This window comes from Amphiprion ocellaris, chromosome 12 (assembly GCF_022539595.1).
Source record: "Amphiprion ocellaris isolate individual 3 ecotype Okinawa chromosome 12, ASM2253959v1, whole genome shotgun sequence".
In the NCBI taxonomy this organism is placed as follows: Eukaryota; Metazoa; Chordata; class Actinopteri; family Pomacentridae; genus Amphiprion; species Amphiprion ocellaris.
The window spans coordinates 9065215-9134161 of NC_072777.1; the positions used below are offsets into that span (position 1 = coordinate 9065215).

At 39.9% G+C, this 68947-nt stretch overlaps 4 protein-coding genes across 7 annotated transcripts; 3 read left to right on the top strand and 1 right to left on the bottom strand.

The window, feature by feature from the left end:
* Positions 1-416: 416 nt before the first annotated feature.
* Positions 417-9312, bottom strand: LOC111582617 (kunitz-type protease inhibitor 1-like). The gene is made up of 10 exons (XM_023291397.3): positions 8922-9312; positions 6557-6717; positions 6026-6167; positions 4619-4789; positions 3283-3318; positions 3071-3199; positions 2932-2982; positions 2627-2797; positions 1532-1594; positions 417-1332 (listed from the first exon to the last, which is right to left on the bottom strand). The coding sequence occupies exons 1-10, from the start codon at positions 9310-9312 to the stop codon at positions 1151-1153; spliced, it is 1497 nt and encodes a 498-aa protein (XP_023147165.2). The 3' UTR covers positions 417-1150.
* Positions 9313-9389: 77 nt separating this feature from the next.
* bub1ba (BUB1 mitotic checkpoint serine/threonine kinase Ba) lies at positions 9390-18729 on the top strand. Of its 3 annotated transcripts, none has more exons than XM_035957728.2 (14): positions 9390-9525; positions 12556-12610; positions 12803-12978; positions 13385-13479; positions 13686-13792; positions 13870-13970; positions 14904-15101; positions 15423-15560; positions 16105-16199; positions 16287-16439; positions 16525-16661; positions 16752-16905; positions 16985-17100; positions 18517-18729. In XM_035957728.2, exons 2-14 carry the CDS (start codon positions 12564-12566, stop codon positions 18632-18634), a joined length of 1635 nt encoding a protein of 544 aa, XP_035813621.2. In that variant the 5' UTR covers positions 9390-9525; positions 12556-12563; the 3' UTR covers positions 18635-18729. The 3 variants fall into 3 exon arrangements, with proteins under 3 accessions (XP_035813621.2, XP_023147169.2, XP_023147171.2); XM_023291401.3 differs by lacking the exon at positions 9390-9525 and adding an exon at positions 9582-11224; XM_023291403.2 differs by lacking the exon at positions 9390-9525 and adding an exon at positions 9794-11224 and having other exon boundaries at positions 12524-12610.
* A 932-nt stretch (positions 18730-19661) lies between these two features.
* On the top strand, positions 19662-42636 carry pak6b (p21 protein (Cdc42/Rac)-activated kinase 6b). Of its 2 annotated transcripts, XM_055016024.1 has the most exons (11): positions 19662-19773; positions 22078-22222; positions 30233-30309; positions 32770-33018; positions 35017-35589; positions 35976-36422; positions 36615-36748; positions 36864-36990; positions 39735-39860; positions 40014-40148; positions 41154-42636. In XM_055016024.1, the coding sequence occupies exons 4-11, from the start codon at positions 32812-32814 to the stop codon at positions 41319-41321; spliced, it is 1917 nt and encodes a 638-aa protein (XP_054871999.1). In that variant the 5' UTR covers positions 19662-19773; positions 22078-22222; positions 30233-30309; positions 32770-32811; the 3' UTR covers positions 41322-42636. The 2 variants fall into 2 exon arrangements, with proteins under 2 accessions (XP_054871999.1, XP_023147164.2); XM_023291396.3 differs by lacking the exon at positions 19662-19773 and having other exon boundaries at positions 22044-22222.
* Positions 42637-46038: 3402 nt separating this feature from the next.
* myh6 (myosin, heavy chain 6, cardiac muscle, alpha) lies at positions 46039-54158 on the top strand. Its single transcript, XM_035957730.2, has 2 exons — positions 46039-51941; positions 52405-54158. The coding sequence occupies exon 1, from the start codon at positions 46111-46113 to the stop codon at positions 51913-51915; it is 5805 nt and encodes a 1934-aa protein (XP_035813623.1). The 5' UTR covers positions 46039-46110; the 3' UTR covers positions 51916-51941; positions 52405-54158.
* Positions 54159-68947: the final 14789 nt, after the last annotated feature.

Sequence of the window (68947 nt, forward strand, 5' to 3'; positions counted from 1 at the left end):
TTTCACTTGGGAAAACAATAAAATTAAATTAAAAAAACCTTCTAATTTCAAACATTTATTGTCTGCAAGTTGCCAATAATTAAAGAACTGCATTTGTATGATACAGACTTTAGTTTGGGTTAAGAAGTTGCTTCTTTCACATGGAGACAAACTGTGTATGTTGGTGTTCACATACCTGTACACCAGGGGGCGCTGCAGAGAAGTGGAATTGTAAAACTACAGTATCTATACTCTATTCCTCATTAAACTCCATTTCACATTATTTTTACTTTATATTTCAAGATGACATTAATTTATTGCATCTTAACAGATCCACCCACCAGCAGCAGCACATTGGAGCTAAAACTTCAATATATATATCAGCTCAAATGAAAATAATAAAAGTCACCATGTTTGCAGCAACAGCTCAAAACAGATTTCATGTTTGATTCCGTATGACTTTATTAAAAACACGACTGCATATATTAAAAACCTGAGATAATTGAAACACACTTAACTTCATACTTGCATTAAAACAACTCAACCTGAGACCCAAAAACACAGAATTCATAAATATATCAAACAAAAATTGATATCACACACTGTATATTCAAACAGGGCAGATCTTCAGAAACCCAACGAATAGCTGTCTGTTAAAAATTGATCAATAAAATCCAGTCCAGCACTGACTGATACTAATACGATCAATAAAAAAGCTGCTGCACAACCTAAGAGAACACAAACAGCCACTGTCGGACTGGAATGAGAAGTCAAGAACCTACATGATTCACCTGAAACAGCGCTCTGACGCTAGCACAGCTAACCTGCTACCTTCAATCATTTGTAAATCATAAATAAAATCCAACATAGTTTGTTTGCTTGAACAGTTTCCCCAAAAACTGTAAATAGTCAATAAAATCCTCTCATACAGACAAAAAGGTAGCAACATTCTGACTGAAAACAACTTAGAAACGGGAAAACATCAGGAATCAGAAGGAGAACAGAAGTAAACACAAACAGCAAAGAAACTGTGGGACATTTAAAGGAAAGTGACATTAAAAAATAGAAGAAATGAAACCGGATGAGAATAAAAACAACATGTCAGGCAGCAGCTGGTGGCAGATCTCCATGGTAACCACAGCGGTGACGTCACACCGGCGTGGCGCTGACATCACACAGGTTTGGTGGTGCTGTTGTATACGGGTGAATCCGGATCCGACAGCGTCACTTGGGCGGGGCCTGTGGCCACGGGCCTATGGGTGCGTTTCCTGCGGGCCTTCAGGAAGCAGTAGGTCAAGATGGCCAACAGAGCCAAGATGGCCACCGACAGAACCACGGCCAGCGCCACGGAGCCTGAGGAGGAGACAGTGACGTCACTTACTGTCAGCTGTCACACTTTAACATAACTGAGGATCAACTATACTATAATACTGCAATACTGCTGCAAAATACACTGCTGACGGTACTACTGGAGGAGAGTAATTCTGTGATTCTTACAGGTAATAACTCGTTAAGTATTTAAGTGTTTGAGAGGTTTGGCAAAACTTCTGACCTGAGTCATTCTCTTCTTCCTTCTCAAAACGCTCAAACAGCCCTCTGGAAAACACATGTTTCTCTGCAGACACACACACACGGACACATAGAAGTGTAAAGTGAACACAATTTTCCCAACTAAACTGGTCACAATCAAAAAACACCAACTGGAACTATATGTCACTGATACTATGTGGTATTTAAAGGTACTATGTGGCATTAAAGGGTGCTACATGGTATGAAATGGCAATAAATGCAATTAAAGGGTACACTTGGCATTACAGATACTGTGTGGTATTGAAAGGCACTACAATCTATTAAAGGTACTACATGGTACTAGATTATCCTACACAGCATTAAGGGGTATCATGGAAATAACTAGTACCACGTTGTACAAAATGATAGTATGTGACAATAATACTACACTATTAAAAAATAAAGAAAAACATGGCATTAAAGGTAATGGTAATAAATGGTACTTTATTGTATTTAAAGGTAATATATAGCATTCAAGTATAGTACATGGCATTAAAGGCTACATGGTAATAAAGCATATTATGTAGTAATAAAGGGTCATGTCTGGTATTTAAAGGTAAAATATGTCATTAAATGGTATTACATGGTAATAATGGTGCTCGATTTCATTAAATTATGCAGTAGTATTTAAGTATTACATAATGTTAAAAGGTACTACATGTATTAATGGGTAGTATGTGGTATTAAAGGGTACTTCATGGTATTAAAGGGTATAATGCAGTGATATAAAATGTACTACATGTATTAAAGAGTACTACATGGTATTAAAGGGTATAATGCAGTGATATAAAATGTACTACATGTATTAAAGAGTACTACATGGTATTAAAGGGTATTACATAGTAATAAATAGTCATGTGTGGTATTTAAAGGTAATATACGGCATTAAATGGTAATGGTTAATGATGCTACATGGTAATAAAGGTATAGTATTAAATGGTACTACATGTATTAAAGGTTACGATGTGGTAATGAGGGCCATTATTTAATATTAAAGTGTACTACATGGTGTTAATTGGAATTATTTTGTGCTATAAAGGTATCAAAGTGTACAGTATTAGGTGTGTGTATTGTGTACCAGTCACTCCTTCGCAGGTCTGGCTGCACTTTTGACTTTCTTCGAAGTTGTTCTCGTTGCCGTCACAGCCGCCGTAGGTGAAAGTGTAGCACTCCTTGTACAGAGGATTGTAGTACCAGCGGGTGAAACTCGCCCGACACGGACCAGTGCTGGGCGGCTCGGTGCACACAGCTGAGCAGGTGGGAGGGGACAGTCATTATAAGCATGCAGCCTGTTAGCTTCCAGTGCTAGCAGGACTTATTTTGGTCAGAAAAACTTTATGCATTCATGCACAGAGAGGAGAAAAGGGATCAACAAACACTGACCTCTCCTTTGGTTCACATCGATGTCCAGCAGGCGGGTGAAGGTCTGATTCACTGAGGAGGAGGAGGATCAGTTTTACTCAGGAGGTGTGTGTTTGGTCTTGTATGTCTGTCCGTGTGCGTGCGTGTGTGTGTGTGTTACATTTGCTGCAGTGATCCTCGTCCGATCCGTCGCTGCAGTGCGCCACGCCGTCACACTCCAGACGTCTGTCCACACAGCAGCCGTTGCCACAGACCAGCTGATCAGGACGACATGTCGAACCACACGCCTCTGGATGCACACAAACGCACGCTTATTTATCTAGAACATAGGGGCTGTGGAACTGAGGTGAGGAGGTGCATTGTGGGACTGACCTTTAGCGGGCGGAGTGACGCTCCTTTCTGCCGCCACTGTGGACAAACAAACACAAACATGCAGCAGCATTACAACAGGTTAAAGCTGATGTATTTACTGTGTGTCCTTTGTGCACATACTGTGTGTATGTGTCATGTGTGTGTGTGTCCTTTGTGTCTGTACATTTCGTGTGATTACTTTGTGTATTAGGTTTTTCAATTCAAATAAAATTGTGGTTGACAGTTGAATCAATGAATAGACATATACATGTTTATAATTTAAAATTTATTTAAAAAAAGGAAAATGGGACATATAGAAAAAAGTGATTTTGATGACTTAAAGCCTGAATTTAGTTGTTTTTTCCACTGTATGGCACATAAAATCAGCATAAGTAGTTCAAGGAGCTTCAGAAAGTTGAAAATCCAGATTCATTCTGTTTTCATCTTTTCTGGGTCTGATAAATGGTGTAATTTTGATGATTCTTTTTATAGGAATATCAATTTTGATTTATGTAATTTTTTCATAAACAGAAAGTTCATAATTAAGTTATTAAAAGAGATATTTTTGTTGTTTAGGTTATTCCTCCTCCAAGGAGGCAGAGCCTCCACGGAGTAAAAACTTAACCACAAAAATGTTTCATTTCTATTTATTTGCATTTTTCATCTGTCTGCTACATTCACAGATTACTGCAAATCTAAGTGCAATTATAGCGATTTTATTCAACATTTTAAGACTTTCTGTAAACTCAAGCACTGTCTAGAAAAGTGGTCTATTATGGGATGGCTACACCGTTATCCGTTAGCATGACTCGTAGCTAACGTTAGCTCTGGTGCTAACAGCAACGTGTTTTACATTGAGGTGATACCGTCGGCTTGAAGTGACGCAGTGATCAGAAAACTCTTTGTTGTACAATTTGCACACAACCAGGCTTTTATCCAAGCTGCCATCGGGAAGATTTTTAAAAGAAAACTTTCTGCCAAACAAGCTCATCTTCCTTCACTCTTCACCAGTGCCTGACTTCACTCAGTGCTTCCTGTGCTTCTTCTTCATGGCTACAAACAGACTTTAGGTTCATTACCGCCACCTACTGGGCTGGAGTGTTCATCAGAGTTACCGGTGTGCCAGAAATGAGGGAACTGAGGAGGGTGCAAGTACGGTTGACGCGTTATTTTCCTCGGTAATTAATTAATCGAAATTAGCGCGTTAAAGGCCCAGCCCTAATTTTAAAATAACTTTAAGTTAAAATTTGCGAGGGATATGAATAATTTCGAGCTTGACTGTTATGTATATGTACTGTGTGTGTGTATACTGTGCGTGTACTGTATGTAGTATGTGTATTTTGTATACTGTGTGTACCTGTGACTCCTCTGCAGGCAGACACACACTCCGATTCGGACAGATAATTGTTTTTGTTGGGTTTGCAGCCTCCGAACACAAACTGCTCACAGCTGCCTGTTGCAGCGTCGTACCTCCAGCGGGGAAACGCTGCTCGACACGGTCCGACCTTCATGGGAGCCCAACAGAACACTGAGACAGAGGACAGGGTCGGTTACATCGCTGAAACACGGGACACGGTGTCAAGACATCGCTCTCTATGCTGAACATAAACATTAACCCACAGCAGGGCGTGTGTGTTTGTGTGTTACATTACAGGGAGTGCCTTTGTCTTAGCACACTGGTAACCATGGCGACATGCAGTAACTACACTATCTGACGTTCGGCTGCATGTTGCGCAACAGTTTTGCAACCTGAAACTGCAGCTGCACTCAGATCAGCTCCGACTCGCTACCATAAACCACTGGTTCATGTTATTCATTGATCAGTCGTGTGACGCGTCTCAGCTGAAATCTGCGGGAAAACGCCGACAAAAAAAGTCAAGGCGACAAAGTAAAAACCTCGCAGAGCAGGTTTAGTTTCTGCTGCTCACGTGTGAATGTATGTGTCAGGTATTCCAGTCCGACCAGTCTGAGGGGAGGTGTGGACCATCAGCGTGAGAACACATCAACACAACAGATCAGCTGATTATGTTTACCTGATCAATAAACCGTTAACGAAGGAATTTACTTATCAGAAGTGTTAATAAATCAATTAACTGATCAATAAAATGCCATTAAACCAGCTAACTGATCCATAAATTGCTAATAGAGCAGTTAGCTGGTCAATGAACCAATGACAAAGCAGTTCATTGATCAATAAACTCTTAATTAATTGACTAACTGAGCAATGAACAGTTAACAAAGCAGTTCATTTATCAATAAAATGTTAATTAAATGACAACTAGATCAATAAAGGCTTAATAACGCAGCTAATGTATCAATACACAGGTAATTATTCAGTTAATTGATCAATACACTGTTAATAAAGCAGTTAAAAGAACCATCAAGTACTCATAAAGCTGTAAATATATCAATGAACTGATGATAAAGTAGTCAATTCATCAATAAATCATCTAAATGAACAGCAGTTAACTGATAAACTGTTAATAAAATAGTTAATTGATCAATAAAGTGTTAATAAATCAGCTAAATGATTATTAGCTGTTAATAACTCAGTTAAATACTTAAATTGTTAATAAAGCAGCTCGAACATCAATAAATTATCGATACAGCAGAGTTTAGCTGATCAATAAAGTCAGATTCGGGGGCAAAAACAACAAATACAATTTGTCTCTTTGTTATTGTCATACTTTTGGACAAGCAGCTCACTGCTGATCTGATTCTGAGTCAGAAGCTACAGGGGACTACATTTCCCATGAGCACTCACAGCTGGACATCTCCGGGCTGAGGACGAGGACCTTAACGTTAGTGTTGTCTGACTGGCCGTTGGAGTCGGTGACTGTCAGCTGGAAGACGTAATAGCCCGGCTGCAGGTTGGAGAGCTTCACCTGGTCAGGTAGATCCGTCTTCTGCAGAATCCCATTCAAAAATAACAACATTTAAGAGTTAAATCTGTGACTCTCAGTAACTAGTTCTGACGGCTGCAAAAGGGGAGAGATGCATTCAAATTAAAATGTGAGCTTTGGAAAGTATCACATAGAGGCTGAATTTACCTGCACACACACCTGTGCTTATGTAACATGCCAAGTTCTAACTTCCGGTGACTGCTTTTGTGGAAAAGCAACACTGACGAAAACTTGAAAGATTAGTGAATGGAGTTTGGTGGGCTGCATGCAAGTTCATTATATGTAACGTAATAAGACAAGTTCATTGAAGTTGTTGGAGTCACAGTAGACGTTTATCCCATTGGTCACCTCTACCTGCGTTAAGCCCCGCCCCCTGTAGCAGCAGCCTTTACCTCCATCTTGACGCCGCTGTCTCCGCTCTGCAGACTCCAGCTGTAGTCGGTGATGCGGGCGTCGTTCAGCGCCAGACTCTCAATGCCGTTGAGCGTCACCGTCTCGCCGGGCTGAGTGACGACATCACGGCCTGCGATGGCGATGGGCGGAGCCTGCTTACCTGAGGACACACAGTTATTAAGTTAGTTATTAAGACAGTGTTATTCATGCACATCTAACAGATTCAGAACAAAAGGTCCAAACAACTCAAATGCTCTGGATTGAATGAACAAATCCCATGAGCTCGGCTGTGGATTCAGAGCTGTAGGATACAAGCTGAGCCCATTTTTAGCCTGGTAATGTTCACACTGAGTCGAACCGACTCATTAAAAGCAGCAACATTATTAATCAGCAGCTCCTGTTTGCAGTTCATTATGGATGTACAGACAGTTATAAAGTAAAAACTCTTGAAAGTTGCCATCTATCCCAGAACCTTTTGGCCATTTGTTCCAAACAAACATAATATTAATAAAGAAGGACCCAAACAGGTAAGAGGAGAACAAAACATGCGATTCGATCAAATGTAGGCCTTTACTCAAAACTGCCAGTCTCATTTCCAGAGTGTAAATAGCTGTGTGTGATGCTGAGGGAAACAGAGAAATTCGGGCAGGTTCTGAAATGTCTTCTCTGGTTTCAAAATCACAAACCAGTCTTTTTATTTTAGAAAATTAAAATTTTCTTTGCAGCTCATGGTGATTCAGAATCAGAAAAAAAACTTTACTTATCCCAGAGGAGAAATTATTTCAGTTATTCAGAGTTAAAGGTTTGAAGATTATTTTACATTAGACATCAAAAAACTCTGTAATATTACACATTTTTTGACAGTGTATTTGTCTTGTCAGCCTGTTCTCATGTCAATTTTAATGTTTTTTGTTGTTTTTTTTGTAGTTTTCTTTATTTATACCTTTAATATTGATAATTCAGCCACATTGTATTTTGCAGTAAATCTTACAAAGGTTTCCTTCAAATCTGCTTTCTGTCAGTTACAGGATATTTCCAGAGACCTATAGGGCCGTGGAGAACGTCATTTACAGAGTGGTGGAAAAAAGTTTTCAGACAACCCATACATTTGTGAAATACTGCATCACTCTTAGGTCTTGAAGTGCAATTTCTCTTAGTACATTCACAGTCATATTACTAAACAAATCCTTGAAAAAGCCATTAAACGCTTAAAATTGATTGGTTTCATTAAAATAAGAACTTTTGGGTCATTTTGGTAGAATTTAGTTTTGTTAGTTTTTCTTGTAAACAATCAACAACAACAACAAAAAACATTATTTGTATTTGTTTGTGTCTGCCTAATGCAGTCACACCTTCTGAAACACAAAAAAGATTTTTACACAAATATTTCATGACAATATTTGTGACTGTGTAAAACAAAAAAATCACCATCATATTTTTGTATTTGCATGTATTTTAAGTAAGCATATATTTAACTGCTTTGGATTTTATTTTTATTTTTTTTTTTACAGAAATCAAGGATCAAAGTGGATGATTAAAACAATTTAAATTGTAGTTCCAATAGATGTTTTGTATCGTGTTTATCACAGCTTTTAAATGTACTGTGCTCACCTGGTTCCTGCACTGCAATACCCGTGACAGTCAAAATAATAATAATAACAATAACAATAATAATAATAATAATAATGATAATAATAATTTGTTTGTTATTTAGATATATATTTACAGATTTTTCCCGTTTTCTTAAATTACAGATAATTATTTGTAAAATCACAGTAATTTACATATTAAATATTTTAAAAATCCACATCTTTTTTGCTATATTTTAGTCCTCAAAAATATTGTTACAGATATTTGCTACTTGAAAATTAATACATATATTCTTTACATTTGTTAAATTACAGACGAGCTCAGGTAAAATCACTGAAAAGAACGTATTAATTTACATGTTGACTGCTAAAAGAAACAAAGAAACAGGTGAAAAAATGCTCATAACATCCACATTAACAAAAAACTGTACAAATAACAATTTCTTCTTTGACATTTTAATTTATTATATATTATGACTGTCATTTTTTGTTTTTTATAGTTTTTGTACATGACAGTATCCTTTGTTTCTGGCACATACAAATGTTTGTTTTTCTTTTACACAGCGTTTGTAACTTACTGATCTCATGATTTTGAATCGATTGAGGGATTGGCTATTGATTCAATAATAATAATAGTAGTATTGATCTCATTATCTTTAGCCCATTGACTGATAGCCTGCTGATCTAGTAAGACTGTTAACAGGTATTGACTCATCTGGTAACTAATGTGCGTCATTGATTGACTGATCGGCCATATTGATCCAATCAGACTCACCTGGACCCGCCAGGTATTTCTCGAACACGGTTTCCCGGATGTAGCTCTGGTATCCGACCTGGTTCACGAACCTGCACACGAACCGGTTCCTGTGCACGCAGCTGAACAGGACGCACGTGCGGTTGTCCTCGGAGCCCGGTTCGAGCAGCGCGAGATTGCAGCGCAGGTTCGAGCAGCACGCGCTCCGACACTCCTCCGGAGACTGCACATGCGCGGTGGCCAGAGGAGCCGCTCCCTCCTTCACCGCGTCCTCGGCGTCCAGCACAAAGTCGTCCTGACCGGAGCGGAAAGAGGCGCCACAGTCCTCCGCCGCCCCGCCGGGCCGCAGCTGGAGGAGCAGGAGGAAGAGGAGGAGAGGCCACAGGAGGGAGGAAGAGGAGGATGAAGGCATTTTCAGGTGCGAGGAAACACTTTACGGCGTCCTGACGCTCCGCTGTCACTTCAGTCCGAGTTTGAAAGAGGAGAAATGGGAGAGTTTAGGCTGTGGACTCTGAGCCGCTCCTCGCCCCGTCCAGCTGCTCAGGTGTGTCTCACCTACTCACTGACAGGAAGACCAACCAGCACCCTCCCACGGTCTCAGTGACGCGACTCTGACGTTGGTCAGGTGTGTCCTCACCTCGGCTCAGCTGATCCGTCTGTCAAAACACGGAATTGATTTTCAGGAAAAAACTCGTCGATATTATTGTGCTCTTAAACTTTGTGTTCAGAGTTGAACAAAAACAACAAATAACGCTTTGTAATTTTCTATTAGACTATTATTTATTGAGTCACGTATTCAAAATATTCATTTTATTTCAATGATCTAAACAAGCCTTTGTGCTGTATGGCACAATTTTTTTTAAATCCCCAGAAACGGTGACAATCTGGAAGCAAGGGTGCCAGAAAAAAATACATTAAAACGGTGGGATATTGGAACATTCAAAAACAGTGAAAATAACAGTAAAAATCTGCAAAACGCTTCGTTTCTGTGTTATATCTCTTTTAAAAACAGTGTGATTTTATGGTCACACACTGTAATAGAACAAAGTACCATAAGTGAAAATACAGATTATTGATACACATATTATTTACTGCATCAGTCTGCTTTTTTCCTGTGATTTTATAGGTATGATCGTTAATTGAACAAACTGGGGAAAATCTGTTAAAATCAAATAAATACATTTTTAAATACTATTCACCAATTTTTCATCCTTTGTAATAATTGCTTTTCAAATAAAGGCAAATATATGTACAATAACAATAGCTTTTGCTGAAATTGTAAAAGACTGAATGACCATTCGTAACATATGTATGATTTACACATAAATTAATACTTTTTCCTATGATTTTGATATATATTATCTGTAATTTAAGAAAATAGAGAAAATTTGTAAGACATCAGCAATTTCTTTAAAAAACAATACACATAAATCTTGGCATAAACATGTTTTTTTTCCATTGTACACATGCTGTTGAGTCTTCCTTCACTAAAGAGAAAAAAGGTAATATAAAATAAGCTATGTGACTTGTTTTTTTGCTCTGAGTGTGTTAGAAACATATCTGTCACTAAGCTCATTCACTTCATATATAATTTTTGAGTAAGATTAAAACAACAATAAAATTCTGAAAATCATGGGAAAATATTTGATATATAAATATAACATTTAATCACATATTTACTTTTAGGTTATTTCTGCTCTGTTATTGCAAACCCTCACCAGTTTTAATATTAAACCTGTTAGTACCACTACTTAAATTAGCTATAAATACACACTGATACATCTAATAAACATATCTTAGAAAATATCCTAAAGTAAAGCACACACAATAAATATTTATGATGTATTTTAGGAGAGGAACACAGAAAACGATAAGAGATATTAGTGTATGTATTCACTGTCAATATTTAAATACTTGACACCACTCGGAATGTAAGTAAAATAAGAATATAAATAACTAATACTTCAGTTTGTGCGTGTTGCATTAGATTTGTTACCAGAACTAACACACAGTCATAAAACGATGTATTCAGTGTGTAAATCAGTAATACGTGAATTAAAGATAAATATTCATACATGTTTGTATGTCAGTTTACAGTCAGTGAATGGGATATAATCATTTAGAATCATTACAATGGTGTGTAAGCTGCAGTACCGGCAATGAGCAGTTCATCCTCCGACCAGCAGGGGCGCTGTACGAACAGTAACACAGGGCCCAAGTAACGCTTTATAAACGCTTCCGTCAAGTCGTCCAATCAGAGGCAGAGTTTAAAAACGGCTCGTTTTGAATGTTTATTTGATCGGTGATTTTCTTTGAATATTCAGGTAAGAAAACAAGCGTTTGTTTGCTTTAATCGCGTGTTCATGAAGGGAAAGGGAATTTCTTCAACTCCATAGTTTTGTTGTCGTCTTTCATTAATGTTTAAGAGTTTGACCGACGACGTTAGAAACATTAACTGACGGCTTTCCAGAGCTCGGTTCAATAACTGGTATTTTAAGGTGAACTTGGCTCTCAGCGAGGGTGTATTTAAATTATAGAAATGTCTGAGACCTTACGTGAAACAACATAATCCAGCCTTTATCCCGGCTCAAGAAGAAAGAAGACTTTACGATACAAACTGGTTTTAAACTCTGACTAATCCTTCAATTAGTCTTACCCGGTTGTAATGAGCTTTAAGTTTCGATTGTAAATACAGATCAGTTGGCTTTATTTTCTAATAGTCTAAACGTATATTTGTCTCTATTAAATGTCATCAGCGCGACGTGGATTATTTTAATTGTCCGTTGTTAAGCTGCCGAAATCTTACGTGTTAATCAGTTGGTCGTTTTGTCTATACACGATTGTCAGATGTCTTGTTTTAGCCAAATAGGTTCAGTTTACTGTCCTGTGTAACAAAGAAAAGCTCCAAACCCTCAGGAGTTCAGGAGCTACAAGCTGTTGCTAATTGTTTTCCCATTGATAGATTTGACTAATTGATTTTAGGTGTAAATCACAGCAGTCTTGAATTTCCCGTGTTTGTGGAAACAACTATAGAACCAATAAGTTTCACTGAAATCAAAGAGAAAAGCAGGAATTTTAAAAAGTTCAAAGTTTACATTTGACACATTAGTCATCACAGTTTTGTAATATATCACAATAAAATGATCCTCATTGAGTGTGTCTGAATTCATAAACTGTGACTCACTTTGTCAGTTGCCACAGAAGTAATCTGTAATTATTTTGAAAATTGAGAGCAGCAGATATTTCTTACATTCAGCTTTTTCTGGGTGGCACCAAACTGATTTTATTGTGTGTTTTGACCTTTTCAAACTTTGAACTTCACACACGCCACACAAGGAATAATCTGTAGATTAATAGAGCCCAAATATTGAGTGAAAAGGCATTTCTAACAAAGAAAGCACGTTTTAAGATCCTCAAATGTGCATAACAATACATAAAAAAAGAGAAATAATAAATTATTTGCATTTTTTAAATACATTTTTTACTGATGCAGCTTTGTTTTATTGAGAAACCAAAAAGATTTCAATCTGAGGCCACAGCCATTTGTCTGTAGCGTTAAAGTATGGTGTGCATTTGTTAATTTCCCAAAGAGAGTTTAACACAGTGATTATTGATTACTGCAGTGGTAATTGATCGGCTCCTGTCTGAGATCTAGGTGCAGCAATGATGGAGGGACTGATGCTGCAGGCGGAACCCTCTGCCTACATACAGTAAGTGTTTGGCATAATATCAGTAAATAAAGAGCTCAAATGATCAGTAATCACAACAGAAGATGGTGACCCCATGACATGAAATAACTGGTGATTAAGAAAAGCGCTTTTTGAAACAAAAACAATGAATTAAAACTATGAACGTTTATTCAATGCACAACTAACTACTGTTCTCTGTCCTTTTGGCTGCAGGTCGGCCTATCAGAGTGAGGCACACCTGAGTGCAGAGGTGGGCCTTCAGGAAGAGGGCGGTGCCAATAAGAAGAGTGCATACTGTAAAGATCTACTGATGAGAGGAGGAGAAGAGCTGAGCTTTGAGGAACTGCGAGCCGAGAGATACAACCAGCGAAAACAGAGGGAGATGGAGGGTGTGTTCACTGACTGCAGGACATTTACAAACCACAGGAAAAAAACGGATTGCGGCACATTCACTGACCTCAGGACATTTACTGAAAGGTCCACATATCACTTGATATTTACTGAGCTGTTCAGTGTCAGTAGGACATCTACCGTTTGCAGGTTGTTCACAGAAGTGTTTACTGACCACATGACATTTATTCAAGCCGTTTACTGACAGCAGGACATTAACTTAGAGGTTCACTATGGTCAGAATATGTTCTATGTGCTGAACATTTACTGAGGTGTTCACTGGCTGTGGGATATTGTTCACTGACCATAGAAGGTGTTCTGTCTGCAGGACAGACGACTACCTGTTATCAGTTTCTGTTCAGATTTGTGCCAGTTGGATGATGGATGAGTGTTTATTTCTTTCAGAAAAGCTGAAACGTCTGACGGAGGAGGAGGAAAAGTTGAGTCAAGAGCTGGAGGAGAAGAAGAGACTGTTAGAGCTCAGGAGGAGTCAACCAGAGGTGCGCTACTGATAATTACTACCACTGATATTTGACACTCCTGCTGCTGCTGGGATTCACGTTTAAGGTTTCCTATGAATGGTACTAAATCTATGTTGTGATAATTATCAGTGCTGATCAATATGGAAGACAATGTTGTCACCTCGACTGTAAACAAGCGACACATATGACTTGTGTTGTCGTACTTTCTGTCTGTCTCCCTGCAGCTGCCTCATCGAGCCTCCTCTCAGAGCAGTGACTCGGGCGAAGCTCCGGCTGCTGCCTCCTTCCACATATACGACGAGTCCCAGTCTGCTGCTGCACGGCCTCCTGGGTAATAAGCACGACGCACCAACCAGTGTCTCAGTTTGCATTGGCTGTAACAGAACTCATCACCTGACTCTCATCCAGCAGAAACCCTGAACCGTCTACAGACGAGCTGCCAGACGATGTTTTCCTGCATCCTGGTGAGAGAGGACTCTGTCTGAAGATCCAGCATCCTCGACGGCCAGGTGAGAATCTGGTCCATGAGCCAGTTCTGTTCTGGAAGGTGAAGCCAAGATGCCAACTTGCAAACCAGTCAACATGTCCACCTATTTGTTCTACCCATCAAACTTTTTGTTTTCCTGGTGAATGTTGATCCAGAAAAACCAAAAGGTATTGTTTACCTGCAGCTTTTAGCAGCTTATTGCAGATATTTAAGTGAGCAAGTTCTTGTTGTTGCACAGACATGCATAAGAACTGCAGGATGTATGTAAAAAGGTTTTATTTGTATGCAATTTTCCCACTGTTTTTCCCTTTATGTATTTATTTTGGTGAAAAGTAGATTTTTTTGCAATCTTTGCTGGACATTTTTGTTAATTTTTTTTTCCACAGATGACATTTGGTAATTTTTTTGAAGCCATTTAATGCTCTCTTGCTGCTTGGGTCGCTTTCAGGTTGTTTCATTAGTTAGACTTCATTAATGATTCATTAAATAACACTTTTAAACTGTTCTTCATCCAACAGCTGATCTCCAATCTGAATCTTTCACTTAAAGGTATTTATAACCTGAGTTTAAAAAAATATGAGATTTTATAAGGGAGTCAGGGGATTTCAGATTCAGTAAAAAGATTATCAAACACCAGCCCTATCAGGCATAAACAGATATATATATATGATGCATCAAATTTGAATCAACACATCTGATGTCAGAAGTGCAGACTCGTTTCAGTTCAGTTTTGTCTCTTGACACTCATGTTTGCACTGAAGCTGTTTTCAGTGAAGTTCTGCTGAAACAGGTGGAAATCATCAGATCACATGACTCATCTGTCTTATTTCCTTTTTTTTTTCCAAAAGCAGATTTCTTGCGAATCCTGTGTGATGAAGCGGATTCATCTGAACTTTTTGTTGATGGACAGTCGAATGTCAACATTCATATGTTCATGTTGTGAACTTGCTGTCAGATCACCAGGGAGCGACCAGCGATGACACAAGTCCTCCGACCTTCTCCCAGAAACCAGACTCCAAAACCAGAAAGAAGCTGAGTCCCATTCAGGAGACCAGTGTAATTGCCTCACAGGAAGGACTGTCGACTGAAACCTGTAGTCCACTGGAGGAGAACCCAGAGGAGCAGGAGGAGATGGATCACACTGCATCACCAGGTCAGTAGTCGTAAAGTAAATAGTCAAAATTATTTACTTTAATTTTTTAAAATTAAAATTAAAGTAAAAAATCAAACCAATAAACAGTTCATTAATTAAAAACTGTAATGTGTCAAGAGTTTCACTTAAATTGAAGGCATGAATCAAGCATGAAAAGACAGGATTTCCTGACTCAAACATTAGTTCATTTTTGTAATGTTTTAAAAACAACTTGAGGGAATAAATTAGAAAGTTATTTAACAGAATATGTAGCGATGATTTCACCAACATGATGTTTTATAAAAACATTCCTGAGCTGCAGATTTGTTTCTTCTGTTCCAGCTGCAGCTGCCGTTGATCCCTGCGACCCGGATGTTCGACGACGGTTGTTGGACCTCAGTGATGTCACTTCCTCTCCAGATCTGCACTCAGAGCTCCGCCCCCTCCCTGCTGTGGAGGAGCACAACTGTGTGCAACTGGGTACTACATCTGGATTGTTTGTTCATACATGCAGACCTACAGCTAACAACTGTTTAAAGTCTTTGTTGAAATGCCAGCAAATTCCCTTTAAATGCCTTTTTAATTGTCCCATGGGGACAAATAAAGTTTTCTGAATCTAAATCTGAATGAATTCCGTAAAGTGACAAACAATGAGAAGAATATTTTCAGAGTTGAATCTGGACATGAAATGTTAGGATTTAAATGATAAAAATAAATCATGAAGAAAAATAAATAAATATAGCAAAGCAGATTAAAAACAAGAACAACACGGAACTGTTGCTGGTTTATTTACTTTATTCCCCTAAAATTGGCAATAAACTCTGTGAGACTGTTGGAAGCGTCCTGACATTTAGTTCTAATTATCATCAAATCTTAACAGACTGAGGAAACTTTCCAGGGAGCAAGCTGGAAAATGCAGGACCTGTAAAATACAGAGTTACAGAAATACGGAAGCTTCACAGCAGTGAATATTCCTGAGCTCTCTTTACACCCTTTAATGACACTTTGATGCTGTGTCCACTAGGGGGCGAGGTGTATTTCATCGACTCCAGAGTTGTAGATGGAGGCAGCTTCTCCATCTTTAAGGGAGCCGTAGATGACAACAATGTCCTCTTAAAGGTGGGACTGTACATTTAAACACAGCTGACTAATCCTGTAGGGACCAGACTGTGAATGAACCCTGTGGAAATGTAACTGTGTGTGCAGGTGGACAGCTGCTCCGTTCCCTGGGATTTTCATCAGTTTACTCGCCTGAAGAAGAACTCATCAGCTGCAGACAGTCTTCCTCTCATCAGCTGTTTCCTGTTTCTAGACGGCTGCATCACTGTCTACACGACACCACCTGATCACATGTTCACCGTGAGTCACTGTCTGTCTCTGTAACATGTAAATCTGCAGTGAACCAGAACTAAACCTTGAGTATAACTGTGTGTTTGTGTGTCAGGGGCTGACAGATTGTGATCCCAGCGAGCTGTCGGTCGGTTATAAAGCCATCAGCCTGCTGCAGCTGGTGTCGCAGCTGCACTCCTGCAGGCTGCTGCATGCAGCGCTGCATCCGAGCCTCCTCACCTACTGTCACACGTACGTCCTCACACCACACAGGAAGGGAGGGGGGGAAGGCAGGGTTTACTCTGATTCTGATTCCTTTACGGTTTCACGTATTTCCTGCAGAGGTATCCCGATGTCTGACAGGGTTCTTCCAGTGGACTGGTCGTCCTCTGTAGACCTGGACCTCCAGCAGGACGTCACGTCAGTCCAGCAGCTCCCCGCAGCTCAGACCTACATCAGTCTGGGCCTCCTGGAACCGACCTCCCCTCCACAGCTGGTACACATCTGTCTACTCACTACAGATCCCGCCTCCTTCACAGAGATCAGTAGATGCTAACTCTGTCTCTGTCTACCAGGTGGACCTGGTGGGTGTGGCCGAAACTGTCCACCTCCTGCTGACCAACAGAAAGATGGTCCCGGTGAAAGACGCATGCGGCTGGACGGCTGAGCAGTTCAGTGGAGATGAATTCTGGTACTTACACCTCATGCTGGGTCAACCTGGTTTATTTTACTTGGTACATCTGAGGCATGTGCTGTGAAGCAGTTTTTGAGGTTAGTGAGGTAACTTCAGGTTAAGCTCTGGGTTGTCAGCAGTATGACGGTGGTTCACCTTTTGGGGTACGTCACCTTATGATGAACTTCTAACCTCCTCTAGAGCAGATTATGTTCCAGGTAACAGATCAGTGTGTACTAAAACACTGCCTACTGACCGATCCCATCACCAGTCCTCAAAGAAACCATGGAGTTCAGTGTGCAGATAGGACTGTGAGAGGGTCTCTGTGGAAGGCAAGAGTTTTTTTGTTTGTTTTTTTTTTTTTTTTTAAATTTCAAATCCACCACATGGTTCTATAGGCTTCTATATATCGATATAACTTTACAACACAGATTGATAAGTCACTAAAGCCTTGTACTTCTTGATTTTATAGGATTTGAAGTAGACCTCCCAATCGGCTTGAAGGATGTTTTTAATATTTGTTCTTCACTTGCTCCCAAGACTATTTAACCCAGAGAAAATATTATAGTTTCATTTTTATACATTTCATCTGAATCATTTCTTATTTTCTGTGAGTCGCATACAGACATTAGTCCTGCAATATCATTTTACAGTTTTCTGGCGCATAAAGTACAAATGTTGAATTAGAAACCTTCACCTAAACAATTTATTTAATTGCAACGTGACTCCAATCATGCCTTATATGAGACGGTAATAATGATGAGCCCGTTAAGTCACATTCACACAGTCTGAAATCTTTAGTCTGCTTTAATCGTGGTTTTGGCTGGAGCAGAATATCTGGACACCTGTGTTTATATTTTATAAACTCCTCATATTGGCTATAGTTTAGATTATAGTTTGTTCGTCTTGTCACATGTTTGTGGTTGATCATCTGGTGCCAACACCAGCTCTTTATGTGAACACACTTAGAAACAGATTGATTGATAACCAGCTGTCATGTTAGAAATAAGGGGCTGCACTGATCAGTAAAGTATGTATATTAATCCAGGATTAGCACTTTTAACGTAATTTTTTTTTACATTTCTTATTGTTTCCATCAAAACAACCTATTGATTGAAGTAGGCAGCACACCACTGGTCCAATTTTTTTGCAGAAGAAGAGTCACATGACATGTTAAACACCTCTTTTATGTGAACGTTCACCGTTTTTGTAGAAAGCCTGACTCAACAAAGTAAGTTGATAGCACCTTTATGATACACATTTTTGCTGACTGGGGTTTTAGGTTTTGTCTAGTCAGCTTACATGAAGAAAGCCTGGTTTTGTCAAACCTGCTTCATGGTACAGTTCTCCGGCCTCTGGTTTGTTTCCCCTGTTAAACTTGACCGAACTTCATGCTGAACTTAACTTTATATGTACACTTTTGTGTCTCTGCAGCCACATGTACACCAGGATGTGGAGCACGTTTTTCCAGTCGTTGCTGAACGCTGAGGGTCAATCGTCTCTGTCCGTCCTGTCAGAGCTGAAGGAGCAGCTGTCCTCACTTTACCACTGACCCTTCAGGTGCTCACTCTGTCCGCTTGTTTGTTTTTATATCTGTGTTCTCAATTCTAACCGCAATAAATAAAGTAAAAAAACAGTTTAATATGACTTTTTGTGTACGCTTCATGTTTCTCGTCCCTGAGTATAAAAATTATGAAGCAGAATTTCACTCAAAGGACGTGAAGGGACCATCAGAATTAAACACAACTGGATTTCTGCTTGGTTTTATAGAGAATGATCAAATTAAAGCCACAGAAGAGCAAGTTATGAACAGCAGGGGGCGCTCTGAAAGCATGTTTAAACAGTTCATCTCACCTGGTGAGCTTGTTGTGATTCATACGTTAAAACTGTTGAAAAAGGGTCCAGTGAATTAAATATTCAGAAAGAATTCCCCAGTTAATCCAAAGATATTTTTCATCATATGCAGTAATAAACAAATTATCAGTTCAATGAAATTAGCTCACTATGTCTCCATCTAGTGTCGTGATTAATCTAATTACAGTATTCACTCATCACATCTATTAATGCAAACGGAGGCAGACAAATTAAATATACGAAGAAGAGTGCTGAAAGAATGTAGTGCAGAAATCAAAATGTGCATTTACATTAGTGTGAAGACTGTATTTAGTCCAGCTGGTTGTATCTGTGATGTGACATGATCATTCTCTGCTTATGGTCCACTTGTGTGCAGCTGCTATATCATACTGAGATACTGCAATTCTCTCACAATGTGCAATGAGCATTTTACTGATTGCTGTGTTTATATATATATATATATATATATATATATATATATATATATATATATATATATATATATATATATATATATATATATATATTAATCTTTATGTTAATATCTGCAGTTAATTTTTATTTATTTAAACTTTAGTGTGATTTTTTTCAGGGTTTTTGTTTCTTTTTAATTGTTGCTAAATTATTCTTATTTTTACTCTGAGTCACGTACAAGAATTCCAATGTACCTGTACTGTGATGTACCTGTGCAAATGGCAATAAATTCTGTTCTATTCTATTCTACTAGTGCACCAGAAGAAGCTCTGCTGTGTTTTCCTGGTCAGCAGGGAGATGTGGAGGGTTCAGATGAAGTTCTCACTGATGCACACTGAGTTGGTGGCGTTTCTCCTTCCTCAGGTGCAGTTTCCATGTCCTTCCTCTGGCATTGTTTCCTAGAGTTTTGACACCACAGCAGCAGGTTTTCTAGCTCCCAGCCTCATTGGTCATTTTGTTGACAACTAGGACCGTTGTGACTTCTGCAAATTGAGACTCCATATAATACACAACCATGGGGGCTGCCAGTGTTTATTACAAGTATTCTGATATTTCCAATTCTGACAGACTATGATAAGCAGATGAGGCACTCCAATACAGACACCCGTGTTATTATTTTATTAGAAATGGTGTCCACTGTAGATCTATCAGGTCAAACAGAAGGGGGCTCAGTGTAAAGAGAGCTGTGGACATGGTGTGTCCCACTATGATCCTCTTAAAGGACTTCATAGTCACAGTGTGTGATCTGTAGTTGTTCAAGCAGGTTACTGGGTTTTCTTGGGGTTTTTAATGATGGCGGTTGTTATAAAGCCGGATGAAGTTGTGGTTTGTGAAAGAGACGAGTCGAAAAATGCTAATGAAGACACCAGTGAGTTCTGCAGCACAGACCCTCAGGGCCCATGAGAGGATGTTGTCTGGACAAGTTGCCCTGTGGGGCAGATTTTTCTCAGAGCTTTTCATAGTCAGCTGATGACATTGTGAGCGGTGGGTTCGCTGGTCTATATGCATATTTTGGACAGATCTGTGGCTTATGTGGTTGCTCGGTAGTAGCATCAAATATATTCACTTCATCTGGCAGGGAGGTCTTATTGTTTGTTATCTCTGTGTTGCGTCCTGCTCCATTCATCTTAGAGTAGAAACCCTCCAGTCTGTTTGATGCTTTTCCTGAGATTGTACTCTGTGATCCTGTCTTCCTCTTTGTTGCCTGATTTAAAGGTGGAGCGAGCATGCAGCATGTGTCGCACCTGATTATTCATCCAAGTCTTTTGATTTGGACATGTGCGGGTCTGTGCAGTGGGAACTACATGCACCATACTGCTCCATGTTTGGTCCAGAGATTAACTGCAGCTCTGAAAGTGTCCCAGTCAGTGCTGGTAAAACAATCCTGTAATATGAGCTCACTTTTAAGGGTCTGTACCTTCACTGTCTTGTTTAAGCTGCTGCTTGTGGGCAGGTTTAAGAACTAATAATTTAAAACATTTGAGTAAAACAAGAAATCAAACACAAACAATTCATATAAGAAATTTCCTTTGGGATTAGAAGTTCCATCTTATCTCATACAACACAGAAACTAGAGAAACCAACTAATACAACAACTTTTTCTCCACAACAAAACACTAACAGTAAACACAGGATAGTTAGACAAGATTTACATCGAAGTGAAGTAGGTCATTGATATTATTTTAGTTCAAGTATTAAACCTGAATTAAATTCAAACCCAGGGCTGCACAGTGGCGTAGTGGTTAGCACTTTCGCCTTGCAGTAAGAAGGTCCCTGGTTCGCGTCCCGGCTTTCCCGGGATCTTTCTGCATGGAGTTTGCATGTTCTCCCTGTGCATGCGTGGGTTTTCTCCGGGTACTCCGGCTTCCTCCTACAGTCCAAAAATATGCTGAGGTTAATTGATTATTCTAAATTGCCCGTAGGTGTGAATGTGAGAGTGATTGTTTGTCTTTGTATGTGGCCCTGCGACAGACTGGCGACCTGTCTAGGGTGTCCCCTGCCTTCGCCTGAGTCAGCTGGGATAGGCTCCAGCCCCCCCCCGCGACCCTAGTGAGGATTAAGCGGTGTATAGATAATGGATGGATGGATGGATAAATTCAAACCCACTTTATTCCACACAGTCCTGTGGTTAGTTTAGGTGTCTAATCTTGGAGGTTAAATTTAGAGTAAAATGAATGGAGTCTGGCTGTTGAGTCACGTCCTCCTCAGCCTGAGGGGAGAGAGAGGCAAGCTGCAGCCTGCAGAGAGAGAGAGAGAGACCTCTTCACATCTTAGTCTTTGTTCCTTCACCACTGCTTTAAGCGAGTTTTATGTTTCTTGTCTTTTAGCCCAGTTATTAATCTTTTTGATCATTTATATCCAGCTTACTTTAGCAAGAAAAGAGTTTGTTCCCATGCTTGGATGTTTTCAGAGCCTTAACAGACTGAAAACTTGTTTAACAGCTTTAATGTGACCTGCTGCTACAGTTTATGTATCAACAGAGCTGAGGCTTCTCAGTTCAACGCACCAGTCTGTTCAAAGCAATCTGAAATTCTTCAGTTTTATCCCTGATGTGCAGCAGTGTTGACTGGCTGCCACTGACTGGTCAAGTGCTGACCTGCAGATGTGCCAATAAAGCTTCTTTGAATTTGAAAATGTTCAGTCAAACTAAACCCCGCCTCCTTCCAGCTGAAACCAGGTGAGACGGAGATGAGTGAGGTGGGGGAGGGAGAGAGACAGTGGGAGGAGAAAGAAGAGCAGCAGAGAGTCTGAGGAGGAGAGGAGAACGACGCAGGAACCGTTTCACCTGGACTCACCTGGACTCTGCTGCCAGGTGAGTGTTTGCTTCTGTGTAAACTAACAGGTTCTCCACAGACCCAGGCTGAGTCCAGACATCCACAATAACAGCATCTGGCAAATACCAGAACTGTGGCTGTAGACAGAACTCCTCTGAAGGTTCTCTCTAGAACCAGGTTCCACCAGTTCCACATGGACTTTTATTGTGACTACTGAAGAGTGACTTAGAAAGTCTGAGCAGTCTGGTTATCAGAAATAAAGAAATGATCTGTCTGTAAAGAGCACTGTTCTCAAGGTTCTTTACAGAACTAGGTTTCAGCAGTTCCAGATGGACCTTTATTGTGCTATGAAGAACATTTTGAAGAGTCTTTGCAGTCAGGTTTTGTAAAATATATCAGTGATGTGTGTCATTACAGAGCATTGTTCTCAAGATTCCTTACAGAAACAGGTTCTAAGGATTCTACATGGACCAATACTGTTTATAAAGGACATGTTATAAGTCTCTAGCAGGCTGGCTTTCATAAATATATAATCTATATCTGTAAAGAACCCAGTTCTACGGTCTCTTTACAACCTTTGTGAACCAGTATGTAGCATTTTGAACAATTTGAAAAATTGGTCTATAAAGAAACAGTGATAAATTTACGAAGGATGTGGGAAATTTGCAAACCAAATGAACAGAAATAAGAGTTCTATGGTTCACTTGTTCCACTCAGAACCGTCTACCTAAAAACAGCCTTTACAAACTCGACTGCTGCTTTGTTCTTCAGAGGAACCGTCTGCTGTTCTCTCTGTAATTTAATATGACGCAGTTTTAACCACATTATCTGATACGTGCTAAATTGGCTGATATTTGGATGGAGTTTTGTGCGGATGTGTGGTGTATACCGAGAAGTGTTAAATATGATCAGAACCAGAACTCACTCCACGACTCTGCAAATGTTCTTTACCATGGAACAAACTCCACCTGAGGAACCATGATTGGGTTCCTTAGAGAACCTTTTCCATGTCTGAAAGCAGCAGGTCAACCTCACACCTGGCTGTGTGTGTGTGTGTGTGTGTGTGTGTGTGTGGGTGTGTGTGTGTGTGTGTGTGTGTGTGTGTGTGTGTGTGTGTGTGTGTGTGTGTGTGTGTGTGTGTGTGTGTGTGTTGCAGTAAGCTGATCCGAATGAATGGAAGTCTGGTGTGAAAGTGTAACTGATCTGAGAACAGCAACATGCTTCCTCTGTGTGTCTTCACATTGTTTATTTGCTCTCTTTGTTGGTGTTGAGCAACTCGGCTTCAGTTTGGTTGAAAACTGATTCTCAGACGTGAGTCAGTGTTAAGAGATAGAGTGAGTCAATTGTCTCAGGCTCTGCTGTGTCTGTACACAGACTGCAGCTCTGGTTTGTTGATTACTTCAGTTTTTATGTGGACACTTCCAGTTGAGGCGTCATTATTTTCCTGTGTGAGATCTTTGAACTTGGAACTGAAACAATGACATGACAGCAGAAATACTCCATGATGCTCAGCTTCCAAACATTTTCCCTCCTCCTCCTGTAGATACATAATCATCGTTTGCTCTTCTGCCATCTTCTTTTAAGTTTAAAGTCATTTAATTTACATTTTGGATCATTTAAACAAAACTATTATTTTCACAGTTAAATTTATTTAATTGTTTTTTTCTTGCTTAGTGAGCCAAAGATGATCTGATTTCCAATAGAAAGTTTGATTATTTTATTTTCATCCTGAACAGTTTCAAAATAACAATGAAAGGAAAAGTCCACAGCAAAATTTTGTGCACCCTGCATTCTCAGGACCTAGCAACTACCAAACTACTGACCAATACTGATTATTTTCAGAGCAGAGCAGCACATGGCTGATTTATTGTGCAGATATTTTATTATTCTTTTTCCATCTGACACAATGCAGCAGTTTATTAATAACAAGATACCCACAAAATTGTTGACTTTTCTATCATGTGTGCAATGTTGCTGTTTGTTCCTTTGGGGCTGCACAGTGGTTCGGTGGTTAGCATTGTCGCCGTACAGCTAGAAGATCCCTGGTTCCCGTCCCGGCCTGGGATCTTTCTGCATGGAGTTAGCATGTTCTCCCTGTGCATGTGTGGGTTTTCTCCGGGTACTCCGGCTTCCTCCCACAGTCCAAAAATATGCTGAGGTTAATTGGTGACTCTAAATTGTCCATAGGTGTGATTGTGAGTGTGATGGTTTGTCTATGTATATGTATATGTAGCCCTGTTTTTAAAATTTTATTGCTTGTTTTTATGGTGTTAAATGGGTTCTATCGCTGAGGTCGGCTAATCAGATGGTCCTTAAAGTTCCCAGATCCAGGCTCAGAAACAGAGGTGACTGAGCCTTTTAGTCTGTGGAACCACTTACCTGTCCAGATTAGAATGGATCGCTTCTCCTTTTCATTCAGTGTGGTATATAGCTGCTATTTTGTGTATGTAAAAAGTGAAAAAAAAAAAAACTTACAGATACTAAAGTCTTAATTATACTTTGTTGCAGACATGCACAGCTCAACTGATGGCACCATGGACATGTAGTTGTTTTTCTACTACTTTTTACTCCAGTTGAGGACACTGTTCTATACATATGCAGTAGTGTTGCATTTACGAATTCCACGCATTAACACTACTGGCCTTATGTACAGTATGAGAAAAATATTGTGTTGTTGAACAATAAGATATGTAAACATAATCTAGCAAACCCCTAAAATAAAGTTATATATTTGGGTTCTTTACGTAGACCTATTCTGTACTCTGTGCACACTCAGATGCCACTTTATTAGGAACACGTTTCGAAAAGTATTTAGTCTAATATGCTAGTCCTGCAAACAGCAGGACTAGCAAAAAAGATTCCTGTTAAAACTACATTAGTCTACAGAATTTGTATCCAAAAAGCTTCAGTCTTTTTTACACATTCATTTTCAAACTTGTGGAGCTGAGTTTTGTCGTGAAGATGCAGGAAAGACGTTCTTCTGATGACTTTTCCTTGACGGTCCACAGTGCACCACCACTCCAGAGTCTGCTAAGTCTTCCTGAAGCTCTTCTGCAGTCAAATGTAGGATTGCAGTCTTGTGGTAGGTTGGTGAGCATCTTGGAGATCTTGCCACAGCTGTTATACAGATTAAAGCTATCTTCCTGTCTACTCATGTGATCCAGACTGACCCAATGATGTTGACTCCAGGTGTCTGCTGGGACCATTGCAAGCCAGCAAGCTAACAGTTTACTTGTTTGATTAAAGCCTGGACAACATCCATCAAGGATTGCTGTGCTGCTCCACAGATGTGGCTCTAAAAGATCAACCAGTCCTCCAACCTGAAGGAGCAAACTGGAGGTTTGACCATGTGATCTGACCACATGACGACTAATGCTCTTATGATGTGATGGTGCTGTGGTAAAGGGTTGATTGGGTTCACAGAAAGATCGGGTTTGTGTTCAAATAAGTCTTCATTAAGGTTAGAGGACCTTGGTTGTCATGGTTACAATGTGTTTGACCCAGCTATCCATCCTGACCTCCTCCCTGCCACTGCAGGAGGTCGGTGGAGGGCTTTATAGCTGCTGGTGGGCTCGGTGGTGAGTCTGGTTCCAGTCAGGCTCTGCTGGTTTACAGTCACACTGAGGAGTCACGGCGGAGCTGTCTGGTCGTGTAGGCTGTCTGGTCATGTTTGATTGCTCAGGTATGTCAGTCACACCCAGAAAACACACAGCTGCTCTGCAGGGACGTTAACCAATGAACACCTTAACTAACCCCACATTATCACCTCTAATCGGCATGTAAACATGGACTCCCAGACTGCCAGCTGATCTGTTTAATCGCTCATTTGCTAACAACTATAATAATAATAATAATAATAATAATAATAATAATAATAATAATAATAATAATAAAAAACTTTATTTGTTTAGATTCAAGGCTGGTTCACTATCTTCTCAGGATACACTGCTGTTTCCTCCCTGAACAACTGTGTCCACACAAAAACACATGTAGAGATATAAAGGACAATAAGATAGGTAATAACCAAAGCAGAGAGGAGGAAATCTGAGAAAATGAACTGAGGGATGGATGGATGGATGGATGGATAGATGGATAGATAGATGGATAGATGGATAGATAGATAGATAGATAGATAGATAGATAGATAGATAGATAGATAGATAGCTTCACAAAACAAATCTGTATGCCAACATTAGCTTTTTAAAATGCTTATCTTTATTTTTCTTTGTGGAAAACTGAAGCAACAACTATGCTCATTTCATCTTCATGGAATAATGATGGATACACTCCATCGTTTCAGATTGCCAACACCTAGTTAGTTAGCTAGTGGCACGCCTGAAAGTTGACAGATCCAGTGGACACGTACCTTCAGGAGAGTTGTTCCACAGCTGAGAGGCCCTGATCGCTTTAGCTCAGTCATCTTCAGATGTAAACCTCAACTTTGGAGGAGCCAGAAGGGCCTCACCTGGATCTAAGGCTACGAACTGGCTCATACAGGGCTCAACTTCTCTACTATGTACCTTTAGACCGGACTGTTACATGCTTTAAAAGTGATCAGTAAAATCCTGAAACCAATTCGGAAGCCAACAGGGAACCAGTGGAGAGAAGCCTGGGCTGGGATGATGTGACTTTGCCCACAAAAAGCCGAGATGCTACATCCTGAGCTAGTTGGAGATGAGAGAGTGACAATGAGTGAATTAAAGTACTCGAGCGTGGAAAATATAATAATGTTAGTGACCCTTTTCATGTCGTAGTCTGAGAGCGTCAGTTTGAGTCTGGAGATAGTTCTTAGCTGAACAATGCAGGACTTGACGAATTGTTCGATCTGTGGTTCTAAGGTTAGATCTTAATCAAATATCGGTCTAAAATTTTTGAAAACAGGCTTCACATGGACACACAACAAAGACTGACTCTCAGTTGAACTGATACGACTTAGGAGACTGAACAATTTGCTGTATGATTTGGAGTTATTCAGTCCAAGGTAATTTTGTGCAGCGAGGCTTTTTGGGTGAGCAGAAGCCAGGAGGATGTGTATCTGTGTGTCGTCCTTGTAGCACTAAAAAAATAGTGAAGGTTCTGTTGATGGATTATATACTGCGTCAAGGGCTGTGTTGAGGTCTAAAAGAATTAAAATTGTGCTTTCTCCCCTGTCAGCTGCAAAAAGCTGGTCACTAGTTACTTTGAAAGAGGCAGTTTCTGTGCTGTGTAAAGACCTAAAACCTGACTGAAAATTCTCCAAGTTGTAATTATGACACATGAAAGCTAAAATTTTGTATAATTTATTCATTCACTTTCACCATAAAATGTTTAGTGTCCAAAAGTATGCCATCAGCTCCACGTGATTACGCTTCAGGCTTCAGAAAATAATGACGCTTCATCAAATTCTCACCTTTAATCTGAACATCAGAATAAAAACGACTCTGTGGGTGACACAGCGTTACTAAATGTTTCCACGTGTCTCCCAGTGAACCCTGGGTGAGCTAGTGGTTGTAATCATCCCAGTTTGTCTACTGGGGTCAGATTGTTCTTGATGGTAACTGAAACCAGTTGTTTTAAATCCACCCAGCCTACAGGCGGATGCTCCATTCACTGAACACACTATGTGTATTAGGTGTCAGCAGTTGGGTTTTTCTATGGGCCATACAGAACTTTAAAGGGACAGTTTGTATACTGTTGAGGCGAAAACTGTAGCTGATGTTGATGGATTCACTAACGCTGCAAACGTAATCTGCGTTCTGACTAGACAGCTATGTCTTTTTTGGCTGCTTTTCTTTAATCCTGCAGGTAAAACAGACCTGAGAGGGTTGTTCTAATTTGTGTTTCCAGCTGGTCTGTATTCTAGACTATCAGGTAGGCAAAGATGTTCCATCAGGGGGCTGCAGGTAATTCATACCTCAGTGAAATCTGCCCGAACAGACAGGAAACGTGTATGTTTACATTCAGTATGACTTCCACTTCATAAGGATACCTTTATGTCTCGTGCCCAATAAAACAAACCTCCACATATCCACTAAGGAAACCAGAGAAATAACAGTTTTTAGGTTTTCTTCAGTATTACAGTGATCCAGTGATAACTGTCTGTACATACATCATACACTGCAAACAGGAGCTGCTCAGTGAATTCATCTGCTTCATTTACTGACTGTAAAGACTTAAATAAGATCCAGAGAGTTGGTCCTGGTTGGAGATCGGGATGATGCTGATCCCTCCTGCTAAATGTACTCGTTTCTTTCATCTTTCAGAATTTTTTGACAGAATGAGCGAGCAGCTTGAGTCGGTCCTTGTTATGTCACATTAGAAAGTCAAATCAAATTTGCTAGTTAGCTCTAACAGGACTCCCCCACTCAGCGGTACACTACATATCTTTCTCGATTTCATCTGAAGCAGCTGAAATGTATTTCTGATACAGTGTTCTCCATATTAGCCTATCGGCAGGAGGTGTGCTGAAGCTAAGCTAACCGCCTCCCACTACACAAGAAAAAATGACTTTTTAACACGTTCAGTCCTTCTTTATGTTTTAACAATTGCACCCCAATTTATGTGAGTTTTATTTGCTTCTGTCACATTTTTATTCACTGTGGGAGCATTTTTCATTCTGTATAAATAGGACAACAGTGGCTAGAAGTAGAGGGAACTTATAACTGTCTTCTTTGTACTTTGACGCATTTACAATGTCATAAATCCAAAACAAAAAAAATTTCCTTTGATTATTTATTTCTAAGCAACCACAGGTGTTCCCAATCCTGAAAAATAGTGACTGTACATACTATAGATATTTTACTACTCACATTTTTAATTTGTTTCTATACTTGTCTCCTCTGTGCTCTGTATTAACACTGCCTGCAGTTCATCCGAACAGTCACAGATTTTTGTTGCTTGACTGTTGGTCACAACTGGGTCATTTTTGACTTTAGTTTCTGCCATGAAATACTGATTTTTTTTTGGTATTTTTGCAGAATCTGGTCATTATTTTTGATTATGTTTTTAAATAGGACATGTACAATAAAGGATTCTCACAATTTTAAGCTTATATTTGGTCAATTTTCCTGACAGAGCTGCACACCACATATGATTTGTTGTTCAAGGACCGCCAAAAAGTTGAAAATCAGAAATGGTGTCATTTGGACTTTTTATACTAATGTTTGATCTTTATGATAACATCTGATTTCCACCTTTGTGCATCATGTTCTACTTAAGAACTGTTGCTGCTGTTAGCTGCTATGTGTGATGTTAGCCATTAGCCAGAACAGACAGCTAACACCACTAATTCACATATCAACAGTAATTTCAGCTCAGCTGGTTGACAGCAGGATCAGGACTCATTCTGCGGTTCATAGATCGCTGTACAAAGTCTGATGTCTCTAGTTGCAGCTAGTTCTGCAGTAAAGAAATTAGCATTAGCAGTATCAGAAGGTCCTAAATAATACAGTTTAATCTAAACACCTGGACAACAGAGAGATTCACCTGGCAGGAAAGATGGATTTACAGAAATCTTAAGGAGTCAAAATAACTCCTGAACCTCTTCATATTTATCAGTCAGTGTCTTCATGAATGCAATCATGTTTCTGGAGTTAAAACACAGTCAGAAAATGTTCCTCCTCATTGATGATCAAGCTGCCGTTCATTGATTGGCTGACATGACCAAATGTACAGCAAGTGGAAAGTGACAAACTAATAACCTGCAGTGTCAGCAGACACCTCAGACCTTCCCTCTGTACATACAGTCCTGTCAGCTGACGGTTGCTGCAGGTTCACTCTGGATCACATTCTTCCCAAATATGTTCCCATTATTTTGTCCACTCAATCAACAGACTGACAATTCATTGATAGCATCATTATTCAGTTTTAGATTCCAGCTCACAGACTGAACTGCAGCAGCCTCCTGCTCATGTTTGTTCAGTGGGAGTGGAGGAGGATGTGGATGATCTGATCCGGTCAGTCAGAGGAGGAGGAGGAGGAGGAGGAGAGGGAGGGATGATGATGGATGATGAAGCAAAGGAGGAGGTGGAGGAGGCTCTGTGCTTCATTGTCTCTGTGTTTCCCTCCAGGTCGAGGTGGACCGACCTGATCTGGACTGGGCTGGACCTGGTCTACCTGCAGCAGAGAGACATCGACTCACACTCAGGTAAGAGAGAGAGGAAGTGTGTGTCTGTGTGTGTTTGTGTTTTTGTGAGACCCAGGTTGAGTTTTACACTTTGTGGGGGATCTATGTGTAGACCTTTAAAGACCTGTGTGAGGGTCCAGATCTGGTTTCACGGTTCAAGTTCAAATCAGGTGAAGGTTTGAACCAAGTTCACTTTAGAATGAGGTCAAGGTTAGAACCAGGTTTAGTTTAGAAGCAGATTCAAATAAGATTAGGTCCAAGTTAGAACCAGGTTCAGGTATAAACAGATCCAGGTGAGAACCAAGTTCAGATGAGAACTAGGGTTAGAACCAGGTTAGAACCTGGAGCTAGCATTAACATAGGCTTATGATAAAACTAGTGGAGGCAACCTGCTGTCTGCGTGAAGCTGATAGAAAACATACAAAAAAAATAAAATAAACAGGAAAAATACTTTTATTTTGAAATCTTAATCTGTCTCCTGATCGTTTTGCTCCTGTTCATAATTATTACAAAATTAATTTCAGTGTTTCTTTCTTTCAAACATTAACTTGGATGATGATGATGATGATGATGATAATGATGATGATGATGAGCAGCGAGTTCCTCGGATCAGCTGATGGATCTAATGTAATGACCCTGTTTGACTCTGACCTGTATCAGTTCCGTCCTCATCAACCACAAAGACTCATTATATAACATTGTGTTAATGTGATCTCATTAACATGACATCAAATTCAAGTTTCATTAGTGGGCCCCAAAGTTTGGCAAAATTGGTGATCAGTGAAAATAAATTCACAGTTTAATTCAGATTAGATTAGAAATAACTGCGAATGGCACTGTGCTGTTAACTACCTACTCAGAGCACACACATTCTAACTGTAAACTATCTATTCATAAAGGGAGCTAATGCATGCTAACTGTAAACTGTCCACCCAGAACAGGAAGTAACTCATGCTAACTGTAAACTATCCACCCAGAACAGGAATTAATGCATGATAACTGTAAACTATCCACCCAGAACAGGAGCTAACTCATGCTAACTGTAAACTATCTACCCAGAACAGGAACTAATGCATGCTAACTGTAAACTATTGACCCAGAACAGGAGCTAACTCATGATAATTGTAAACTATCCACCAAGAGCAGGAACTAATGCATGCTAACTGTAAACTATCCACCAAGAACAGGAACTAATGCATGCTAACTCTAAACTATCCACCCAGAACAGGAGCTAACTCATGCTAACTCTAAACTATCCACCCAGAACAGGAGCTAACTCATGCTAATTGTAAACTATCCACCCAGAACAGGAGCTAACTCATGCTAACTGTAAACTATCCACCCAGAACAGGAACTAATGCATGCTAACTGTAAACTATCCACCCAGAACAGGAGCTAACTCATGCTAACTGTAAACTATCCACCCAGAACAGGAACTAATGCATGCTAACTGTAAACTATCCACCAAGAACAGGAACTAATGCATGCTAACTGTAAACTATCCACCCAGAACAGGAGCTAACTCATGCTAACTATGGATAATCTACTCAAAACAGTGGTTAACCTAAGCTATCAAACTATCTGCTCATAATAGACGCTAACACAAGCTATCTGGAAACCTCCTCATATTAGTAACTAACACATGCTAACTGTGAGCGAACACTAACTATGAGCTAACAAAACTAACTATACAGCAGTAGTATACAGTTTGTATTGCTTTTTTTTTTTTTTTACACATTAGAAAAAGTTAATGGAAACAATAAAAAATGTTAATTTTTTTAATATCTCAAATAAATTGTCATGGTCAGTTGAAGTCATGTTTGATATTTTAAAACACTAAACTTCTGAAGATTCCTGACAGCAGGAAAACAAGGTAAAGTTTAACGACTTAACATTCAACTTTTATTTAGTTTTCACTTTTATTGGAAACTACATTTTTTGTTACATTCATTAAGCATGCTGGAAAAGAAGGTAAACCTTTGATTATCTACAAATGTGTGTGCATAGATAAGTCGGAAACAAATCCAGATTTCACCTCCTTCCTCTGAGAGTCATAAAGGAAAATCTGCAAACGAACTCTATTTAAAATACATATTGTCCAGATTCAGTGTCAAGTTTATTTTTCTGAATCTAAATGTGTGAAATGTTCTGGTGTGCTGTGGACAAACGCCAGCTGTAATTTACAGAAATATTATTGGTAATTATGCAGACGAGTGAGATCTCGCCTGGGCTGTTTGGTCGGTTTGTGTTTGACAGAGGAGGGTGGAGGAGGTCACGTGACTTGGCTCAGGTGAATCACTTGAGCAGGAAGAGGAGCTGTCAGTGTCAAGACTCTCCCACAGCATGTCTTTGTGCTTTCACTGTGTTTAATTTGTATTTCACTGTATTTACGGGACTCCGGCCATGTCTCGGACTGATCAGCAGCATTGGTGGTGTTGTTCTTCCTGCGCTAAGGTTGCTGCTTCCGGTTGTTTCCCTCAGGTCTCATCATCTGCCCACCAGCGTCACAGCTTTGTCGTGGCGATGTTCAGCCGCAGGAAGAAGAAGCACAGGCTGCAGATCTCGGCGCCGCAGGACTTCCAACACCGTGTCCACACATCCTTCGATGTTATCACAGGACGCTATGTGGGTTTGCCGCCACAGTGGCAGAGCGTCATCGACACACTGAAGAGGCCCCGTCCCCTGGTGGACCCCTCCAGGATCACTGAGGTCGAGCTCGTACCAAAGAAGGTCAGAGGCCATATTTGAATCACGCTGAAATGCTTTAAGTATAGAAGTGTATCGATGCGAGAGTCCCAATGCAACCATTCATAGGCCGTGTAGTGCTGTGTGTTTATTTGCATTTTGGACCTCTGACTGAGTGTTTTGATTGCGACCTGTCTAGAACTGCTCCAACACATCTCATCTCCCTCTGTCAGGGTATAGATATAAAAAAATAAATAAAAATTATATTTAAATAAGCTAATACACATCCACACCAAAGTGCACTCAAATCTCTGCTAATGTAAGGGAAACACTGATGATGAATACTAATGTAGGGTTAGGGTTAGGATCCCATGTTCCTCCTCAGCAGATGATGCACAGCTGTACCAGAGCTGCTGATGTTTTCTGACCTCTTCAAAGAGCCGTTTTATATGATAAATTAACTAGTTGGTGCTGAAAGTTGACGACTTCAAGGAAAAGAATAAAATTAGACTCTCTACTGAGTTCTTGAAATGCTCAGTGTTGAGGGTATGACAGCAGATTGACACTATGTCAGCCTCAAGACGATTACTGCTGTAATTACACATGATAAACCACTGTTAATCTCTTTAATAATTACTCATTTTCATCGCTGAGATTTCAACATTCTGGATATTTTCTTGGGCATGTACAGACCTCACTAACTCATGTCTGTTTTTCTAGGACATTTCACTGTCAAAATCAGCCCATCTTTGCTCACTGGTGGACAAACTGTTTCCAAATGATCTGAAACATCTACAATAACATTAGCGTTGAAAAGCTAAAGTTAGTATTAAAAAGTAACATTAACACTGAAGAACTAAAGTTAGCAATGAAAAGTAATATTAGCACTGAAGTTCTAAAGTGACACTAGCATTACAAGCCAAACTTAACATTAAACCATAGCATTAGCATTAAACAGTGACGTTAGCATTAAAAAGTAACATTAACATTGAAAAGATAGTTAGCATTAAAGGGTAACATTAGCATTTAAAAAACAAAGCTAGCATTGAAAAAAGATTAAATTAGCATTAAAAAGTAACCCTTAGCAACAGCAACAAAGTTAGCATTGAAAAATACCATTAGCACTGAAAAAATAAAGTTAGCATTAAAAGATAACATTAGCATTAGCAACCGAAGTTGGCATTTAAAGGTAACACCATTAAAAACCAAAACTAGCATTGAAATAAAGATTAAATTATCATTAAAAGGTAACATTAGCATTAGAAACTAAAGTCAGCCTCAAAAAGTTACATTAACATTGAAAAGATAGTTAGCATTTAAAGGTATGATGAGAATTAAAAACTAAAGCTACCATTGAAAAGAGATTAAATTAGCATTAAAGGGTAACCCTTGGTAACAGCAACTAAAGTTAACATTGAAAAATCGCATTAGCACTGAAAAGATAAATTTAACATTAAAAGGTAAAATTGGCATTAGCAACTAAAATTAGAATTGAAAAGTACCATTAGCACTGAAAAGATAAAGTTGGCATTAAAAAGTAGCATTAGCAGCTAAAGTTAGCATTTAAAGGTAACAGCATTAAAAAAACAAAACTAGCATTGAAGAAAAGATTAAATTAGCATCAAAAGGTAACATTAGCATTAGAAACAAAGGTTACCCTCAAAGAATAACAATAGCAACTCATTTTTAAGATGATAACATGTGGATGATAACTTGAAACTGGTCTAATGTGCAGAAACTGTCACTGAAGCTCCAAAGGGGTAATTACAGAGGGATGGAAACAGAGGGGTAGCAACAGAGGGGTAATAGCAGTGGAGTAATGAAAGAAGGGTAATCAACAGAGGGGTAGTAACAGTAGGGTAATAACAGACGAGTATTTACCGGGGAATAAAAACAGAGACAACAGTGAAGTACTAACAGAGCGTAATTAACAGAGGGCTACTAACAATAGGGTAGTAACTGGGGGCAATAACAGAGGGGGCACTACAGGTTGTGATATTGTGACAGGTGGTGAGCGTTTGTTTGTTGCTCGTGTCTCTGCAGACAATCGTTCGCGGCAGCTTCATCGGTCACGGCGACTACATCAGTCACGTGATCTCGGAGATGAGCCGTCTGTCCGTCTCCAGCTCCAACTCATTGCGTCGCAGCAGCCCGTCGGCACGGAAACGGGCCCGCTCACTGGGCAAACTGGGAGAACTGGCCGAGGACGAGTCGTATCAGTATGAGGAGCTCAATCGTCATGGCAACAGCGTCAAGAGCGGCAGGAGCTCCACCTACTGGCAGGACCGAATCCGACAGGTGCGCAGCGAGAGCGGCAGCCCCAAACTGAACGGAGCCCTGCAGAGAGCCAAGTCCACCTGCCAGATGGGCTCTCAGTCCGAGGCCACGTCCCCCACACCCAGCACACCTCAGAGGACAGGTGAGTCAGCTGGACGGTACGCCCGCAGTGAGGGGGCGGGGATACGACAGAGGCCGACTTCATGTCACTTCGACCAGCAGACTGTGGAGACCAGCAGGGGTCATCCGAGACTCAGACCAGCTGCCAGCCAATTGCCAGACCTGCTGTCCTCCTCCAGAGAAACTCCCAAAAGGCCACACTCCTCCTACGATCTCAAGGTAAGGCTGCTCTCTTAAAGGAATGGTTCCACATTGTGACCTAAAGTTCCCTAATATGTCTGTAGGTACGGATGAAGCTGCAGCTCGTTAGTTTGTGTCTGCACCAATGACTAGGAACAGAGGAAAACTTTAGCTTAGGTTAGCTCAAAGGCAAAAAACAAAGAAAGCGAGCCAACTTAGCTTAGCATAAACCCGGGAAGCAATGGAAAATAGCTAACGTAGCTTAGCATAAAGTCTGGAGGAAAACGCTATCCTAGCTTAGCATTAAAACTGGATGTATCATATTGCTTTTGTACTTTTTAACAATGAACAAAGGGTGACACCAGTGAAATATGTTGCAAACACGTGACTGATGATTCGTCGTTTGTTTTCCTGCTCTCCCCCAGATCAACTCCCCCACCTCTCGCCTCCTTCTGCCGCCCCCCAACAGCACCAGCAGTCCCATCATCACAGGTGGAGGGGTACCTCAGCGCTTGCCCCGCCCCTCCTCCAGCTTCTGCGTCCCTACAAAAACTCAAACCCCTTCCATTCAGGGCGGCCCCTCCCTGTGCCGTCCCTCACCTGCCGGCTCCCCGGGTCAACTCCCCTCCTCCTCCCAGCAGGCAGGACCTGATGGAGGTCCTCAGAAGGTGACCCACGAGCAGTTCAAGGCGGCGCTGCAGATGGTGGTGGATCCGGGCGACCCGAGGACGACGCTGGAGAACTTTGTGAAGATCGGGGAGGGTTCCACGGGTGTGGTGTGCATCGCCCGTGAGAGGCACAGCGGGCGACAGGTGGCCGTGAAGATGATGGACCTGAGGAAGCAGCAGCGCCGAGAGCTGCTCTTCAATGAGGTACAGGTGGGGCGGATGGGGGAGGCGGGGCTTTACCTGGAAACAGTTACCCTGATCTTTACATGACATTGCCAGTCAGACCATCAGCATCTGGACGGGTGCTCAGGTGTTTTGATATTCACTTTGGTTGTCTGCTGGAATGTGATTGGTGCAGCTGGATGTACAGCCAGTGTCTGTCCCCGTATGTCCCAGGTGGTGATCATGAGGGACTACCGGCACCAGAACGTGGTGGAGATGTACCGCAGCGCTCTGGTGGAGGAGGAGCTGTGGGTCATCATGGAGTACCTGCAGGGCGGCGCTCTGACCAACATTGTCAGTGAGACCAGGTGAGCAGGATGTCACACACACACACACACACACACACACACACACACACACACACACACACACCTGTCGTTAGATGGAGGTTCTCAGTGTTCACAGTGTTTCCTTGTCCTTCAGGTTGAATGAGGAGCAGATAGCGACTGTGTGTGAGGGCGTCCTGCAGGCGCTGTCCTACCTCCATTCCCAGGGAGTCATCCACCGAGACATCAAGAGCGACTCAATCCTGCTCACGCTGGACGGGAGGGTAACTCATCGATTTTTCTGTCTTTGTGATCACATTCAGTCACAAAATGACCTCCAGCACTAGCATTGTAGGGTCCTAACCTAAACATGTAAGTTGGTCTGATAAATTTGGATTTTATGTAATATTGAAACTAGGGCTGGGCACGTTAATGGGTTTTTAACGAGCAGTTTTTTATAAAAATGTTATTATTGTGAAAGTCCATTGTTCATTGGCTCTGAATATACATAGAGACAAGCCATGGATCACAGGAGGGCTGGATGGTGATCGTTACTTGGGATGGATCACGTCTCACCCAAACTAACAGTGGAGGGAGGCTTCGGCAGAATGGTTGGATGCAGCGTGTGGGAGAAATAGAGATAAACTAAAACAAGACAAGCTAACCAATGCCGCAGCGAAGGAGTTAGATATAGACTGCATTCCGATTAGTATCATGGAAGATGTCAGTCTGAGGAACGTTCTTAGGATCGCAACGAATGACGGCACGTATGAGCCTCAACCTGCACCACTAGCGGGCGACCCATACACAGGAACTATAGTCCCCACACATGGACTGTTTCTGCTGCTCCCTGATACAAGAAAAATGTTTCTGCTGGTACCTGTTCAGAGAAAAATAAGAATACAGATTTATTAATGTGAACTTGCTGTTGCTGGGAAGGTTCATGTTATAATGTTATGATCGTGGCTCTGGACTCTGAGGGTAGCTTGTTTTTCTATAACCAGATAAAACATTAATGCCCTTGCAGTGGCAAATAGCTTCATTTTTTTTTTTTTTTGATTTGACAACATTTTATGTTTAGGTTGAGATTTACAAGAAATATGTTAACTGCTACCGTGTAAAGGGAAGACTGCTGTTAAAAAGCACTTTATTTGTTTGAAGTGTTTGCAAACCAAATGTTAGTGTTTTTGTTCATATAGCAGTACTTTAAAAATAAAAGTGCGGAATACACTACTTTTAAATTCATTATTTAATTTATGTGTAACAGTGCGATTAATCATGCAATCAATCACAATTAAAAATTTTAATCATTGCCCAGCACTAATTGCAACGTAAATATTTAATTTTGTTGTAAATTTCCATAATTCATTTTACCGTAGTGTCTAAACCGGTATATAAAAACAGTCCGAAAAATGAATGATATTCCAGAAACTTAACCTTAATATTCAATTTAATCAGGTAAAATGTTTATTTTTTTCTAATATTACATAGTTTATCTGTATTATTTAAATTACTTACTTGAATTCACAGAATAAATACCACTGTTGGATCTTAAGCTTAAAGTCTGAACTTACCAGGTGAATATGTAACATTCATAATTCTCTACTGGGGAGAAATTTGGCTCAGTGTCTGTTATTTAAAATGTGCTATATTCATAACTGTGACTTGACTTTAATTATTGTATTTGTATTTATTAATATTGACATTGCATTTTTCATCTGTAGTCTGTAACTTTATCTTGACTGTTGTTGCAGCCAACTTTTGAGTTGTCAGTCAAAGCACTTAGTAAAACCCTTTTTATTTTAAGATGCTTCATAATTAAAATTGTGATAATGATTACTATTATAAACTTGAAGGCTAAAACCAGGTCTGTCCTGGTCAAAATGTCTTCACTTCACTGGTCATTTTATTTTTCTAACACGGACAGTGCTCATTGATCAGCAGAATACCCTGTAATTGAGCCATAGTTAGTCCAAGAGACAAAAATTTACCCAGAATATGCCTTTTCTAAATCAGTTAATTTTAGATTCATGGTTAGTGAAAGCAGAGTGAACAATCTCCTGTCGGTTATTTGCATTATTAACCCATTAGCACTTAGCGAACAACCCTGTCCACAGCTGTCAGATGTCACTCACTTATCTTTACATACTGCTCAGCAGCTGTTTCTGTGAACTGAAACATCTGCAGGATTAACAGTTTTTCTGCAAACAGCATGAGGGTGATGATGCTCAGAGCCAATTTTTCCTGTTTGGTGGCAGTGATTGTTTATTTACAGCAGGGGTGTCAAACTCATTTTAGTTCAGGGGTCACGTAGAGCCCAATTTGATCTCCAGTAAAATCTGAGCATAATAACCTATAAATAGCCACAACTCCAAATGTTTCCCTTTGATTTAGTGCAAAAAAGCACATTCTGAAAATGTTCATATTTAATGAACTATATTTTTACAAAATATTATGAACAACCTGAAATGTTTTTTAAAAATGCAATTTCAACATTATTATGCCTCATTTAATCATTTGTGCATTACAATTTACAAATCAGAGAATATCTACCGAAGTACAAAACATTTGGTCACAGGTATCTGGAACTGAATGATACAGTATTTTAGTTTATGATCAAAACAACTTGACAAGATCTAGAAATTATTTTAAATTTACATTAATTTCTACATCTGTGTAGTAATCCTGACTACCTGAACAGACTCCCTATTAAGGAAGAAGGTTAAGTTATCCTCCTGCCTTGTAAATGCATTAAATTTATACATAAAAAATACATAAAAGACGTGTCAGTGCATGAACAGCAGGGTTCCACCAAACCAAACTCTTTTGTACTGAAGCTGCTGACTGACATTATAGTGCACAGTGTTTCACCCATGGACTCTCTGGTGGGCTGATTTTGGCCCACGGGCCGTATGTTTGACACCCTAGATTTAGAGGCTCCACCAGGACGCTCTCACTGGGTTTGTGCATGTGTTGGTAAAGAATATAAAAACAGCTGATCCCTTCTTCTTCTTGCCTACTGCTGCAGATAAAGCTGTCGGACTTTGGTTTCTGCGCTCAGATCAGTAAAGATGTCCTGAAGAGGAAATCTCTGGTTGGGACTCCGTACTGGATGGCTCCTGAAGTGATCTCCAAAAAGCCATATGGGACTGAGGTAGGAGCCAGGAAACCTCCAGATACACTGAGAAACCTCATTCTCGGTCGTCTGCTTAGAGTTACTCTGTGCTGAAGGTTTATTGCATGAATTCAGCCGAAGGAGTCGCTTGGAAGATTAAATGTAGAAACATGAATGACTTCTGTGTTTTAGGTGGACATCTGGTCTCTGGGCATCATGGTGGTGGAGATGGTGGACGGAGAGCCGCCATATTTCAGCGACACGCCCGTCAGCGCCATGAAGAAGCTGAGAGACGAACCAGCGCCCAACGTCAAGAACATCCAGAGGGTCAGAAACACACTCATGACTGTGACTCCAGACAGATTTGATCACAATACTAACTGACTAACTGAGAAGGGTATGTCTGCAGAGCCTGAGACTGCTCCTAGAGGGCTGCACACTTCCTGTCGCACATTTTCAGCATTTCAAGTTACCACAATAGATGATCACTGTAATGCACAACTCACAGTTTTAAAGGATGATTTCACTCAAAATATTCTTAGAATTTAGAAGAATTTTTCAAGGAGTATTCCACTTTCATTTTGGCCCTGGTAAGTTTGTCTACAGAGCCGGAGGCTGCACTTTCAGGACCACATCGAATATTCCACACAAAGTACTACTTCATATCCTACCTAAGATTTTAAAGGTTTAATTCACCCAAATAGCAAATATTACAATATCATGACTGGGTTGCTGAGATTTGTGTTAAGCAACATAAATTTATACTCTTTTACTCATGGTGTTTCGAGCCATGCTTTTATTGTGAAGGAGGTGTGCACCAATACATGGAAGTGAAGTATTCTGTGAGTGGCGGGAAATTGTTGGTTGTCATTTGATGAAGTTCCTAATAAAGATGCGGTGGCTATACCTGTTCCATGAAGAAGCCTGGAATTAATTCTTTAACTTTTACTTGGATAAATTGTGTAATTATCCGGTAAAATAATAATGCAATCGTCTGTAATGGCCTTTGTGGTGTCGAGATGTCAAACAGCACAATCTGAAAGGTTGGAAAGAGGCAATACACACAAACAACTCTGGAGGCAGATATATATTTATATTTATTTCATACAATAACATTAAATAAAAATGAAGTTAAATACACAAACACACAAAGGTAAATTAGCTCTATGACTCCTTGACATGCATAAATATAAACGTTTGTAACGTTATAAAACAAACAGCCCTGTCGGTGCAGCCTCCGGCTCTGCAGACACATGCTATTGGACTAGCTAGCTAGCTCTTCATTGTGGGGTCGTGATCAGTAGCTGATGATGTCACTGTCTGTGTTTCCAGGTGTCTCCAGTGTTGAAGGACTTCCTGGGCCGCATGTTGACTCGTGACACATTGCAGCGCAGCAGCGCCGCCGACCTGCTGGAGCACCCGTTCCTGCTGCAGGCCGGGACGCCACGCTGCCTGGTGCCGCTGGTGGAGCAGCACCGCAAACGCATGTCGCTCTGCTGAACACCCGATGCTCATCTGAAGATATCTGACGCTCACCTGAGACTCACCTGAGTTCGTCTCTGACACTCACATGAACCCTCAGGCCATTTTGGCTGTAGCGGCTCAGCTTGAGTCCTTTCCATTGCTACAGATGTTACACATTAGCACACTTCTGATTGGCTGTTAAGAAGCCTGCAGCAGCCACTCACATATCAGGGCTGCTGTAAGCCCCTCCCATCTCAGCTTCCTGTCAGTGCTCCTTCAGCCAATCAGGTGAGTGAGCCCAGCCCGAGGGCAGCGACAGGTCTGAGCTCTGAGGGTCTCGAGGTCACTTCAGGTCATGAACTTTGACCTCTGGTTGCAGGACAGTTTGTTTAACCTGAAACAGCTGATGTTCACCTTTTATGCTGACAGTTTGTCCACAGTTTTCTGTGAGTGAACAGTTTCAACTTGACCAACCTGTTTTAACTGCTACCTGAGCTGCTGTGTGCTGCTCCCTGTTCGACTTTTAACCTCCTGTTCTGTAGTTCTCAATAGTAAAATGGAGGATTTTAAATTTTTGAACATTTCAGATTCCTCCATGCTTCTACAGATCATCTTTGTAAGACATGAAAATAAAAACATCAATAAGGGCATTTCTAAGTTAGAGTTAAAGACAAATTCAAGCCTTTAACGAATAAACAAACAAATGAATGCAGGATTCTGTTTTAAATCAGTTTTATTCTAAATTCTGGCTTCAGATCAGCTGCAGACACATTTCAGGTCAGAATGTCTGTTATAACAACTTCACAGAAATGTATAAATGTAAAAAAGTGTTAAAAATTAAGGACAAATTTTATTTCTCTCAGCTGAGCAGAAGAGGATTCTTTAAATTCAAGAAGCTCTGTATCAGAGCTTTATTTTTGTAATTAAATCAATACAACATGTCAATATGTCTGTGCCATGAAACACAACAGAAAACAAAGCAACAGTAAAGTGTCAACGTATAAAATGATCTAACAGTGAGTTAATTAAATTCAGATTAATTCGATGATTTTTGCTATGAATTAACTGACTAATCATTTAGTCTATAAACATCTGAAAACAGATTAATTTTATGTCTTTGCTTGATCATCAAGTAGAATTAATCTTATCTTGAGACCATGTTTGCATGTTTCTCTTCATAAATGCGCATATTGAGTATTTTTTCCTGTGACGATGATGAAAAGCTCTTCCTCGCTGTTCCTGTTGTAAACTAAGAGATGGATTTCATTTGAAAACTTGCACAGTTTCAATGTGACCTTGCGCACGTTAGTGACATGTTCGGAATAATAAACCTGATGTATTTAAAATGTCACACAGTCCGTTCACTGCTTTCTTTCTAATCCTCCAAATGACAGGAATCTGGAATCAGTTCCTACATTTTTAGTAGATTTGTGCAGTAATGTGAACTTCTTGTGTTTTTTTCCCCTACAGTCAAACCGCTTTCTTTCATTTACAAAAAGCTTTCTGCTTCTAATTTAATATCAGTTTTATAGAGCTTCTATTAAAATGTTGAAATCAACTAAGTACTTACAGAACAAACTGGAGGTTCTTGAAAGTATTTAATTTGCCATTTTTATTTCTCTGTAAACTGAATTAACTTGTCGTCTGACAGATTTACTGTTTAACTGCGATCGTGGATGCTGCTGTTCCCAGATATCTCCTCTCCACCAGTACAGTACCAGTGCTGGTTCAGATCCGGTACCTGATGCTGAACCAGATCTCTGACAACCAAACAATTGCTTCTGACTACAACAACTGCAAACGAAACTCTGGCTGATTCATATAACACTGAAGCAGCAGTGTGAGGTCATTATTTGTTTCCCTGTGGATCAATGTATGTAACACCAGCTGCCATCCATAAAGCCATTTCTAAATGCCATCATATTAAAACGTCAAACAGACGAAACAAGAAGCAGAAATACTGACCCCACTGTTGGTTTGCACTGCGGTCTGTTACAGAAGTACAGAATACACTAGAGCAGGGTGTCAAACTCATTTTAGTTCAGGGGCCACATTCAGCCCAATTTGATCTCAAGTGAGCCGGACCGGTAAAATAAAACATTATGAACAAACTAAAATTTGAAAAATAAATTCAGTTTCAACAACATTATGCCTCACTTTATCTTTTACACATTACAACTCACAGACCACAGTTTATCTACAAAGACACAAAATATTTTGTCACAGGTATCTGGAACTGAATGATATAGTATTTTACTTTTAAAAAGACAACAAAAACATGACAAAATATTACAAAAATGAGAGAAAAAAATGACAAAAGTTAGAAACAAAATGACAAAAAATGAGACAAATGCACGAAACAAAACAAAAAGGACCAAAAATTAGACAAAAAAAGTTAAAGTGACAAAAAAATGGGCACAACACAAACAAGAAAAAAAATGACAAATGCATGAAACAAAACGACAAAAATGATACACAAAACAATGAATAAAACAAAACACAAAATGATAAAAATGAGATGAACAACACAAGCGAGACAAAAAGGAAACTGAAAATGACAAAAACATGAGACAAATGATGAAAGTCAGACAAAAAAAGACAAAAAAACAACAAAAACAAGACAGAATATTGCAAAAATGAGACAAAATGGCAAAAGAACAATGAGCAAACTCATATTTTACTTTGTGATCCAAACAACTTGTCATAGTCTAGGAACTGTTTTAAATTTATAGTTTTACAAATTTACAGTTTGCAGTTAATGTCTTCTCTGTCATTTTTGTACTTTCCAAAGTTGTCCTGAGGGCTGGATTGGACCCTCTGGTGGGCTGGTTTTGGCCCGCGGGCCTCATGTTTGACACCCCTGCACTCGAGGAAGTAAAACTGATGTTCAAACATACAATAATGATGTGGCTCTTTGGTTGCTCTCTATCCTGTGGAAAAGCAAACCAGTTTATAGAAAGCTAAACCAACTCCAAACCAGAAGTAACACGTGGTTCACGATGGTAGAAAGGTGGTACAACAGCCTAAATTTTCCTGTCAGAATTAAGATAATTAAAGAAATATAATTTCAGGTTCATTAATCTGGATCCTAACAACAGACCAGGTTCTGTCACCCTTCATCTCTATGTAGTGCTGAATCACAAAAAAACACCAGATGATCTGTGCTGATTTTTTTTCTGAATGTAGCTGCGACACACAAAGTTTTCTGTAAACTAAACAGACTAAAACCTTTTAGATCCAAATCATCAGCTGCAGGATTAATGGTCGGACGACGTCTGCAGTTTTTGTAATGCAGGCTCCTATCAGAGTACTGATGTTCAGACGGGAAGGGTGAAGTGCTGCTGCAGGCTGAAGCATCTTCACATGTCGCAGATAAAAAGTGTCTGGTTTCTATTTGTAGGCTGCGAGTCCAAGAGTTCAGGCTGTCAGAGATAAACAGACAAAAACACTTCAGCACATCACAGCACACTTCTCATATCACAGATTAACAGCAAGTCACATCCAAACCAAAAACTGCAGCAAACCTTCGCTGCTGCGTTCAAACACGTTTAGCTACAGTTCTGACTGTTTGTTGTAGCACGGCAGGAAAAACCACCATGACAGTCAAATTTCAGACACATTCTGACGGATTCAGCACATCTGCTGCTTCATTTAAAGGTTTGGAAACATTAAAAGATTAAAATCAATTTCTGTGAGTTTCAGCAAAGACCAAAAATGTTGGCAGAGATTTTAATTTTTGTGTCAGCATTTATTATGATGTAAAAGATCCATAAATAATTATTAAAGCTAACTCTGATATTTTACTGTATTTCTGGTCAATTTAAAAATTCGGTTAAGTTTAAATTAATGCGTAGGAAGGAATATAATTTATTGCAGGTTACACTGGCATTATTTTACTTTTTTGTGCCATCATTTTAGCTCTTTAAGTAAAAAAGAATGACTTCTGGGAAATTTTACCATAAATGTTCAGTCCATCCACTTTTATAGGAGTTAATAATGGACTAAATGACTGGATGTATGAATGTATTGAGAAGAAAACATGGCAGAAGAATGAATACATAGTGATATAAATAAACAACACATAAATAGTTAAATATAAATGAAACATATTGGTAATGATAAAGGGCAGCATTTAATTAATTTCTTGTTTTTATTTCTGCAGTACCACACATCCGCTCTTTTTTAGGTTATTTTATTATTTTTGAAGTTTTTTCTAATCTTGCTATTAATTTATCTGTTCAGTGTCTGCAGACTGCATGTGTTTTTGCACTTGTTTTAGTTCTTATTCAAAATGAAAATGAATTTTATATATAAATTAGGAGGCATTCAAAGATTTTTTTTTAATGGATTAACATTTTTTTGTGTCAAACAGAATTAGATAAGCCAATGAACATATAAGGAGTGACCTAAAATCACTGGAGACAAGTGATTTTTTTGGAAGTTAGGGATTTTTTTTTACTTAAGCTGAATGGTTTAACAGAAGAACAAATGAGCTGCAGTGAGGATACAGTGGAGTCTAAACAGAGAGGTGTCAGGAGACTCTATCAGCAGGCAGATAAGCAGTGAAACTCTGCTTTTCCTAAAATGGACTTTAACAGCCAAAGGTCCTGAATCTGCCCTCATGGTGCATTCATATCCTAGGACAAATTTAGTGAGGTTGTTTTTTTTCCTTTCAGCAGTTATCTCCTAATTTGGTCCCCAGGGAGCCTTTATAAACTCCTGTGAGCGTGAACAGACTGCAGGTCTTCATCAGCGTCAGCAGGAAAACACACTCTCTTCTCTGTTTTTTCTGTCTTCTGACTGTCAAGGACCTCCACCCTCAACCATGGGTGATGCCCTGATGGCTGAGTTTGGGAAGGCTGCTCCCTACCTGAGGAAGTCAGACAAGGAGCGTCTGGAGGCTCAGACCAGACCTTTTGATATCAAAGTTGAATGTTTTGTAGTTGACGATAAAGTAGAATATGTAAAGGGACAAATCCAGAGCAAAGATGGAGGGAAGGTGACTGTCAAGAAGGATGATGGAACAACGGTGACAGTAAAGGACTCTGATGTTCACCCCCAAAACCCGCCGAAGTTCGATAAAATTGAAGACATGGCAATGTTCACATTTCTCCATGAGCCCGCTGTGCTGTTTAACCTCAAAGAGCGTTATGCAGCTTGGATGATCTACACCTATTCTGGGCTTTTTTGCGTCACTGTTAACCCCTACAAGTGGTTGCCTGTCTACGACGCTGAGGTGGTGGCCGCCTACAGGGGAAAGAAGAGGACCGAGGCTCCCCCTCATATTTTCTCAATCTCTGATAACGCCTACCAGTACATGCTAACTGATAGGGAGAACCAGTCTGTCCTTATCACCGGAGAATCTGGAGCAGGAAAGACGGTGAACACCAAAAGAGTCATCCAGTACTTTGCCAGCATTGCTGCAGTCGGGGGAGGAGGCAAAAAAGACACCAGCAAGGGGACACTGGAGGATCAAATCATCCAGGCGAATCCAGCGCTGGAGGCATTTGGCAACGCCAAAACGGTAAGAAATGACAACTCATCTCGATTTGGAAAATTCATACGGATTCATTTTGGCACCAGTGGCAAACTGTCATCTGCTGACATTGAGACATACCTGCTGGAGAAGTCACGTGTCACCTTTCAGCTCAAGGCTGAGAGGAACTATCACATCTTCTACCAGATCCTGTCCAATCAGAAGCCAGAGCTGCTGGACATGTTGCTGATTACTAACAACCCATATGACTACTCCTACATCTCCCAAGGAGAGGTAACGGTCGCCTCCATCAATGATGCAGAGGAGCTGATGGCTACCGACAGTGCCTTCGATGTGCTCGGCTTCACTCCAGAGGAGAAGATGGGCGTCTATAAGTTGACTGGTGCCATCATGCACTATGGAAACATGAAGTTCAAACAGAAGCAGCGAGAGGAGCAGGCTGAACCTGACGGGACAGAGGCGGCTGATAAATCAGCTTACTTAATGGGGCTGAACTCTGCTGACCTCATCAAAGGGCTGTGCCATCCTAGAGTCAAGGTAGGGAATGAATATGTCACCAAAGGTCAAAGTGTGGACCAAGTCTACTACTCCATCGGTGCTCTGGCTAAGTCAGTGTATGAGAAGATGTTCAACTGGATGGTGGTGAGAATCAACCAATCACTGGACACTAAACAGCACCGTCAGTACTTCATAGGAGTGCTGGACATCGCTGGATTTGAGATCTTTGATTTCAACACATTTGAGCAGCTGTGCATCAACTTCACCAATGAGAAACTGCAACAGTTTTTCAACCATCACATGTTTGTTCTGGAGCAAGAAGAATACAAAAAAGAAGGAATCGACTGGGAGTTCATTGACTTTGGGATGGATTTGCAGGCCTGTATTGACCTGATTGAGAAGCCTCTGGGCATCATGTCAATATTGGAGGAGGAATGCATGTTTCCTAAAGCCAGTGACCAGACCTTCAAATCAAAGCTCTATGATAATCACCTGGGCAAGAACAAAATGTTTGAGAAGCCGAGGGCAGCAAAAGGAAAAGCAGAGGCTCATTTTGCCCTCGTTCACTATGCTGGCACAGTGGACTACAACATCAGCGGCTGGCTGGTCAAAAACAAAGACCCTCTGAATGAAACTGTGGTTGGTCTTTTTCAGAAATCCTCTCTTAAGCTTCTCAGTCTGCTATTTTCAAGCTATTCTGGAGCTGATAGTGGAGACAAAGGAGGTGGCAAAGGAGCCAAGAAGAAAGGCTCTTCATTTCAGACAGTGTCTGCTCTTCACAGGGAAAACCTGAGCAAGCTGATGAATAATTTGAAGACCACTCATCCCCACTTTGTCCGCTGTCTGATTCCTAATGAGAAGAAAACTCCAGGAGTCATGGACAACTGCCTTGTGATGCACCAGCTGCGGTGTAACGGTGTCCTAGAAGGCATCAGGATCTGCAGGAAGGGTTTCCCAAACAGGGTCCTTTATGGTGACTTTAAGCAGCGGTACAGGATCCTGAATGCCTCTGCCATCCCAGAAGGTCAGTTTATTGACTGCAAAAAAAGTGCTGAAAAGTTGCTGGGATCCCTGGACATCGACCACACTCAGTACAAGTTTGGCCACACAAAGGTTTTCTTTAAAGCTGGGCTGCTAGGAACTCTGGAGGAGATGCGAGATGAGCAGCTTTCTCGAATCATCACCAGGATCCAGGCCAATGCTCGTGCCATTCTCATGAGGGCACAGTTTGCTAAGCTTGTGGAACGTAGGGATGCCCTAATGGTCATCCAATGGAACCTTCGGTCTTTTCTGGGTGTGAAGAACTGGCCATGGATGAAGCTCTTCTTTAAAATTAAACCTCTGCTAAAGAGTGCTGAGTCTGAGAAGGAGATGGCCAACATGAAGGATGAATTCAACAAGTTGAAAGAAGCTCTGGAGAAATCCGAAGCAAGACGGAAGGAACTAGAGGAGAAAATAGTGACTCTTCTCCAAGAGAAGAATGATCTGACTCTTCAAATTCAGTCTGAACAGGACACTTTAACAGATGCAGAAGAACGCTGTGAACAGCTTATAAAAAGCAAAATTCAACTAGAGGCCAAGCTCAAAGAGATGGCTGAAAGACTGGAGGATGAAGAGGAGCTGAACGCTGATCTTACAGCAAAGAAACGAAAGCTTGAAGATGAATGCTCTGAGCTGAAGAAGGATATAGATGATCTGGAGCTAACTTTAGCCAAGGTGGAAAAAGAGAAACATGCTACAGAGAATAAGGTGAAAAACCTAACGGAGGAGATGGCTTCCCAGGATGAGAACATCATGAAGCTGACCAAAGAGAAGAAAGCACTTCAGGAGGCTCACCAGCAGACACTGGATGACCTGCAGAGTGAAGAAGATAAAGCCAACAGCTTGACAAAAGCTAAAGCTAAACTAGAGCAACAGGTGGATGATCTGGAGGGCTCACTGGAGCAAGAGAAAAAAGTCAGAATGGACCTGGAGCGCTCAAAGAGGAAGCTCGAAGGAGACGTGAAACTGACCCAGGAGAGTTTGATGGACTTGGAGAATGACAAACAACAGCTCGAGGAAAAACTGAAGAAAAAAGACTTTGAGATCACCCAAGTAACTTCAAGACTCGAAGATGAGCAGGTTGCTTCGGTTCAGCTTCAGAAGAAGCTGAAAGAAAACCAGGCAAGAATTGAGGAGCTTGAGGAAGAGCTGGATGCTGAGCGTGCAGCCCGGGCCAAAGTGGAGAAGCAGCGCTCTGATCTTTCCCGAGAGCTGGAGGACATCAGCGAACGTCTGGAGGAAGCTGGTGGAGCCACATCAGCTCAGGTGGAGCTGAATAAGAAGAGAGATGCTGAATTTCAGAAGCTGCGCAGGGAACTGGAGGAATCCACCCTCCAACACGAGTCTATTGCTGCATCTCTGAGAAAGAAACATGCCGACAGTGTTGCTGAACTGGGAGAACAGATCGATAATCTGCAACGTGTTAAGCAGAAACTTGAGAAGGAAAAGAGTGAGCTGAAGCTGGAGCTGGATGACTTGTCTTCTAACATGGAGAGTGTGGTGAAGGCGAAGTCAAACATTGAGAAGATGTGCCGCACAATGGAAGACAACATGAATGAGTACAAGTGTAAATATGAAGAGGCTCAACGGAGCATCAATGACTTGACAACCCAGAGAGCCAAGCTTCTCACAGAGAATGGTGAGTTTGGACGCCAGCTGGAGGAAAAAGAGTGTCTGATATCACAACTGACCAGAGGAAAGAACTCCTACAACCAGCAGGTTGAAGATCTACGCAGACAGCTGGAGGAAGAAGTGAAGGCCAAGAATGCCCTCGCCCATGCTGTTCAGTCTGCCCGTCATGACTGTGATCTGCTCCGAGAGCAGTTCGAAGAGGAGCAGGAAGCCAAGGCTGAGCTACAAAGAGCCCTGTCCAAGTCCAACACTGAGGTTGCAGCATGGAGGACTAAATATGAAACTGATGGGATCCAAAGAACAGAGGAGCTGGAAGAAGCAAAAAAGAAGCTGGTCCAGAGACTGCAGGAGGCCGAGGAGGCCATCGAGGCCGTGAATGCAAAGTGTTCATCTCTCGAGAAGACCAAACACCGCCTTCAAAATGAGATTGAAGACCTGATGCTGGACCTTGAAAGATCTAATGCAGCATCTGCAGCACTAGACAAAAAACAAAGAACCTTTGACAAAGTCTTGGCAGAGTGGAAGCAAAAGTTTGAGGAGTCACAGTGTGAATTAGAGGCCTCCCAGAAGGAGGCTCGGTCTCTGAGCACTGAACTCTTCAAATTGAGGAATGCTTATGAGGAATCACTGGATCAACTTGAGACCATGAAGAGAGAGAACAAGAACCTCCAAGAGGAGATCTCTGACCTTACTGATCAGCTTGGAGAAGGCGGACGGAGTGCACATGAACTGGAAAAGATCCGAAAGCAGCTTGAACAAGAAAAGGCTGAGCTCCAGTCAGCTCTGGAGGAGGCAGAAGGTTCTCTAGAACATGAAGAAAGCAAGATCCTCAGAGCCCAGCTAGAGTTCAACCAAGTGAAGGCTGACATGGAGCGCAAAGTGGCTGAGAAAGATGAGGAAATGGAGCAGGCCAAAAGGAACTACCAACGGATGCTCGAGTCTCTTCAGTCTTCTTTGGAATCTGAGACCAGGAGCCGAAATGAGGCCCTTAGAGTCAAGAAGAAGATGGAGGGTGACCTGAATGAAATGGAGATCCAGCTGAGCCAAGCTAACAGGCAAGCAGCCGACGCCCAGAAACAGCTCAAGAGCCTACAGGCATTCCTAAAGGACGCTCAGCTCCAGCTGGACGACAGCCAGCATGGCAATGATGATCTGAGAGAAAACATTGGTCTGCTTGAACGGCGAAACAACCTGATCCAGGCTGAGCTGGAGGAAGTGAGGGCTGCCCTTGAACAGACGGAGAGAAGTCGGAAACTGGCTGAGCAGGAGCTGACTGATGCAACAGAGCGGATGCAGCTCCTCCACTCGCAAAATACCAGCCTGATCAACCAGAAGAAGAAACACGAAACTGACCTCCTCCACCTGCAGAATGAGATGGAGGAGGCTATACAGGAGAATCGCAATGCTGAGGAGAAAGCAAAGAAGGCCATCACAGATGCAGCCATGATGGCTGAGGAGTTGAAGAAGGAGCAGGACACCAGCGCACATCTGGAGCGCATGAAGAAAAACATGGAGCAGACCATCAAAGACCTGCAGCATCGACTGGACGAGGCCGAGCAGATCGCTATGAAGGGCGGCAGAAAGCAGCTCCAGAAACTGGAGGCTCGCATCAGAGAGCTGGAGAATGAGCTGGAGGTAGAGCAGAAGAGGGGAACAGAGTCCATTAAGGGGGTTCGCAAGTATGAACGGCGAATCAAAGAGCTCACCTACCAGACTGAGGAAGACCGCAAGAACATGGCTCGCCTTCAGGACCTGGTGGACAAGCTGCAGCTCAAGGTCAAGTCCTACAAACATGCAGCTGAGGAGGCAGAGGAGGCAGCCAACAGCAACATGGCTAAACTCCGCAAGCTGCAGCACGAGCTGGAGGAAGCTGAGGAGAGGGCCGACATAGCCGAGTCGCAGGTGAATAAGCTGAGGGCGAAGACCAGGGACGGCTCCTCCAAGAAGGGCCTGGATGAGTGACAAGATCCCAGAAGTCAATGTCACAGGTGAGTTCATGTGTACTGAACATTCACTGTGATCACCACTGATCACAGTCAAACTTATGTAACATTAGCAGCATATTTATGATGTTTGAATGGTTTAAGATGGTAAAAACAACTTCTAAATGACAACAACAAAACTTAATTTACTAGCTTTTATTTTAATTATGAACCACATTGAAAGTCTTATTGCACATGTTAAGTGGTCTACATACTTAAGGAGTGACAAAGTTCAAGACTTTGGTCTGAGTTTATGACAAATTGAACAGTAACCTGTGATGAAGGCCATGATATGTTACTAAAAGCAAAAAATAACAATGAAAAAATGTAATTAAAATAACAACAAAACAACTACATCCTTTATATTTAAACGTGGGCAGAGATAGACCTTGATCACGACAGTATCTCTGTGTATGTTTTTTGTTGTTCTGTGCTTCTCATTAATATCCAGGACTGTTTTTATTGACAGGTGTTCCTATTGCTGGATGTTTGATCCCAAAGCTGCCGTGGAACCTGAAACCAACAGCAACACGTTTTATCGCCATTACAAGTAACATATGTAGTTGTAGTGTTAATTATCCTACTTATCATTTGAAACTGGGTAGTCTGAGTGTTCAAGTTAAACTATTCTCACTGGTGTTGACCAACCCTGTCTGTCTGGGTTTGTTTACTTTTGGTTTTAAGTCACTTTCTGGTTAGGTTTATACACCAAAACTGCACTGTGAAGTTTAAGAAAATATCAAGCTTGTTTGGACACTTTCACACGTTAGAAGCTTGGTGAAAATTAGGCATCAAAATTATTGGGTTAGGATTTGGAAAAATGCCATGGCTTGGTTTAAAATACGACAGATTCACTATTTTTATAAGCCTTTCCTCCTTTTTCTTGGTTACCAGGATGTTTGAGAAATACTTGTACAGAAACATAATTATGCGGAGACTTTGTTGTTTTGACATGATGCCCAATTGAAAGCCAAGACATCACCAATGAGGTTTGAGGAAGTTTAACTGGAGTCATGAAGTTTGTCTTCGAAGGGTTCGTGTGGTTTGTATGTCATGCTCTCTCAGGTAGAAATGTCATAAAAGAAGAACTCATGCTTCTTAAATGTTCTGTGTGGTAGGAAACAGATTGTTTAGAGAAAAGATGGGAAAAAAATACAATTTCTGTACGTTGTCATCTCTCTGTGGACACCTGGGAGTCTGTTCTGTCTTCTGCCTTCTGAGCAAACATACGAACATCTGAGTTTAGATCCTCCATGTTTAATATCATTCTGCAGCCACTTTGATAATGAATTGTACCTCTCCTCCTGATCTAAAGCTTGTCCATCTTCATCTTTTAGAATTTTTAGCAAAGTTTTAACTCACACGTGGAACTAAAAACACAAATGATGCTCTTGCAGGTTCTTCATAATGCACCTCCCAGTTTAGCAGCCACTGGATTAAGGATGTGTTAGCTTCACAAGTTGATTAACTGCCATGTTCAGTTCACTGTTTACCTGAAGTATTCAAGACTCCAGACAGCCAATCAGAGAGCAGCATTTTCCATCGTTTAGGAGAAAATTTAAATGTAACTGAAAACCCCTTATCTCAGCATCAGTTCAGCTGATCCAAGTTTCACTAATGTTTGATTTTATGCTGCTTTTGTTAATTTAATCTGATGTTTGTAAGCTCTGTGATGTTTAAGACTCATACCAAGGATAATCAGTTATTGAATTCAAGTACGGCCAGCATCTTGTTTTCGTTTTTTTTTCTGAATCTATTACAATCGATTATGACATGCTATCATTAATCTGTAGAGAAATAAATTCCTGCTGAGCACTGAGAGCTCATCTGTGTTCACTCTTCTTTAAAAAAATGACCACGTGTTTTCCTACTTACTGTTTCAAAGGTTCATAGATGAAACTCAAATCTGAGTGCCTTAAAAATGATGTCAACCAAGCAATATATTATGCAACTGAACACATTAAAAGCACCATAAATGATCTAAATGTCCACAGTTTGCTAAAGAAACTTACAGTGTTAACATGGCCATATGATATTTTTTAATATGCTATAAAACAGACCTATAACTGAGTATTTCCACCTTGAAGCTGCAATGTACTAATGACAGATTGAGACAGCCAAAATTTCTGAACAAACCGAAGAAAACAATCCTGTTTAACTGCAGGGTGGGACTTTCTGTATCATTATTGGATCCGTAATAAATACATCAATGTGTAACTTTGATACACAGTGTCGAGTTTTTGTCATTGAATCAGTAACTGGAGGGGGACTTTATGTGGATGCATTTTATTAAAACTAATTATCTGCTTAAAACTGATTTGGACTTAATTAATTACAGTGCCAACATCTGATTCAGCTTGTACTCCTCCTCTAACTCCTCACCAACTTCAGGGCCTCCTGAAGGCGAACCTCCAGCGAAACGCCCCAAGACTTCACCTTAATTCATTTTAACCACATTTTATTGTAGTCGCGTTGTAGTTTCTTCTCCAAGTAAGATGAATCCACAGCTGCCACGTGTAAAGGTGAGTTTCATAGCTTTCGATTTTATTCTTTAGACCTCTTGATTTATAATTTGAAACCTCCAACAGAAGAAGAGAAATTTTGCACTGGATTCTACATGTCGTTTCTTTGTGTTGTCTTTCAGGACTGACTTCTGATGACTCCAGGACCCAAGATGAAAAGACGACTAAAAAGAGAACCCCAGTAGATGAAGGGACAAGACACAGCTCCAGCAGTTAGATGACGACGGAGGACGGAGCTGACCAGAAGAGAACGATGCCCAGAGATAAGGAGCCTGGAGGAGCAGGATGCACTGGTAATTTAAAACATGCTTTAGTAAGAATGACCCTACAGTTACTGCATACATACAGAAGTGTTTAGTGTACAACTGTCTGACAGAATGTAGTTATTTATGCCAGACTGAGCTGAAAAATGTATCTCTATGTGTTTTCTTCCTCAGAGCTGCCGCCATGACACCAAGTAATTTCAAAAAACTAACAGAGACAAAGGAAAGGTCCCAAAGAAGAACAAGGAAATGAGCAATAGAACCAAGATGAGAAAAGATAAGATGGAAACGGATCCAGGACCAGAACATGAGATGACAGATAACACAAGCTAAGTCCATGAAGCAAACTGACTCATTAGATATTTAGTATCCTCTATTTTAAATATTTATCTCAGAGATAATTTTTGTTCTCTTTAGATCTCTCTCCAAGACCCACAACAGCAAGAAGGATCAGAGCAGAACGAGGACCCAGATGTGGAACGATGAGCAAAGAATCACTGTCATAGAGATATAAAAGGTGAGTCAAAGAAGAAATTCAGTTCAGTCATGTTTTATTATTTCGTGTCTCCATCCATTTGTCCTGTCAAGGGTTTGGCTGGAGGTCATCAGTCCATCACAGAGAACAGAAAGAGACAGAAAACTGTTGATGCTCGCACTGATCCTTGTGACCAGTTTAGAATCCCAGTTAACCTGAATGTGTTTGGATTACAGGAGGAATCCACAGAAAACTCCTGCAGTCACAGAGAGAACACGAACTCCACACACGAAGAACAAGCCGACCAGCAGGTTGGCGTGAGCTCTAACCACTGCACCACCCAACCAAAGGCACCAAAGTAAACAAAATGTCACACATGATGTCTGTTTTTACAGATACGTTGGACAATTGTCTGAGTCCCTACTTTTCTTACCACACTGAAGCAGCAAAAGAAACAGCCAGAGGAGCCCCAGGATGAGCAAAGATAGAAGACGAGGTGAGGAAGATGGCGAGGAATGGCTTAAACCAGTGAAGAAGACGAAACAGAACCAGGAAGAGGGTAAAAACAATGAAGAACAGCTCTAGATAAGAATAAGACAGGTAAGCCCCCAAATTAAAATGTTTCTACAAGTTCTGTTGAAGTTATTAAGAAGACATTCTGTCAGTAGAGGTCTGACTTCAGAGAAAATCCTGATGTCTGTGTTTGACTTTATACTCTAGACTGCACCACTTCTGTGTCTGTTAACATTTGTACTGTTTGTGTGTTTCAGCTCCAGACAAGAGCAGACACCAGACTGATGCTGGACTGATACTAGACTGATAGTGGACTGATACTGGACCGATGCTGGACTGACGCTGGACTGATAGTGGACTGATGCTGGACTGATAGTGGACTGATACTAGACTGATAGTGGACTGATGCTGGACTGATACTGGACCGATACTAGACCGATGCTGGACCGATGCTGGACTGACGCTGGACTGATACTACACTGACAGTGGACTGATACTACACTGACAGTGGACTGATACTAGACTGATAGTGGACTGATGCTGGACTGATACTGGACCGATACTAGACCGATGCTGGACCAATGCTGGACCGATGCTGGGCTGGATGCTCTTCATTTAAAGATGCTGGAGACGAGTTCACTTCAACTGTTCAACTCTGATATTTGCTCTGATCAAATTATGCAACAAAACGAGAAAAAGCCTCAAATAAAAGACCTCCATTTGTTTCTACCTTTTACATTATAGACTCTTCTTGAATAGTAGATTTTACAGAAATTTATTTTATGGAGCAAACAAACAGCACCATTTGAAAACCACTGGACATCGCAAAAGTAGACAAAATGTACAGCATTTGAATATTTTACTGGTTATTTGAAAACTTGGGATAAATACACAGAATACTAAAGTGACTGATTACACACAAATGCTGCATATAATAACATGAATCGAGTTTCCAGTGCTTGTTCTTTGGTTCAAAAATACACACTAGATAAAGAAATAAGAAAATTAAAATATCCCACGTTATTTAGCCACATAAAGATTTCTACAGTGATTTAATAAATGCAGTCTTGTTGTGATTTTTTTAACATGTAGATATATATTTAGAATGTAATGTTGATGAGCAGAGTTGGAATTCTGTGAAGATGGTTGTAAACAATTCTACAGCTTTTATCAATTTAACTTACTCATTCTAATAACAAACTCCTTCAAGACCGAAAAATATTTCTGAAGGATTGTAATCAATTTTTTCCTAAATTGGAAGAAGACTTTTCTTTTTGATTGTTACTCAATTTGTGGCTCAGCCAGCAGGTTTGAAAAATCTTTTTAAAAATCACCAAAACCACAAAACTGATGAGAGCTCGAGACTGTAAAACCAAAAGAATCATTAGATTTTAACTTTCCTTCGGCCCTTGAACTACTTATCTGTATGTTTAACTAAATCTAACTCATCAAAATCACTTCATTCTGTCTGATTTAACTATGTAACATAAAAAATCAATTTTAAATAATAATGATTAACTGCTTAGAACAACTTAATTTCTATGAGTAATCACAAAGAGTTGTGTTTATGCTACCTGTCATTAACCCTTTAGAACCCAGCGTAGCGCTGGCGCTACGTTTTGCATATTGATTTTTGATTGGCTGTAGATTTTAAACCAGATAAGATAGAGCAATAATTCTTTTTGCATATAAAATCTGGGGAGTTACACTAACATTTCACACATTCACCGGGTCTCAGGGTGCTTTTTCGTTGCAGTGATGACTTTGTAAAAATACACAATAAAGCGCACACAACAAAACTCTTTATAAACCAGACCACCGGTATTTTGAGGACTTCTTACGTTGAAATAAGCGTGATCACGTTGTGGCCATGACCTGTCACATGATTCTTATGTGTCCATACCCGAGAGGCTCTCGTCCCCATCAACAGGAAGTGACGTTGTTGCCGGGAGTTGTAGTTTTTCAGCCGACAACTACAACTGTAGTTTTCGGCCGGAGCCTGCACAGATACGAGCTCTCACTCGTTTCAGTACCCCCTTTTTTTTTTTTTTTTTTTTAACAAACCCATTCAGACACACAGCCCACACACACACCAGACATCCACCACGGTCCGTGTACGGATCTGGTAATTGGATTTTCCGTTCTGAAACAGGTATTGAAAAACAAAAAACGAGTGGTTATTTGATTTTTGTTTTAAAATACAAAAATTAATATTGAAATACAAGGCGTTTTTCCTTTTCATGATCAAAAAGGGATATAAGATTTTTTTTTAAAATGCTTTGATTTTCGTTTTATATTTAGAATAACAAGAAAGTAAAATCAGTAGGAGAGAAACGAAGAAAGGTCAGTATTTTCATTTTCTGAGACCGGAAGTGGTCATCAGCAAGTGTGGAGCCAAACAGTAGGTGCATAGACTGTATATACATTTTTTTTCGTGAGTTTTCATGGTCAAAATGAGAGATCAGGTGGCCGATCTTAAAATAAATCAATATTGATTTTTTTTATAGAGCGTTAAAGTTTTGCGAAGCCAGGGGGCGGGACTACTTGATTGACAGTCCGGTCTGGAATGATTGACAGGTCCTATGGAGGAGGCAGCAGAGACTCTGCTCTCCTCGTTTGGATTAATTCTGATATAATAACTGTTGGTTTATTTATCGGTGGAGCAGCACTACATTTTCCACAGACAGTTTTCCTGCCCGTTGGCTTGTTTTAACCAGTTTTCTACCTTCGGCTGATTCTACCAGCAGACACTGAAAGGACTCTGATAGTTCGGTAAGTAAATGTTTATTTTCGTATCGGTGCCGCTTTTAATGCACTTTATATGCAGCTTTAGTGTCAGATGTAATGTGTGCCATGCACTCCAGATGTTGGTGGAGTTTGTTTCAGTGTGTGTTGACCAGAGAAGAAAGTTAGCATAGTAAATATTAGCTTTAATGTTAGCGATGCTAACCGAGCTAGCTGCTCAGTAGTAGCCTGATTAAAGCTAACGTAGCATCAAGCTAATGTGTTGAGTTTCATGTAAACAGCTGAAGTGTGTTGTGTTCCTGTAATGTGGTTCATTAAGTTCATAAAACTGTGGCTGGTTGACATTAATGTAACATTCAGGAAACTTAAATGTGATTAAAACAGTAACGTTAATGTTCTAGTTGTCAGTAATCAGCTTTAATTTGACACTTAAACAGACTCTGATAGTTTTAAATGACATCAGTTTCATTAATTTGTTGAAAATTGTCTCATTTGTTGTTGTGATGTTGCTGCTGATTCATTAAAACCAGATGATCTGTGTTGAAGATACGTTTAGTTCTAGTATCAGAAGTACAAGAAGGAAAATGGAAGTTTAGTTCTGCTACATCAAAGATTTCAGCATTAAAATAACTAAATGAGTCTTTACGCCTCAAACTTTATTTTTACAATAAAGAAATAATGAAATAATCACAGATAATAAAAATATAAATAGCAGAGAAAACCTGAGAGAATAATTTCCTGAAAAGTCTGTGAAGGAAAAGCAGCTTTTTATCCTGAAAGATCAGAATCAGCTCCAACATCTGCATCTGACAGCATCAAGTCAACCAGAAAGAAAAGAAAAAAGAAAATGACTTCTTTCTGATCACATCTGTTCCGCTGCTCACAGTCTGCTGCTGCTCACATTCTTCACATTTATAGTCCACTTTTAAAAGTTCAGCAGACAGGTGCTCTGCTTTGGAGTGTGACGATGTTGTCAGTGATGTGGAGAGTGAAGTTTCCGTTTCACCCACAGCGTGCTTTAGGGCAGCCAGATTGGACTTGATGTTTGAAATACTGACCGACAGCTCAGATTTAACTGTCTGTAGTTCCGTTTTGATGGGTGTAAAACTTTCACTCAAAGCTGCCAGGAGCTGGGTCTTTAAAATAACCGCCGTCTCGTTGCAGAGTGAAAGTAGCAGTTCCTCCTTAAGGTCAGAGATTGCAGCATCTGAGGGCCTCTTCAAAAGAAGACGTAGTTGATGAAGGCGTTCTGGAGTAGGACATGAAAGACCACGACCAAGCAGCCTTGAGATCTTAGGCAGCATCTCCCTCGGGTGGGTGTCAACGGTGTTCACGGTCAGGTCTGTGGTAATCCCGTCAACAAACAAAACAGAAAAAAATCTAGATTATAAATCAACTTGTAACCGAAGCACTCTGTGTATAATGCCATAGTATAGGATGTCGTTCAGAAAATGTCAAAGTATAGTATACTTTTCAAGAATAACATAGTATGGCCTGTAGTTCATAGTATAGCATGTCGGCAAAAAAACCCAACTGATTATTATGTGGTTCAAAAAGTGCAAAATGATAGGATGTTGCCTAAAATTGTCATGTATGATATGTGGTTCAAAAAATGTCATAGTGCAGTATATTGTCAAAATACTATGTTTTTCAAGAAAACATCAGAGTATATGTCATCTAAACAATGCCATAGAACAATATTTCATTGCACAAGTAAAAGTATAGTAATTTTTAAAACTGTTCAAATTCTTATATGTTGCTAAAAAACAAAATAAACTAAAACAAAAAAAGTCATAGTAATATGTCAATTTGAAAAGCCTATAGTATAGAGTGTCGCCCAACAAACATCATGGTATAGAATGTCGCTCTAAAAATCTCATAGTACAGCATGTCACTCTAAAAACGTCATAGTATAGCATGTCACTCTAAAAATGCCATAGTATAGCATGTCGCTCTAAAAACGTCATAGTATAGCATGTCACCCAAAAAATGTCATAGTATAGCATGTCATCCAAAAAACACCATGGTATAGCATGTTGCTCTAAAAACATTATAGTATAGCATGTCGCTCTAAGAACGTCATAGCATAGCATGTTGCTCTAAAAACGTCATACTATAGCATGTCGATCTAAAAACGTCATAGTATAGCATGTCGCTCTAAAAATGTCATAGTATAGCATGTCTCTCTAAAAACGTCATAGTATACCATGTCACTCTAAAAACGTCGTAGTATAGCATGTCGCTCTAAAAACGTCATAGTATAGCATGTCTCTCTAAAAACGTCAGAGTATAGCATGTCACCCAAAAAACGTCATAGTATAGCATGTGGCTGAAGAAATGTCATAGTGTAGCATGTCGCTCTAAAAATGTCACAGTATAGCATGTCGCCCAAAAAACATCATAGTATAGCATGCCGTCCAAAAAACATCATAGTATAGCATGTCGCTCTAAAAACGTCATAGTATACCATGTTGCCCAAAAAACGTCATAGTATAGCTTTTGGTCCAAAAAAAACATCATAGTATAGCATGTCGCCCAAAAAACGTCATAGTATAGCATGTCGCCCAAAAAACGTCATAGTATAGCATGTCGCCCAAAAAACGTCATAGTATAGCTTTTGGTCCAAAAAAAACATCATAGTATAGCATGTCGCCCAAAAAACGTCATAGTATAGCATGTCGCCCAAAAAATGTCTTAGTATAGCATGTGGCTCAAAAAACGTCATAGTGTAGCATGTCGCTCAACAAACGTCATTGTATAGCATGTCATCCAAAAATGTCATTGTATAGCATGTCGCTCTTGAAGCGTCATAGTATAGCATGTCGCTCTAAAAATGTCATAGTATAGCATGTCGCTCAACAAACGTCATTGTATAGCATGTCGTCCAAAACACGTCATCGTATAGCATGTCGCTCTAAAAACGTCATAGTATAGCATGTCGCTCTAAAAACGTCATAGTATAGCATGTCGCTCTAAAAACGTCATAGTATAGCATGTAGCTCTAAAAACGTCATAGTATAGCATGTCGCTCTAAAAACGTCATAGTATAGCATGTTGCTCTAAAAATGTCAGACTATAGCATGTCGCTCTAAAAACGTCATAGAATAGCATGTCGCTCTAAAAAGGTCATAGTATAGCATGTCGCTCTAAAAACGTCATAGTATAGCCTTTGGTCCACAAAACATTGTTTTGTCCCGGCTGTCTGAAGTAGGTGAGGAGCAACACCAAAACAGTCCAAACGCTGGTTTCCAGAGGGTTAGACGAGTATTTATTTGAAAGAGGAAGTTTACAATAACACAACATGTGAGGGGGTTAAAAGCAAATGGGTGTTAGCAAAATAAAAATAAATAAACAGAACTAAAAGTGAACTTCACGTTGACATTGTTGGGCATTCCAACCAGGAACAAAGTAAAAGATAATCAATACAAAAAAAACTCTTCCTGTTCACCTCTTAAAACCCAAAGACACACTGCAGTAGCACCCTAAACTAAAACTACCAATGGGTTCCCTGTTTTCCTTTCTGAACAATTCAAAGGTCCCTCTCTATCTCCCCACACATCCACCAACCACTGGAACACATCTCCAAAGTTCTGCTGGGCCAGCTCAGCTTCCCCTCAGAAGAAGTTCCACCACCTGCCAGATGAAGGAGCCTTTTGAGAGGCAGCTGGCATCGTGATTGGACTGTACTTTGGTCTGTTCCAATCCAGCTTCAGCTCCAGAGACGGCAGGCGGGACGAGTCAACGGAGGCCTGGTGGATGAAGGCATGAAGCTGAGTACAATCCAGAAAACAACAGAGTAGGAGTGCAGCAGCCCACGGCCAGAACAAACAGAGTAGCATCGTATGTCTCTTAGAAAACATCATAGAATAGCCTTTGGTATGAAAAAACGCCATCATATACATCGTATATTGTACAAATAACAAGTCAAAGGAAAGAGACATACATTGTAGAATTGTAGTAATTGTGGGCTGACTGATTTACTGATTATCAGTATTTTATTTTTTACTGATTTACGGTAATAAATACATTTAAAAATGGCGCTACTTTGCCTCTGAACCTTTATCTACCTGTGGTCGCTCTGTCTTCTGGAGTGATTTGATTGGTTATACGTCACGAATAAAACTCCTTTAACTTAACATCTGTAAACAAAACAAAAACGTATCAACAAAGTTTTCTGTTAGAGTTTGTGTTCTTCTAAGTTTAACTCCAAGATTTGAAATTCTTTCATTTACTGCAAATGAATATCTACTCCAAATGTCTCACTAATAATCATTATCAGCCTTAAAAACCCACAAAACACCCCTCTGTACTCGACCACACTTAGTACAGTCCGGTTCCCCCTTCTATAAATCTGCTTGGAATAGTCCACTTCCTGTTTGTCAAAGTGGCCTTCTACCTGGACAGGTTTTGTTGGAGCTCATGCAACAAACATTTTGGGTAACTGCACTTTAATATGGATGGATGACACTGAATTAGAGTGTGTTTTAATGAGACTGAGTTAAGATGTGTAGCTCTGTCATTAAATAGGAAATTATTTCTCAGAATTCACAGAGAAAAGTCTGAAATGTTTGCTAGGTTAGCGTCCCACATGTTCTTTGGCTCAGCTAAAGCTAACTCTCTCCAACTTCTGGATCTCTTGAGTTGCTTGTTGTTAAAATATCTTGCTAGAGGTGCTGAAGCTCAGAAAGTCTGAGATGTTTGTTCAGAATAAGCTCATTCTCAAGTCTTATCTGAACTCTTTTGTTTGAACTTTCCCTAAACTTAGGAGTTAATGACAGAGCAGCACATCCAGACTCAGTCTCATTTATGTAGAGATTAAACTTCAGTGTCATTCATTGATGTTAAAGTGCAGTTTTTCAAATGTTTGTTGCACATCCTCCCGACCAAACCAGTCCTGGTGGAAGATGATGTGGAGAGAAAGCTCCAGAGGATGAATATCACACATTTACGTTGGAAATAAATGTCCTTTAATTAGACATTGTCATGCAAAAGTTGGATTTCCCTTTAATGATGTTCAAATCTTTGTTGAGTGTTTTGTTGATGTTGGTTTCTAAATGTTTTCTGACACTCGGCCCCAAAGATTAAAACCTTTTACGGCTCACAAGCTGCAACAATTCACACATTATCAACTATCTTTCTGACTAAACTAAGATAAAAAGTGAAAAACTGCCTGACTCCTGCATCATGAATGTAAATCTTTTTGGTTTTTATGACAGTAAACTGAATATATTTGGGTTTGACGTTTTATAAACCAAAACAAGAAATGAATTACTGGAGAAAACGATCAACAGTTTAATGGACAAAGAAAATGTGTTTTCCAACATATATGGCTGCATTACTCCAACATTACAAGATACATACAATTTAAATTCAATTTTATTTATATAACGCCAATTACAGGTCAAATTGTCTCAAGACGCTTTATGTTAATATTTTTTGTCATATTTAAAATATGACAAAGTAAGAAATTTAAAGCTCTTGACTAATCCAATTCATTACTTGGTTTTTAAGAGACTAATGGACAATTAAAATAAGTTTCTCCACTAAAACTAATAAGCATGAGGTCAAATAGAAGGAAGAGTTTAAAATACTGCAGTCCCACGACGACAAGAATAAACTTTGTCAACAAAAATTAAATCTGCTGGTGGATTCCATTAAAGTCCTAATAAATGATAATAAAGTGTGCTTTGGTCCACAAAACATTGTTTTGTCCCGGCTGTCTGAAGTAGGTGAGGAGCAACACCAAAACAGTCCAAACGCTGGTTTCCAGAGGGTTAGACGAGTATTTATTTGAAAGAGGAAGTTTACAATAACACAACATGTGAGGGGATTAAAAGCAAATGGGTGTTAGCAAAATAAAAATAAATAAACAGAACTAAAAGTGAACTTCACGTTGACATTGTTGGGCATTCCAACCAGGAACAAAGTAAAAGATAATCAATACAAAAAAAACTCTTCCTGTTCACCTCTTAAAACCCAAAGACACACTGCAGTAGCACCCTAAACTAAAACTACCAATGGGTTCCCTGTTTTCCTTTCTGAACAATTCAAAGGTCCCTCTCTATCTCCCCACACATCCACCAACCACTGGAACACATCTCCAAAGTTCTGCTGGGCCAGCTCAGCTTCCCCTCAGAAGAAGTTCCACCACCTGCCAGATGAAGGAGCCTTTTGAGAGGCAGCTGGCATCGTGATTGGACTGTACTTTGGTCTGTTCCAGTCCAGCTTCAGCTCCAGAGACGGCAGGCGGGACGAGTCAACGGAGGCCTGGTGGATGAAGGCATGAAGCTGAGTACAATCCAGAAAACAACAGAGTAGGAGTGCAGCAGCCCACGGCCAGAACAAACAGAGTAGCATCGTATGTCTCTTAGAAAACATCATAGTATAGCCTTTGGTATGAAAAAACGCCATCATATACATCGTATATTGTACAAATAACAAGTCAAAGGAAAGAGACATACATTGTAGAATTGTAGTAATTGTGGGCTGACTGATTTACTGATTATCAGTATTTTATTTTTTACTGATTTACGGTAATAAATACATTTAAAAATGGCGCTACTTTGGTTCTGAACCTTTATCTACCTGTGGTCGCTCTGTCTTCTGGAGTGATTTGATTGGTTATACGTCACGAATAAAACTCCTTTAACTTAACATCTGTAAACAAAACAAAAACGTATCAACAAAGTTTTCTGTTAGAGTTTGTGTTCTTCTAAGTTTAACTCCAAGATTTGAAATTCTTTCATTTACTGCAAATGAATATCTACTCCAAATGTCTCACTAATAATCATTATCAGCCTTAAAAACCCACAAAACACCCCTCTATACTCGACCACACTTAGTACAGTCCGGTTCCCCCTTCTATAAATCTGCTTGGAATCTTCCACTTCCTGTTTGTCAAAGTGGCCTTCTACCTGGACAGGTTTTGTTGGAGCTCATGCAACAAACATTTTGGGTAACTGCACTTTAATATGGATGGATGACACTGAATTAGAGTCTGTTTTAATGAGACTGAGTTAAGATGTGTAGCTCTGTCATTAAATAGGAAATTATTTCTCAGAATTCACAGAGAAAAGTCTGAAATGTTTGCTAGGTTAGCGTCCCACATGTTCTTTGGCTCAGCTAAAGCTAACTCTCTCCAACTTCTGGATCTCTTGAGTTGCTTGTTGTTAAAATATCTTGCTAGAGGTGCTGAAGCTCAGAAAGTCTGAGATGTTTGTTCAAAATTAGCTCATTCTCAAGTCTTATCTGAACTGTCCTCTTTTGTTTGAACTTTCCCTAAACTTAGGAGTTAATGACAGAGCAGCACATCCAGACTCAGTCTCATTTATGTAGAGATTAAACTTCAGTGTCATTCATTGATGTTAAAGTGCAGTTTTTCAAATGTTTGTTGCACATGCTCCCGACTAAACCAGTCCAGGTGGAAGATGATGTGGAGAGAAAGCTCCAGAGGATGAATATCACACATTTACGTTGGAAATAAATGTCCTTTAATTAGACATTGTCATGCAAAAGTTGGATTTCCCTTTAATGATGTTCAAATCTTTGTTGAGTGTTTTGTTGATGTTGGTTTCTAAATGTTTTCTGACACTCGGCCCCAAAGATTAAAACCTTCTATGGCTCACAAGCTGCAACAATTCACACATTATCAACTATCTTTCTGACTAAACTAAGATAAAAAGTGAAAAACTGCCTGATTCCTGCATCATGAATGTAAATCTTTTTGGTTTTTATGACAGTAAACTGAATATATTTGGGTTTGACGTTTTATAAACCAAAACAAGAAATGAATTACTGGAGAAAACGATCAACAGTTTAATGGACAAAGAAAATGTGTTTTCCAACATATATGGCTGAATTACTCCAACATTAGAAGATACATACAATTTAAATTCAATTTTATTTATATAACGCCAATTACAGGTCAAATTGTCTCAAGACGCTTTATGTTAATATTTTTTGTCATATTTAAAATATGACAAAGTAAGAAATTTAAAGCTCTTGACTAATCCAATTCATTACTTGGTTTTTAAGAGACTAATGGACAATTAAAATAAGTTTCTCCACTAAAACTAATAAGCATGAGGTCAAATAGAAGGAAGAGTTTAAAATACTGCAGTCCCACGACGACAAGAATAAACTTTGTCAACAAAAATTAAATCTGCTGGTGGATTCCATTAAAGTCCTAATAAATGATAATAAAGTGTGATACTAAAGGTTTGTGGTGCTAAAAATGTCCAAGTAAAGATATGAAGTTGAACATCTGGATGGAGGTTGATAAAAGTTGACATCCCTTCATTTCTCTGGAGCGACTCCATGGATTTTCTGGATGGTGGTTAAAGACCTGCTCTTCTAGTGGTCTTCCTTCAAGTCGCTGTAAAAAGTCAGTCCATCCTGGCCGACTTCAACACCTCTTCATGACAACTTGTTCTGCCTCCGACCTGGTGGAAACTCCAGAAACTGGGGAAAACCTGTCGAGACTCGAAGAACTCGTGGAGACTCGAAGAACTCGTCGGGCGGGGGAAGGTGTGGTGGGTGGTGGGGGGAGGCGGGGGAGTAGAGGGGGGAAGCCGCCACCCACCTCCCCGCCTACTCTCTGCCCTGACTCCACCCAGACTCCGCCTTGGCTCCACCCATGTGGTCACTTCAGAAACTACGATGTCAAAGGGACGACGAAATTATTTCTTTTCATCTGATCTGTAGCTCAGTGAGTTAAGGATTTGCCTATGGAGCTGCAGGTCGCTGGTTCAAGACCAGACCCTTCTTAAGTTTTATCAAAATCCTGACAAAGACAAAGAAAGAAAAGTGCTGGTGGTGGGTCTTGAACCTGCAACCCTCCGCTCTGTAGTCACTCTTCTTATCCCCTGAGCTACTCGCTCAGATACTAAATTTTGTTTTTTTTGCGCATTTATCATCTATTTTTTGTCGTTTTCGAGTTTTTTTTTAACTCGAGTCTCGACTCGACCGTTTTTCTCAGGAGGCTGGACTTCAGCCTTTGTTCTGGAGGGTGGAACCCTCGGTTCCAAGACTTTCCAAAGCCTCCAGACCTCCCAAGTCCTCAGGACCTGAGCTTTCACACAGTCTGAGGGCTGAAATTTTCTAAGTCCCACAGTAGTTCTCTGTTAGATTGAACCTTCAGACAGTCTGAGGACTGAAATTTTCTAAGTTCCACAGTAGTTCTCTGTTAGTTTGAACCTTCAGACAGTCTGAGGACTGAAATCTTAAAAGTTCTTGAGCAGTTCTCTGTTAGTTTGAACTTTCTGGTTAACAGAAGCCTTAAAACTTGTGACCATGAGTCTTGATTTCACATTTAGACCATCCATCTGAGTTCTTCTCAGACCTTCACCTGTGGGTTTTTTAGAAATCCTCAACAACCTTTGATTCTCTTCACTGAACAGTAAAGTTTGTGGAGATCAGAAGGTAACATTAGTTTGATCGATGCCTTCAACTACTAGTAGACTTTATCTGGAAAGCAGTTTTCTGAAATGAGATCTTAGTAAATCTGTCTACAATCAAACCAAAAACATAGAAAGAGGAAATGTTTGAAGAAACAACTTGATGTTTTTGTTTCAGACTAGAAAACGCTTTAAAACCTTTATCTGTTTTTGCTCTTTTTGATTGTTTTATTGTCTCTTCTGTTTAATTTGATCTTCTAAAGTCTAACTGGTGTCTTTTCAAATGTTTTGTCTTTAGTTTGATTCTTCTTAAACATTTAGTTTTGCTCTTTTCTCACCTTTTATTCTTTTCTGATGTCTGATTTGATTTCCAAATGTTTTGTCTTTTTCATGTTTAATTGTTTTTTCAAATGTTTTATCGGCTTGTTTGAGTTTTTTTTCCTTTCCCAATATTTAATGTTTTGATTAAATCTTTAAGGTTTTCTTTTTAAATGTTTTGCCACCTTTTAATTTTCTTTTTAAATGCTTCATTGTATTTTCTGTTTAATTCCTATTTGAAGTTTTATTGTCTTTAAGATGTAATTTTCTAATTAAACATTTTATTTTTTAATTAAATGTTTTGTCTTTTTAAAGGTTTAATAATCTAATTAAATGTTTTGCATTTTTTTAAATGTTTAATATTCTTTTTGTTTAATTGTATTTTTTAAATGTTTAATTATCGAAAATATTTTATCTGTAACTTTTAATATTTGTATTTTAAAAATTTTGTTTAATTTCATAATGACATGTATCTTGTTGAATTATCTAATTCAATATTTTGTCTGTTTAATATAATTTAATTGTATTTAATGTTTAACTCTATTAAACAGACAAAATATTGAATTAGATAATTCAACAAGATACATGTCATTATGAAATTAAACAAAATTTTTAAAATACAAATATTAAAAATTACAGATAAAATATTTTCAATAATTAAACATTTAAAAAATACAATTAAACAAGAATATTAAACATTTTAAAAAATGCAAAACATTTAATTAGTTTATTAAACCTTTAAAAAGACAAAACATTTAATGAAAAAAAATTTAATGTTTAA

Bases quoted from the DNA above. Each gene is read 5' to 3' on its own strand.
- LOC111582617 (XM_023291397.3), bottom strand. From the start codon at position 9,312: ATGCCTTCATCCTCCTCTTCCTCCCTCCTGTGGCCTCTCCTCCTCTTC. The intron at 6,168-6,556 runs GTAAAGGCTGCT...GGGATTCTGCAG, and splicing joins ACAGCGGCGTCAAGATGGAG to AAGACGGATCTACCTGACCA. The intron at 2,798-2,931 runs GTCAGTGTTTGT...CCACCTGCTCAG, and splicing joins CGATGTGAACCAAAGGAGAG to CTGTGTGCACCGAGCCGCCC.
- bub1ba (XM_035957728.2), top strand. From the start codon at position 12,564: ATGATGGAGGGACTGATGCTGCAGGCGGAACCCTCTGCCTACATACA. The intron at 15,102-15,422 runs GTCAGTAGTCGT...CTTCTGTTCCAG, and splicing joins GGATCACACTGCATCACCAG to CTGCAGCTGCCGTTGATCCC. The intron at 16,662-16,751 runs GTACGTCCTCAC...TATTTCCTGCAG, and splicing joins CTCCTCACCTACTGTCACAC to AGGTATCCCGATGTCTGACA.
- pak6b (XM_055016024.1), top strand. From the start codon at position 32,812: ATGTTCAGCCGCAGGAAGAAGAAGCACAGGCTGCAGATCTCGGCGCCG. The intron at 36,423-36,614 runs GTACAGGTGGGG...CGTATGTCCCAG, and splicing joins GAGAGCTGCTCTTCAATGAG to GTGGTGATCATGAGGGACTA. The intron at 39,861-40,013 runs GTAGGAGCCAGG...TCTGTGTTTTAG, and splicing joins AAAAGCCATATGGGACTGAG to GTGGACATCTGGTCTCTGGG.
- myh6 (XM_035957730.2), top strand. From the start codon at position 46,111: ATGGGTGATGCCCTGATGGCTGAGTTTGGGAAGGCTGCTCCCTACCTG.